Here is a 52,168-nt window from a genome sequence, read left to right as displayed (position 1 = left end):
AAATAATATACTATATAAAACTAGTAAGTTAAGAAATCTGATTACAGTTTTATACAGTTTTACTACATTTCTACAGTTCTGGTTAGTTTTATATAGTATAACTGGTTCTATAACTGGAAATGAGAAATGAATCAGATTTATATTCTTAGTTTGAGCATGTACTAAACAAAATCCAGATTAACCTATTAATATATTCTATATAAAACTAGCTAGCTTACTACATTTCCACACAAATAAGATTATAAGCAACTATACAAACACTATGATTGATCATCTAAACATGCTAGTTAGCTAGGTTGCAGTTTTATACAGTTTTACTACATTTCTACAGTTCTGGTTAGTTTTATATAGTATAATTGGTTCTATAACTGGAAATAAGAAATGAATCAGATTTATATTCTTAGTTTGAGCATGTACTAAACAAAATCCAGATTTACCTATTAATATATTCTATATAAAAGATTAAGATGCTCTAATGGTCATAGTGATCATTTCAACAACAAAACAAAACAAAATGTATTAGTTAATATAATATATATGTAAATGAAATATTAGTTATTATAATATATTTAATTATTAAAACTTACCAATAGCGTGAAAGTAGATCCTAATATGATGGTCCTGAAACGACCTATAAAGGAGTCCGAGATAGTCGCTCCGAGGACTGGTGCAAAACCGACCAGGATGGTGAAAGTGCTGATCCATCTTCTTGCCTTATCCTCTTCCATGTTGTACTTGGTGAGTAAAAATAACTCCAAGTTCAAGCCTACGGAAAGAGTGGCTATCCTCTCAAAAGCCTCCGTACCTATAAATTTAATTTAAAAGATTATAAATTAAATATTAAATCAATTAATAAAATACATATGAATACGTACCAATGATAAGTAAAATTGCCTTCCATCCAGAAGACTTCCTCTCCACTGTTATAACAGTGGCGGTGGTCTCCATATGGTCCTCGTATGACATGGTTAATTAATAATTAAATGTACATGCACATGCATGCAAATTCTTAAACTATTAATTAATTAATTAATTCATTGTAACATATTTTTTAAATATAATAAATATAACGTGTCAACTTAAATATAGAATCAAACTTTCTCATGTATAACAAATTAATTAATCTCACAAAAAAAAAAAATCCAGCCAAGGAATTTTAATTATTAACAGAACATGCAATGCAATGCAATGCAATGCAATCTATAAAATATAAAATCTTTCCATTTGAGCTTATTACCAAGCAAGCAAGCAATTAAGATGATCATGCAAAACATATTCTTCATTTAATTTTACTAATTTTCTATAATAAAAAGACCAATCAATTCGAAATTAATATTCAAAATACATATACAAATAAAACTTAAAAGATAATAACTTTGTTTTTATTTATTAATAAGACTGAGGTAATTAATATATAAGCGAGTTAGTAGTATAATTATGTTCTAATGAGATGAGTTTATTAGCTAATTACCTCTTTGTGAAATTACTTTAATTAGGGATTATTATGAATTTCATTTCTAGCTAATTAATTAATTAATTTCGAATGATTGTCCAATTAATTATACCATATGTATTGAAATCTATTAATTAAAGAAGAGTATTTTGTTAAATTGATTGTATAAATCTATCGATCCTACCCAAAATCAATCCCGGCCAGATCTTCTTCTTCTACTAGCTGGCAAATTTCACTAAAGTTCAAATTATAATATATAGTCTTTATCTGATCTCTAATCATCAACAACAATAAGCATTCTAATTAACTAATTACTACTACTCTACTAATCATACATTATCTTCTTCTTCCCTCGCAACCACCAGCAAGCAGCAATATCTTAAAATGAATGATCCATTATTACTCATTTGATCAAGAGAATATGCAGAATTTGATCTAATCAGTTCTCTCTAATATTCTAATATGCAGAATTAATTCTAGCTAAGGATCAGAAATTAAAGAAATAAAAGAACTTACCGGAGAAGAAGGAAGGCTGGTCGGAATGTACTTGCCTTGCCCCGCCGATCGAAGAGGTTACCGGGGAAGAAGGAGCTTGCGGTCGGAATGTACTTGCCCTGCCCGCCGATCGAAGAGGTTACCGGGGAAGAAGGAGCTTGCGGTCGGAATGTACTTGCCCTGCCCGCCGATCGAAGAGGTTACCGGGGAAGAAGGAGCTTGCGGTCGGAATGTACTTGCCCTGCCCGCCGATCGAAGAGGTTACCGGGGAAGAAGGAGCTTGCGGTCGGAATGTACTTGCCCTGCCTGCCAATCGAAGAGGTTACCGGGGAAGAAGGAGCTTGCGGTCGGAATTTACTTGCCCTGCCCGCCGATCGAAGAGGTTACCGGGGAAGAAGGAGCTTGCGGTCGGAATGTACTTGCCCTGCCCGCCGATCGAAGAGGTTACTTGGGAAGAAGGAGCTTGCGGTCGGAATGTACTTGCCCTGCCCGCCGATCAAAGAGGTTACCGGGGAAGAAGGAGCTTGCGGTGGGAATGTACTTGCCCTGCCCGCCGATCGAAGAGGTTACCGGAGAAGAAGGAGCTTGCGGTCAGAATGTACTTGCCCTGCCCGCCGATCGAAGAGGTTACCGGGGAAGAAGGAGCTTGCGGTCGGAATGTACTTGCCCTGCCCGCCGATCGAAGAGGTTACCGGGGAAGAAGGAGCTTGCGGTCGGAATGTACTTGCCCTGCCCGCCGATCGAAGAGGTTACCGGGGAAGAAGGAGCTTGCGGTCGGAATGTACTTGCCCTGCCCGCCGATCGAAGAGGTTACCGGGGAAGAAGAGCTTGCGTGTACTTGCCCTGCCCGCCGATCGAAGAGGTTACCGGGGAAGAAGAGCTTGCGGTCGGAATGTACTTGCCCTGTCCGCCGATCGAAGAGGTTACCGGGGAAGAATGAGCTTGCGGTCGGAATGTACTTGCCCTGCCCGCCGATCGAAGAGGTTACCGGGGAAGAAGGAGCTTGCGGTCGGAATTTACTTGCACTGCCCGCCGATCGAAGAGGTTACCGGGGAAGAAGAGCTTGCGGTCGGAATTTACTTGCCCTGCCCGCCAATCGAAGAGGTTACCGGGGAAGAAGAGCTTGCGGTCGGAATTTACTTGCCCTGCCCGCCGATCGAAGAGGTTACCGGGGAAGAAGAGCTTGCGGTCGGAATTTACTTGCCCTGCCCGCCGATCGAAGAGGTTACCGGGGAAGAAGGAGCTTTCGGTCGGAATGTACTTGCCCTGCCCGCCGATCGAAGAGGTTACCGGGGAAGAAGGAGCTTTCGGTCGGAATGTACTTGCCCTGCCCGCCGATCGAAGAGGTTACCGGGGAAGAAGGAGCTTTCGGTCGGAATGTACTTGCCCTGCCCGCCGATCGAAGAGGTTACCGGGGAAGAAGGAGCTTGCGGTCGGAATGTACTTGCCCTGCCCGCCGATCGAAGAGGTTACCGGGGAAGAAGGAGCTTGCGGTCGGAATGTACTTGCCCTGCCCGCCAATCGAAGAGGTTACCGGGGAAAAAGGAGCTTGCGGTCGGAATGTATTTGCCCTGCCCGCCGATCGAAGAGGTTACCGGGGAAGAAGGAGCTTGCGGTCGGAATGTACTTGCCCTGCCCGCCGATCGAAGAGGTTACCGGGGAAGAAGAGCTTGTGTGTACTTGCCCTGCCCGCCGATCGAAGAGGTTACCGGGGAAGAAGAGCTTGCGGTCGGAATGTACTTGCCCTGCCCGCCGATCGAAGAGGTTACCGGGGAAGAAGGAGCTTGCGGTCGGAATGTATTTGTCCTGCCTGCAGATCGAAGAGGTTACCGGAGAAGAAGGAGCTTGCGGTCGGAATGTACTTGCCCTGCCTGCCGATCGAAGAGAGCTTGCGGTCGGAATGTGCCTGCCGATCGAAGGAGAAGCTAATTTTTCTTGCTTGCTTGCTTGCTTGTTTGCTTGCTTGCTTGCTTGCTTGCCGATAATCGAAGAAGAAACTAATGGCCGACGGAGGACAGATCTCGGGGAAGAAGAACAAACTCAGCAAATGAAGCCGTACCTAACTTATGTTTTGCTGGGTTTGGCTTTTTAGCCGTTCTTTTTTTCATTTCTTTTTTTTCTCACTGTGTCAACTGAAACTGATGTGCAAAGGAGCTCATCTCTAAATTGTCAAAGAACTTACGAATATTGGTCCTTTGTAATTTTTTTATTTAGCAAAAAAAAAAGCATTGTATGAATATATATTCGTTACAATATACTAGCAATCATTTTTTATGTTCTCACGTTAATGAATAACATGAAAAATAAAATAAATATTATTTTTGTACTATTTTTTCACTTTTATTCCTATGTATTATATATAGGAAAGATTTATATAAATTTTTAATCAAAAACACTATTTAAAACCAATTATATCGAAGAGGTTACCGGGGAAGAAGGAGTTTGCAGTCGGAATGTACTTGCCCTGCCCGCCGATCGAAGAGGTTACCGGGGAAGAAGGAGCTTGCGGTCGGAATGTACTTGCCCTGCCCGCCGATCGAAGAGGTTACCGGGGAAGAAGGAGCTTGCGGTTGGAATGTATTTGCCCTGCCCGCCGATCGAAGAGGTTACCGGGGAAGAAGGAGCTTGCTGTCGGAATGTACTTGCCCTGCCCGCCGATCGAAGAGGTTACCGGGGAAGAAGAGCTTGCGTGTACTTGCCCTGCCCGCCGATCGAAGAGGTTACCGGGGAAGAAGAGCTTACGTGTACTTGCCTGCCCGCCGATCGAAGAGGTTACCGGGGAAGAAGGAGCTTGCGGTCGGAATGTATTTGCCCTACCTGCCGATCGAAGAGGTTACCGGGGAAGAAGGAGCTTGCGGTCGGAATGTACTTGCCCTGCCCGCCGATCGAAGAGAGCTTGCAGTCGGAATGTGCCTGCCGATCGAAGAAGAAGCTAATTTTTCTTGCTTGTTTGCTTGCTTGTTTGCTTGCTTGCTTGCTTGCTTGCCGATAATCGAAGAAGAAACTAATGGCCGGCGGAGGACAGATCTCGGGGGAGAAGAACAAACTCAGCAAATGAAGCCGTACCTAACTTATGTTTTGCTGGGTTTGGCTTTTTAGCCGTTCTTTTTTTCATTTCTTTTTTTTCTCACTGTGTCAACTGAAACTGATGTGCAAAGGAGCTCATCTCTAAATTGTCAAAGAACTTACGAATATTGGTCCTTTATAATTTTTTTATTTAACAAAAAAAAGCCTTGTATGAATATATATTCGTTACAATATGCTAGCAATCATTTTTTATGTTCTCACGTTAATGAATAACATGAAAAATAAAATAAATATTATTTTTGTACTATTTTTTCACTTTTATTCCTATGTATTATATATAGGAAAGATTTATATAAATTTTTAATCAAAAACACTATTTTAAACCAATTATATCGAAGAGGTTACCGGGGAAGAAGGAGCTTGCGGTCGGAATGTACTTGCCCTGCCCGCCGATCGAAGAGGTTACCGGGGAAGAAGGAGCTTGCGGTCGGAATGTACTTGCCCTGCCCGCCGATCGAAGAGGTTACCGGGGAAGAAGGAGCTTGCGGTCGGAATGTACTTGTCATGCCCGCCGATCGAAGAGGTTACCGGGGAAGAAGGAGCTTGCGGTCGGAATGTGCCTGTCGATCGAAGAAGAAGCTAATTTTTCTTGCTTGCTTGCTTGCCGATAATCGAAGAAGAAACTAATGGCCGGCGGAGGACAGATCTCGGGGAAGAAGAACAAACTCAGCAAATGAAGCCGTACCTAACTTATGTTTTGCTGGGTTTGGCTTTTTAGCCGTTCTTTTTTTCTTCTTTTTTTTCTCACTGTGTCAACTGAAACTGATGTGCAAAGGAGCTCATCTCTAAATTGTCAAAGAACTTACGAATATTGATCCTTTGTAATTTTTTTATTTAGCAAAAAAAAAATATTAAATATTATTTTTGTACTATTTTTTCACCTTTATTCCTATGTATTATATATAGGAAAGATTTATATAAATTTTTAATCAAAAACACTATTTAAAACCAATTATATTTGCTGTAAATATATATTTTAGAAAAAAATGGTTATTTGTAAAGTTTATATATATAGAAAGAAAAAAAAATAATAATAACTTCTTTCCATGTTTCTCTCATTATTCACAATTAAGGTTGTCTTCTAATATTAATTTTATTTTAATTCAGCATTTTTTTTAAATATTTTTTTATTATATTAAGTTAATTATCCTTTTAGAATTTATGTATATTAAATTATAACAAAAAGATTATTATAAATTTATATTATTTTATAATTATAATCTTTTAATAAACTTTGATTAATAATCTATAAATTTTAATAACGAAATATAAATATAATTATAAATAAATATATTTTAAAAAATAATAAAATGTAATAAAATTAAAAATAGAATAAAGATAATTTAAATAAAATGACCACAAGAAAATATATAAAACAAGCTAACAAATTAGTACTATTTAAGCTTATTAAATAAAAAGTGTTAGTTGGGTTTCATTATAGTTAAATATATATCTCAATAAAAGTTGAACATATTTTTGTAACTCATAAGATATATAAAAAAAATTAAGGTCTTAGTTATTAAATGAAATATGTATAATAGAATAAATTTTATTTTTATTTTTATTATAATTTAATTTTATCAATAAATCAAAATTTCATAATTTTATATCAAATAAAATTATTTAAATAACAATATTATTCCATTCATTTTCTTGCATCTCTATCACTATTGGTGTATAAAAGGGTCATTCTCATAATAATTCATTTTCTAATAATTAATATTTGTAATATTTAATAAATATGGAATAGTTTAGGGCGTGTTTGATCTTAAGTTATTAAAATAAAATTAAGTTTTTAGCTCAAAACTCAATTGGTTAATCAATTTTTTATAAATTTAAAATCTAAAATTATCTTTTATTATTTTGAATATAAATTAATTATTAAATACAAATATAGAGAAGGAGTAATTTATTTAAAAACAAGTTTTTATTAGTTTTAATCAAATAAATATTTTTTTAAAACAAAAACAAAAAAACCCATTATTAGTAGTTTCTCTTTTTAATTCTAATTTAGTTAACCATTTTTTTTCGAATAATTATTATAAAAATCTATTCATTAGAGATATAAAATTTAAACTATGCTATAATAACTAATTTTAATTAATAATTTATTATATATAATTTTAAATAAATTAAAATTAATTATAAACAATGTGTTGTAGAGTTACAAATATTATCACATGTGGAGAGAAAACATTTTGTCATCAAAAATTTTCATTTAATTAAAGTTTTAATATTCTATTTATATGAATTATAAATAAAATTACTTGAATTATAGTGATTGACAAATTAAGGAATGCATTTGTCGTTAAGAACAAATTTATTATAATAAAAAAGTGATACAAAATTTACATTAATTAATTATATTAAAAAATAATACACATAATATTATATAAATATATATTTAATGTTAATATATTACAAATATTAAAAAAAATCCTTATACTTATTAAACAAATTTAAAATCAACATTTCTAATAAAATTTAAATAAAATGAATAATAATAACCGAGCATTTTAATGAGTTTGGATTAATAAATATTGTTATGCATAAACATAACCATAAGTTAATCAAAATATTAAAATATATTTTATTTTATTATTATATGTTAATACTCTTTATTTTATTTTAATAATTGTTTTTATATTTATTTAAAATCACATCGCACAATTATTTTTCAAAAACCAATATTTTTTTAAATATATATATGAATGAGTTTAATGGTAAGATGAGACGTTTTTGATGTTTGAAAGCTTTTTGCATACCAAATACAATTAAATATAAATTTATTAATATATTTGTTTTATACCAAAATACAACTTTCATTAAATATATATATATATATACTACAAAAAAATACAGCAATAATAAAATAAAAAATAAAAGTGGAATTGACCTATGTTCTTTTAATCAAACATCAGATTGAGACGACTAAACAAACATGACCCTACGAGTTCTTTTGATCAAACGTCTGATTGAGACTTATGTTTTCTGTGGTTGGTATGTTAACAGGTGGGATTCGGTAGCAGAGGATTCTATATGGTTATAAAAGTGTAGAGATTCTCTGCTACTAATTAACCATGTTCCCTCTATTCCTTCTCACAGGGAAGAGGGTAAATTAGGAAAAAAATGTTAAAAAAAATGTTTTCTTTTTTTAATATTCAAATATATGTGAGAGGAAATACCGAAACAGAACAGGTGGATTCAGTAGCAGAGGATCCCATATGATTATAAAAAAGGAAAATTCTTTTATTTATTTATTTATTTAGCCTCCATTTCGAGTTATTATTAATTAGATAGTCTGCTCTCCTTGTCCTTGTCAACCACCTGCATGCACTCTAACCAAACATCAATTTGAAGTTATATCATGTTTGATTCATCTTTTTTTTGTCAATAGCATGTTATTATTATTTTTTTAAATTCTTGTAAAAATATTTAAACTAATATAATTTAATGAATTTAGAATTCGTATACGAAGCCACTTTTAAATCAATTACTTATTTTTAATCCCGCGCAATGAGCTCGTACATAAATTTTATAAAATATTTCTAATGATTCGAAATTAATTTTAAATTATAAAATGAGAGATAAAAATGAGTAACAATATCAGGAAAAATCCAAAAAAACTACTTATCAAATGAGTTCTAAGAGGATTGGCCATGACATTATTCTTGTTTGAAAGAGAATGTAAGTTATAATTAAATAACATAATGTTTTGTTTTAACGAGTTCATATAAATAAATGCTGAAGTTATATGATTAATTAAGATAATGGATAATAAAATAAATAATAATATGAAGAAAATAAAAATCAAACAAGGTACTCTAAGCCAAGAATGATAAGGTTATATTTTACCTCATTTATTTCATTAATCAAATACATTATTATATATGTTAATACTCTTTAATCTTTTCTAATAATTTTTTACACTTATTTAAAAGTACAATTTATCGTTATTTTTCAAATAATTAATTTTTTGTTATCTTAATTAATTAATTTTATTAAATTTAATTTATATATCTTCCTTAATTATTTATGTTGAACAAATTATTAGTTAGGATATAAATTTTAATACCAAATATAATTAAATATAAATTTATTGATATATTTATTTTTATCCAAAATACAACTTTCATTAAATATATATATAGAGAGAGATTGAAAATATACAATAATAATAAAACTAAAGATAAAAGTGAAATTAAGACTAAACAAACATGACCTATTCATTTAATCAAACATTAGATTTGGGGTTGGTATGGGACACTTTTTCCTTCTTTTTTTTTTCTCCATAGTCTGCTCCTCTGCTTCCTGTCATTGTCCTTGTTTCTATCATCATTTGGCCGGGTTATTATATATATATATATGTTAAAATTCCTGCAAAAGTAAATAAACTAATTTTATTATCAAAATATTTATTTTTTAATTTATATAATTATATATATTTAAATTGTTTTTAAAAAACTCAAAAAAAATACTTATTAAATGAGCCCCATTTGAAAGAGATTATAAAATATATTTTATTCATCTAATTTGTGTTGGGTAAGGATAACATAATGTTTTGTTTTAAATTAGAATATAACTAAAAATACAAAATAAAACGAAAACAACAAAATAAAATTTACATATATATTTGTTTAACACCTTAAAATAGTTTAATAATATTTCTTGTGTTAAAAACTTATCATACGTGACTATTTTTCAAATATAGTATTTCTTGTGTTAAAAACTTATCATAAGTGACTATTTTTCAAATATAGAGACAAAAACATTGTTAGTTGATAGTTGGAGGAGGAGCGGATACTCTTTATCTTTTTCTGTTTTATATTAGATGTTTAGAGGATATATGCTCAAAAATATTATTAAATTATAGTATTAAGTTTTGCAAAAACTTCTATCCATAATTTAGTGTTTAATTATAAATCATTTATTAGTTGTTTTTGATTTATGTTTCTCGTATACGTAACGTTACGTATAAAACAATGAAATGAGATTGTTGTTGAATTGAGGTATTAATATAGATAATTGTTGTCCCATTTTCTTATTCACGTGTCTTATGCATGTAATTAATTCATATTTTCATTAAAGTTTTGTATGTGTGTCAACAAGTTTAATCAAAGATCACAAATGTGATCATTTGTTGTTTAAAATGTCTACTTTACTTATAGGCTCATTTTTTAAAAGTTTATATATTTTTAAGTGAATCTATCTCATTTGTGAGGATAACACAGAGATCCAAAGTTTGAAGGAGGAAGAAGATGAATTGTTTAAAAAAAGTCTGGTGAGAATTTCATTTATAAATTATTATTATTATTTTAATTTTAATTTTATTAGTATTTTTCATTTTGTTTAATTCTTTGTTAAGCTATAATTTTTCCAATTTAAATTATTGTGCTTGATTTGTTTAATTAAATTATGTTTCTTGATTTGAATTAACTTGGTATTTGATATCAATTTAATATCTACCTATTAATTTTGAAGTATAACGTGACTTTAAGAGTGTCAAACTCTTTTGATTTTACTGTTCTATACTTGTGAGGTGGTTCAAATAGAATTTATAATGTATTGTTTTTCTTATGCAGCCTTATTTCGGACAACAATTTCTCAGAAACAATATCAAAAACTTTTAGTAATCTCAATAACTTGACAAATTTGTAAGTGTTAATGCTTAAGTTGTGATTATTCATTTTTGGAGGTTTTCATAAATCTTAAGTTTTTAGTATTTTAAAGAGATGATTTATAAATGATTAGTAAAAGAGAATTTTAAAAAACTAAATGAGCCAACTCTTTTAAATGTAAAAAATAAATATCATAATAGTGGTAATTATGAATTTATACAAATAAATTAACCATTCATCTCATCACATATATCATTTCTCTTAATATTGAATAAATCATATTTAATACACAATTAACCTACATTATTTTGATATTTTATTTAATTCTTGTTTAATAGTCAAAAATTTAACTTATTTCAAGATCAATTTAAATGCAATAATTCCTTTCATTTACTCCAATATGTAAGTAGTAGCATGAAGCCAGGTTTCAATAGAAAACAATAGTAAAATAAATTTTCGTTTATTTTGTTTAAGTCAAATAAAATATTTAAAATTATAACATCTAATCTTTAATTTAAAATAAATTATTTAATAAATAATTCCTATAAAAAAAACATCTTATTATATAGTTATTACTTTTCCATGTGAGACACAACTCATTATTTTAATTTTATTTTTGAATTATTTTTTTTTTCATTCCCTTCCATTTTATTAAATGTAGTTCTCTTTTCATAATACTAGTTGTATAATTATTGTTCTCAAAATAATGAATGAAAGAAAAATAAAACAAGTATTTTATATTTTTCTTATTTAATTAAACATGTCATAAATATAAATTATTTCCACACTCTTAATTAATATTAATAGTCACTATATATACTCTCATGTACTATGCATTAATTATTATTATTTTTATAATTTTTCTTTAAATGAGATAAAATCTTCAATTTATATCTTTCTTTTTTTTAAATCAAAGTTTATTATTCATAAAAACAATTAACACGTATTCCCACATTTTAAATTTAATAGTATTAATAAAAATAAAACCTGAAATTTGTATTTTTATTACAACATTACAAAAAAATACAAAAAAAAAAAAAAAAATTATATTAACTTGGGTGTTGCAGAAATTTTAACATGGTAGTTAGGAAAATAAAAAAAAGGTGGGATGATTGATTTGAAAAGTGGCTAAACATGAAGCATGGAGAATTTAAATAAATAAAAATTATCACTGAATATAATATTATTAATTTAAGGGCCCTTAATTTAATAATATATATTATTGTTAAAAAAAGTCTATAGGTCTATTGTGTGGGGCAAAACAATTATTTGGAACTTTATCCATTCGTGTACAAAATAGAATATTGACGCTCGCTACCAAACTAAAACACTAACGTGTAATGTTGTTATATTTGTTCTTTTGAAATTTATTATTAAACTTGATGTGATTGTGTTTGTTTCTGGATAATGTTTTGTTTTTTTTCTTTTACTTAGGGATGTTGCTTCTCCAGGTTCGGAATGAACTTCTTCAAAGTCAAAAAAGCTCAGATTCTTCTTCTTCCGCACACTCTCTGAATCTTCTCTTCTGATCCTTTTTCTTCTTCTTCTGCCGCAACCTCTAATTTCTTCTTCTACGGCGACCATCATTTGACTCGATCTTCAATTACGACGACGATGCTCAGAACTAACGACCCTCACTACTTCAAGCATGTCAAGATCTCTGCTCTCGCTCTTTTGAAGATGGTTGTTCACGCCCGCTCCGGCGGCACCATCGAGATCATGGGCCTTATGCAAGAGGAGACTTACGGAGACACCATCGTAGTCATGGATTCCTTCGCTCTCCCCGTTCAAGGCACGGAAACTAGAGTTACTGCCCAGGAGGACGCTTATGAGTACATGGTCGAATATTCCCAGACGAACAAGCAGGTTTTTTCTTTATTTCATTTTTATTTCAACATGGAAATTAGATTAGATTGAGTAAAAAGCAGAAAGATATTGGTGATTACAATCGCACATTATATTCTTCTGGGTCATGATTTAGAAATAATCTTATGCAGTGTGGTGAATGTACTTTCTTGGGCTAAAGAAATATATGTTTTTACTCACTTGAATGATCAAATAGGAAATATTGGAACAAGAGAAGGGACAAGCTTCTAGTTCCATTAATCAGGAGGTTGATCTTGATGATTTGGTGGATGTAAGATGCTTTCTTCATTTTATAATTTTTATTTCATTTACTACATTTTGGCTCATATTGGGTTGGTTACTATGGAATTTCAGGATCCCGAGCTTGAAAAATTGCATGCTGACAGATTAGCTGCTCTAAAGGTAGGAAATCTTGTTTTGATCATTCAGCTTATCTATTTTGATTATTTAGACGATGAAAAGTTGCTGAATGGGGATCTCATTGTGGTAAGATTTTTATTTTGTCTAGAAAGAAGCTGAGAAACGACATGGAGAATATCGTGAGATTGCTGAAGGTGACTTCTTGGGAGAAGTCACTAGAACTGAAAACTCATCTGTCACTTCTACCATAGAGAGTTCTATAGATGCAAGTAAAGAGTTTTTCCTTCTTTCCTTTCTACTTTCATTCTATTCATGTCCTCTTTTCTTATGTGTTTAGAAAAAAAGTCATAGTAAAAGATTCGATTCTTCATAGACCTTGTTTGATATTGGGTTTTTTCAAAAAAGACTAATGTTTTCAAATAATTCAGTTTGATGTAAAGAAAGGTTTATTCTGATAAAATGACCAAACTATCCCGTATTTAAAATTTAAAATAATTTTTGAAATGATAAAACAATTTGATTAGCCCATATTTTATAATTTTATTACAAATATAGTAGAATTATGTAAATAAACCACGTCAAGCAAGCCCTATAGAAAGCTTAAGACAATAAGCTATGCAACTGGAATTCGGGTCCAATTCCATATCCTTTGTTTGTTTGAAGAATTACCAATGGAATTGGATGTAGATGATTGTTTTAATTACATATTTCACACTTCATAATTGCAATTCTATAATTTGTAATTCTATTATTATTTTTGAAGAAATCATGGAATTTCAATTCCTAAGTGAAATTGATGGAGCTAAAACTTAAAAAACAGTATACATTCAATTCCATTTGAATTATAATTCTAATCTTTATTTTAAGTTGTTAACAAACAAATTATTTGGAATTGGACCCCTAATTCCAATCTCCTCCGAACTAAACATAGCCTTATGCACAATCAAACATAGCAATATTTTTGGTGAATAGATGTTGAAACTAAAATCCAGCTAGACATTTCATATATTTGATGCTTGAATAAGAAGACCCATCTCTTTGATTTGAGTTTAATGGAGTAGATCCAAATTTCCTTCATTGCTTCTATCAATCTCATGCATTACAATCACATGAAAGGTGAACCTTACATTTGAAGCTTATGCATGCATATCCACTTGATGATCTCTTGTGAACATCACTGATATCTTTTCTGAGGGACCATTTCATTGTTACACTGAAAAGATTCAACAAAATATCTTAATTTCTGTTGATATAATCAAGTTAGACTCATCAGTGCGTTCATATGACTTGAAGCTTGTTTGGTTTGAAATATCCATACTATTCAATTCTGACAATTTGTAAACATTTTTAGATAATGTTTGGAAATAGAATTTTCTTAGACATGGATTATTATTTTTGTCAGTTCTCATCTGTATCCAGATTAAGATCATGATCTGAAAACAAAAAGTTTTTTCAAATGGGCCCCCGTTAATTCTAAAATGTTATATATAATCCTTTCTGAAATATATGTATGTTTTGTTGCATACTGGCTGTGAATGATTGAAAATTGTTGAATCTTGTTTAGGATAATGGAAAAGCATTTAAAGGCCCTTACACCAAGGTATCTTGACACCAAGTTCATCAAGATTGATGCAAAGGTCAGTATTCCCTATTATGCCCCAATTTGAAAACACTTAAAATTTGTTTGCCATTAAAATTTTGTTTCAAAACTATTTATTTTTTAATTTATAATACAAATGCAGAATGCACCATTTTTTGTTGCGAAACTTGCAGTCAAGACATTGCCTTGTGTTATATTCTTCCGGTTAGTCTCTTATTCATCATCATGCCTTTTGATCATACTCATCTATAAAAATTAAAAAAGAAAATTACTAAAAGAGATATGTTTCGTGCATCAGAAAAGGTGTGGCGGTCGATAGGCTGGTTCGGTTTCTTGATTTGGGCGGGAAAGACGATTTCTCAACGAATACACTTGCTGCTTTGCTGATTAAGAAAGGTGGGAGTTATGTTTTTCTTTTTGTCTTTCACTCTGTTTGAAGGCTATTTGAAAACAATTTTTTGGTTATTGGTTTCGACGAGAAAATAACAAACAAATTTATGAGTATTTGTATAACTAAATTATATTATAGAACATTATCTCGGATTAAGAAATTATATTATGTTTTCTCTCTGTTCCTTAAGGTTGCTGGAAGTCAAAGCACATACTGAATCATGCAGGACACCTTGTTTTATAAACGATGGTCGCGGTAATTGATTTTGCTATTGAACATTCTATTGTTAGATTTTATAAGGTTTATTTATGAACATGATTTTTAAGTTTTTTAAGCTGTTTTCTTATGTTGAACCAGCAATCGTGACTGGTTCGCCAGATTGCTCAATTCTCGCAACAGATGTGGAAACTGGAACAGCCATTGCTAGTTTATAAGATGCTCATGGGTGGGTTTATATATTTTCATTTACCTGTATTTTCATTTACCTGTATTTTCATGTCTTTGAGGAATTGACATTTAATTCTGTTTTATATTCTGTTAATCGAATTGTTAACTTTACTGAATCAACAATTGCATCTGGAGATGGTGCAGGATGTATTAAGGTATTAGTGTTGTTGCAGGTGATTGTATTAAGGTATTAGTGTTGTTGCAGCTGGTGTAATCACCGGTGACTTTCTTTTGTAAGCACAATCTCAATGATCTTCTTCTCTATCACAATAACAAAAAATTCTCTTCTCTTATTATGTTTTGTGTTTATCCTTGTTTATCACAATAACAATTTCTTGATAAATCAACTTTGTCTTATTTAGCATCTAGAAATGTACTGGCTGCAGCAGCCAGAAACTATCAAAAGGTATTACTTTCCCCTCTTTTTCCTGTTTCCATCTTATGCATGAATATGGCTCTAAAAGTATATTAATAAGAAATTCAACCTTCAAAGGCACCATTTGTATCCATCCTAATTCAATAGATTTAATTTGCTTGTTTGAGGTTTTAATATATGTCTGTTAATGTAATGTACTTGACCATTTATTTCTCAGTCTACTTGTCAATGTCCTGTTTTGGTATAAATTTTTTTCTTCATCCGGATTATAAGCTGGAAAAATAGCCATTTGTTATGTTTGTCAAAAATTACAATGATCTAGAGAATAATCTCGATCATGATTCGCAAATTATTTTCTTGTGCTAAATGAAGCAAAATCACATTATATTCTGGGTCATGATTTAGAAATAATCTTATGCAGTGTGGTGAATGTAATTTCTTGCGCTAAAGAAATATATGTTTTTACTCACTTGAATGATCAAATAGGAAATATTGGAACAAGAGAAGGGACAAGTTTCTAGTTCCATTATGTTGGGTCAGCTCATTTGGCAGCTGGGCCTAACAAATTAATAAAGCCCATTAGGACATATTTAATTAAGGAAAAAAAAAACACAGTAGTTTTAGATTGGTTTTTCTCTCTCTCTCTCTCTTCCAGCAGTTCTTCCTCCATTGAAGCAGCAATTCCTCCATTGAAGCAGCAGGTTCTTCTTCTGATTTCCTTTATCTCTTCTCCATTTGGTTAGCCATCTTTAATGATGATGATAATGTATGTGAATGACAAGTTAGGATGAGGTCAATTGATAACTTTTGTTAGATTACCTCTAGGCTTGTATTGAACTACATTGTATACCCATTTGATATAGTGGATGATTTAAGTGGCCGAAGTGTGCCGTGGTTTTTACCTAATTTGGGTTTTCCACGTAAAATCTTGGTGTCCTGCTCTCGGTTTTTGATTGTTTGATGCTCAATTGTTTTGGCTGCCTATTTGATTACACAAAAGGGAAAAAGAATTGTTAGGCCTTGTTGTAGCTTGTTTATTTCTGAATTGCTAAACAAGTGCTATTATTCGATTTCTCCAACAAGTGGTATCAGAGCTGAGTTCGTTTGGTGGTGATTCTTGTATAATTCAAATGGAAGAATCGTTGAGCAGTAATGGAACGATGATCAAACTCACAACTACCAATTACACAATCTGGAAGTCACGGATGGAGGACTTATTGTGTAATTATGATTATGAAGACACTATTTTGGGTGATAAAGGCAAACCAGAGGCTATGACAGATGGAGATTGGAAGAAGCTGAACAGAAAGGCAGTTGGTAAAATCAGGCAATGGGTTGACAACAGTGTGTATCAGCATGTGGCTACTGAAGTTAATGCTTATAAGGTGTGGACTATTTTGAGTGAGCTGTATGAGAAGAACAACACTCAAAACAGAGCATTTCTATTTAGGAAGCTTTGCTCGTTGAAATATCAAGATGGGTCTTCTATGTCTGAGCATCTAAATGCTTTTCAGGGGATTCTAAATGAGTTGGCTGCGATAGGAATGAAATTTGATGATGAGCTTCATGCTATGTGTTTGATTAATTCTCTGCCTGATAGTTGGGAAACACTTGTGGTTTCAATTACCAATTCTGTTCCACAAGGTAAGCTCACTTTGAAAATGATGAAAGAGAGCGTGCTGAATGAAGAGGCTAGAAGAAAAGAACAGGGCTTCTCGACTCCAAGTCAGGTGTTCGTGACTGAGAAAAGGGGTAGAAGTAAAAGTAAAACTCCAAAGAATCGCAGTGGCAGTTCAGACAGGTCACGGGGAACATCTAGCTCGAGAAAAGAGATTACATGTTATCATTGTGGCAAGCCAGGACACAAGAAGTATCAGTGCAGATCTTTGAAGCGGGAATAAAAGGAGAATAAGCAAGATGGAAGTAGTAAGGTTGCAGATGTGGGTGGTAACGACATCGATATTGTTTACGACAATGATAGTATCAACCTTGTTTCTCAAGATACACAATGGGTGGTAGACTCAGGTGCTTCTTATCATGTCACCAATCGTTGTGATATATTTTCTTCTTACACTAGTGGACAGTTTGGTTCAGTGACGTTGGGAAACCATGTTACGTGTAAGATTGTTGGAAAAGGAGATGTCTGTTTGGATACTAACACTTCGTGCAAGCTACTTTTGAAGAATGTTCGACATGTTCCTGATATTCGGATGAATTTGATCTCTACTGGTATTCTTGATGATGAGGGCTATCATAGTTATTTTGGTGAAGGAAAATGGAAACTCACTAAGGGATCTTTGGTGATAGCTAAAGGAAAGAAGGTCGGTTCTCTTTATGTGACAGAAACTAAGTCTTACAGGGGAGAAGCAAATACAGTTAATGATTGTTCAGCACAACTTTGGCATAAGAGACTTGGTCACTTAAGTCAGAATGGCATGCAAGTTCTCTCCAAGACAATCGATCTCCAGGGCTTAAAGTCCACAGATTTGAAGACATGCACAGATTGCTTAGTTGGTAAGCAACATAGGGTTTCCTTCAAAAGTTTATCTCCATCTAGGAAGCCCAATATCCTAGATATGGTTCACACAGACATATGTTTTATGGATTCCTTGACTTTAGGTGGTGCTCATTATTACATCACTTTTATCGATGATTGCTCAAGGAAGGTGTGGGCATATTGCTTGAAGACTAAGGATCAAGCATTGGATTACTTCAAGTTGTTTCATACTGAAGTGGAGAGAGAAACTGGGAAGAAGTTGAAATGTGTTCGTTCGGACAATGGTGGCGAATACAGAGGACCATTTGTGGAATACTGTAAAAGTCATGGGATCAAGCTTTTGAAGACTGTGCCAAAAACACCTCAACAGAATGGAGTTGCAGAGAGGATGAACAGGTCTATCAATGAGAGAATTTTGTGTATGTTGTCTCATTTTAAGTTGCCAAAATCCTTTTGGGGAGAGGCAATGAAGACAGCGGTTGATCTGATAAACCTTTCACCCTCAACTCCTTTAGATGGCGACATTCCAGAAAGAGTTTGGAGAGGTAAAGACGTCTCTTATGATCACTTGAGAGCTTTTGGTTGTAAAGTGTTTGTTCATGTTCCTCGAGATGAGAGAGCTAAGCTTGATAACAAGACGAGACAGTGTATCTTTATTGGGTATGGTCACGGAGAATTTGGGTACCGATGTTGGGAGAACAGTTTCCCAAACTAACCTTGTTTAGCGTTCACTTTCCCAAACTAACCTAGTTTGTTCATTTATTCCCAAACTAACCTAGTTTACTATTCACACTCAGTTATTTTTTATTTTATTATTTTTTTTTTTACATTTCAAATTATTTATATTTTGATATATATTTTAAATTATTATTTTTTATAAATTTAATTATTTATATTTTAATATAAATATTTAATGGTTCATTAACTTAAGACATATTTTTAAAATGACAACACAATAAAAAATTTATCAATTTTTTTGTGAAATTATATCACAATGAAAAGTTGTCAAAATTATTTTAATAAAAGACAACCCAATAAATATAAATAATATTTTGAATGAAAAGTTGTCAAAATTATTTTAATAAAAGATAACCCAATAAATATAAATAATAATTTGAATAGTAAAAAAAAAAATTTATGGGGATGAAAATCATATTGCCACGTATATATGTATATATATATATATATATATATATAATAAATTTGAAATGTAAATATATATATATATATATATTAAAATATAAATAATTAAATTTATAAAAAAATAATTTAAATTATATATCAAAATATAAATAATCAAATTTATAAAAATAATAATTTAAAATATATATCAAAATATAAATAATTTAGTTTATATAAATAATAATTTAAATATATATATCTATATATATATATAATAAATTTGAAATTTAAAAAAAATAAAAAAATAAAAAAATAAAAAAACTGAGTTTGAATAGTAAACTAGGTTAGTTTGGGAATAAATGAACAAACTAGGTTAGTTTGGGAAAGTGAACGGCAAACAAGGTTAGTTTGGGAAACTGTTCGATGTTGGGATCCGGTTAACAAGAAACTCATTAGAAGCAGAGATGTGGTATTCTTTGAAGATCAGACCATTGAAGACTTTGAGAAAAAGGAAAAGCCGAAGTCTACAGAGAATGAATTGCCTGACAATGGTAGGATTCGTACACCACAATCACAGCCCAATGATGTGGAGAATGCCCAAGTTGAGGTTGATGAGACTCCTTTAGTTGATGCTGAGCCAACAGAGGAAGCTGAACAAGATGACGATAGTTCTCTAGAGCCACCTGATGATTAGTATATTAGAAGATCTAGTAGGCAGCGACAACATTCTAGTAGGTATCCTCTCAATGAGTATGTGATGTTGACTGACGGGGGAGAACCAGAAACCTATCAAGAAGTATTGTCTCATGAAAACAAGAACAAGTGGTCGGTGGCAATGCAAGAAGAGATAAATTCTTTGCAAGAGAACGAGACTTATGACTTGGTGAAACTTCCAAAAGGAAAGAAGACTTTGAAGAACAAGTGGGTATTCAAGTTGAAGCACCAAGAAAATAGCTCACAACCTCGATACAAAGCAAGACTGGTTGTGAAGGGCTTTGGACAGAAAAAGGGGATTGATTTTGAAGAGATCTTCTCACCGGTTGTGAAGAGGTCATCCATCAGAGTTGTGTTAGCATTGGCTGCTAGTCAAGATTTGGAAATTGAACAACTGGATGTGAAGACTGCATTTCTCCATGGTGACTTGGAGGAAGAGATCTATATGGAACAACCTGAGGGTTTCAAAGTTAAAGGTAAAGAAGACTTTGTCTGCAGGTTGAGGAAAAGCTTGTATGGGCTATTTTGAAGATTGTCGGGAGAGAGCGGGTTTATTGGAGCCCGCGAAGTTGTGCTGACGGGGGAGATTTGTTGGGTCAGCTCATTTGGCAGCTGGGCCTAACAAATTAATAAAGCCCATTAGGGCATATTTAATTAAGGAAAAAAAAACACAGTAGTTTTAGATTGGTTTTTCTCTCTCTCTTCCAGCAGTTATTCCTCCATTGAAGCAGCAATTCCTCCATTGAAGCAGCAGGTTCTTCTTCTGATTTCCTTTATCTCTTCTCCATTTGGTTAGCCATCTTTAATGATGATGATAATGTATGTGAATGACAAGTTAGGATGAGGTCAATTGATAACTTTTGTTAGATTACCTCTAGACTTGTATTGAACTACATTGTATACCCATTTGATATAGTGGATGATTTAAGTGGCCGAAGTGTCCCGTGGTTTTTACCTAATTTGGGTTTTCCACGTAAAACCTTGGTGTCCTGCTCTCTGTTTTTGATTGTTTGATGCTCAATTGTTTTGGCTGCCTATTTGATTACACAAAAGGGAAAAAGAATTGTTAGGCCTTGTTGTAGCTTGTTTATTTCTGAATTGCTAAACAGGTGCTATTATTCGATTTCTCCAACACATTAATCAGGAGGTTGATCTTGATGATTTGATGGATGTAAGATGCTTTCTTCATTTTATAATTTGTATTTAATTTACCTCCATGTAGTACATTGTGACTCATATTGGGTTGGTTACTATGGAATTTCAGGATCCTGAGCTTGAAAAATTGCATGCCGACAGATTAGCTGCTCTAATGATAAGGTGGGAAATCTGGTTTTCATCATTCAACTTACCTATTTTGATTATTTAGACGATGGGATCTTATTGTGGTAAGGTTTTATTTTGTCTAGAAAGAAGCTGAGAAACGACAAGTACTTAAAAAACAAGAACAGTTTCCCAAACTAACCTTGTTTGCCGTTCATTTTCCCAAACTAACCTAGTTTGTTCATTTATTCTCAAACTAGCCTAGTTTACTATTCAAACTCAGTTTTTTTATTTTTTTATTTTTTTTAAATTTCAAATTTATTATATATATATATAGATATATATATTTAAATTATTATTTATATAAACTAAATTATTTATATTTTGATATATATTTTAAATTATTATTTTTATAAATTTGATTATTTATATTTTGATATATAATTTAAATTATTTTTTTATAAATTTAATTATTTATATTTTAATATATATATATATTTACATTTCAAATTTATTATATATATATATATATATTTACATATATATGTGGGAATATGATTTTCATCCCCATAAATTTTTTTTTTTTACTATTCAAATTATTATTTATATTTATTGGGTTATCTTTTATTAAAATAATTTTGACAACTTTTCATTCAAAATATTATTTATATTTATTGGGTTGTCTTTTATTAAAATAATTTTGACAACTTTTCATTGTGATATAATTTCACAATAAAAATTTTCAATTTTTATTGTGTTGTCATTTTAAAAATGTGTCTTAAGTTAATGAACCATTAAATATTTATATTAAAATATAAATAATTAAATTTATAAAAAATAATAATTTAAAATATATATCAAAATATAAATAATTTGAAATGTAAAAAAAAATAATAATAAAATAAAAAATAACTGAGTGTGAATAGTAAACTAGGTTAGTTTGGGAATAAATGAACAAACTAGGTTAGTTTGGGAAAGTGAACGCTAAACAAGGTTAGTTTGGGAAACTGTTCTAAAAAACAATGGGTGAACAAAGTTTAAGAAGAATAACATTAATGACCATGTTGAAGTTGTATAGTTTTTGTAAGATTATATGTTGAGAAAATCTTATGAAATATATTTTTATTAATTAATTTTTATATGATTGTATATCAATGTAATCTTGTTTGGTTGGGATGAAATTAAATTTTTGATAGGTAAGTAGTGATAAATTAACATATTTGCATAGAAAAAAGATAAATGTAAATAAAAAACTTTATTTTAATAATTTTCTCTTTCAAATTTGTGAGATTAATGTTTCCCCAAATGAAGTTAATTATAAGTCACAATATATTTTAACTTTTAAAACAAAAATAATTAGATATTTTCAATCATAATATTACAATATCATCTTAAATTACTGCATTCTATTTATATTGTATAATATATACCTGTATTATTAAACATAACGAATATTTACTTTTTAATTTAAATAACAAACAGACATGTGCATAAAATTCATAATATATGCTATGCTTAGGATGAGTCCAATGTAAATTGGAGTTCAGCTCTAATTATTTTATTTGATTTATAATTAAAACTATAGTTAAATTGATGGTCTATAATTTCAAAGAATGGTATTCTTAACTAACTCGTTTTTGTCCAATTTAAATTAGATTATAATTTAACATGTTTATTAAAGTTTTTTTTGTTTAATATAATTTGCCCAAATTAAAATGATGACAATTTAACTTGATTAAACATGTTATTGACATTTTTAACATAGTTATAACATATTTAACCTAAATTATACTAGTTCAATATATTTTGATCAAACACTCAATTACACATTATTAACCTATTTAAAACATAAAAAAAAATGTTAAATGAGTCAATATTGTTTACTTAGAACTTAGACCTAATGGAGAGAATTCAGACTATTCAATATTCATTTCATATCCTAACCCTATTCTTTACTTATTCTCTAATATCTGAGTGAGATACCTTATACCTAAGGGAAATAAAATAGATCAAAAACTCATTCAACAGATGTAATATATTAAATAATCTGTCACATAATTCGTGTTCTAAAAAAACTATAAAATTGTAATTCCAGAGTAAGAAACGATGAAACTAACACTTTAAAAAAACCATAAACATCCAATTACATTAAAATTATATTCCAACTTCTTATTTCAAGTAGAATTTGGAATCTAAAACTCAAATCTAATTATAAATTTGTCTCCTTACAAGGATAAAAAGTATTAATTTGTTACTGTCTAAGTGAGAGCTACAAAATAACATGTATAGAAAAGGGTACACCATCTAACTTATTATTGGAGGTCTCTAATGTTGGCTACTACTTAAGGTTTGAGTGCCAAAGCTAGACCAAATTTAGCACTCTTATCGATAGACTTGGTTGGTGTCCACTTCTCAAGAGATTATAAAAAGTGATTTGGACGCCATTCATGCTGAATGAGGGCATTTTCCTTTCCGAAATTGTTAACTCTTGCCTTAACCGAGGTTAATGGATCGAGAGTGTGTTGGGTTCCAATATTGATTGTGTTCTCATTGGTCGAGAATTTGTGAGTTAAAGGGATAACCGTATGATAGTACGATGCGCTCAGGGAGTTCACCCTTGTCATTCCTACGTCATACACAAAACAAAAAACATTAAAACATTGATTACATTGGTTAACAATATTAAGTTCTTAAATCATCTCGAAACAAAATTTGCAACTCCTTAATCTCTTAGAGACTAAAGTTAACCTTTTTAAAATATCAAAATTCTAATAATATTTTGATCATTTGAAACAAATAAGTAAATTCTCATCAACAAAGAAGACTCTTTTCAAATAATTAGATTTAATCCAAATAACACTAAATGACTTAATGTTTTGATATGTGAAGGGCATATCATATTATTAACTGAATTAATAAAAAAAATGATAATTAAATTTGAATCAAAATCGGCTTCTTTCCTTTTTAAACTATCAAATACAAAGGTCATTAAATCAAAACCACGATATATAACAAACTAGACGAAAATAAATTACTCACAGTGTCAAAGATACAATAAGGTATAAATTTGTATAGCTCAATCCACCGTTGTATTTAGTAAGAACCCCTCCTTGGTATAAAAGATAAATCTGTTCCAATGGAAAGAACATTTGTACCAATAACACCAGAGAAGTTGACTAAATGGTTTGATGTCAAGCTTATGCTTACCCCTACATAATCATGCAAGTATTCAACTTCCAACTTCGAGAAATAGACATTTAATCATAAAAACATAATCCAAATGGAGAGACATATATGACATACAATTGATCAACATAATGTGGAACTAAAAATGTTTGATATGGGATATGAGATAATTGTTTTTTTATATGTATTGTCCAATTAGGGGTTATTTGAATCAATATATAAAAAAAGCTGGACAACATGTTAACGAAATTGATCCAAGAAAAGCTCTAAATGAAGATTCAAAGACCTCATTTACCTTTCTTTCTAGAGCTCTAATCGGGAAACCTAAAACTTAAGATAATCTTCATACTAGGAGCAACTTCATCAACTGTTATGGTTGTAAAAAGCTCAACATTGTCAAATGCTACTGCAATATCATGACATGAATATAAATAATATTGAAAAGAAAAGGGCTTAACATACAAACAAAGAACTATAACAGATTAATCTCACAAAAAATCCAGCTAAGGAAATTTATTAACTAAACATGCAATATATGGTGTTAACTTACAATGGCACAAAATGCATTAAACAAATTAGGCTTTTAAATGCTACTTCCATTTCAATTCACATGTCATTCGAAACATTATAGTAGTTCAAAGTATATGAACTATATGGATCAAATTGTCACATTGGGCTGTGTTGTTATACCATTCGGTTATGTTAATCATTAACCGAAAAATCTACACGTGTCAGGTTTGTCATAAATTACAATGGTTTAGAAAATAATATGGATCATGATCCAACACATAATCTGATCATAATCAAGAAAAAATCTCTATACTTTGATGAACACAAAATTACACTAAAATTACTTTAGTGAATGAAATTACAAAAATCACACTATAATTTGAATGATGTTACAAAGAAATCTTATACCAAACGAATATAAAAACTTCAATTTGAGCTTTGACGATTTCCTAATGCCTAGTGGGATCATCATTGTGATAAAATACCAACTTTCAAATAGGTTATAGTATCAAATAACTTGATATGAAAAACAACACATGAAATGAGCCCAGCATAATTCATCCCCATTATTATACCAAGCAAGATCATCACATCATCATGCAAAACATTCTTTATTTATATTAGGAAAATCAAAACTAGAATCCAATGGGATCCATTGACAATTTGATGCGGTGCGAGTCGAAGAGGCGTTTATGCGAAAGTTGCAGCATCCGAAAATATCTCGCAAGTGTCAGATTTCGACGATTGCCTAGTGTTTTTCGGGCGGAAATGTGGTGCTGTGAAGAAGTCATGGTTTTGCCATGAGGTATGATGGTTTAATGCCATCTGACGACGTTTAGGGGCTCAAAATCGCATTTTTATTAGTTTCGGGTGTTTTTTGCAATTTATTAAAAGTTGTTTATTTCTTTTGCAAGCTAGGGTTTGAGTATTTAAAGAATCTTAAAACACTTTGTTATGGGAAGATTATTAATCAGAAAACGAGGTTTCCTCAATATCTATCAACTTTCGGTATTCGTAAGAATCAACGAATCTTGATAAAGGTTCATCCTAGCCACGCACGCTGCATCAGTTGGTATCAGAGCCCAGTCGACCTTGAGGTATGCCGCCCCAAAGACAGCCGCGCAACCCTACCCCTGGTGCTGATGATGGTGACCTTGCTGAGTTGCGACGTGAAAACGCTGAGTTTCGCCGTGATAACGACGATTTGAGGCGGCAGGTTGAATGGTTGACGCAACGGATGGATGCATCTATGCACATGCACCACCCTGAAGATGATGTTACGGTGACAGATGAAAACCCTCTCGGTGGTCTTCGGAATCGATCCCCTGAACGCCCCAATCATCGTTGGGAGCAGGCTTTCAGGGTGGACATCCCTAAGTTCGATGGTAGTCTACCACCGGAAGAGTTTATTGATTGGCTTTCTCAGGTTGAAGAGATTCTGGATTTCAAGGAAGTTATTGCAGATCGTCGTGTACCCCTTGTTACGACCCGCTTACATGATCGTGCACAAGCATGGTGGAAACAGTTGAAACAGACACGTGTTCGTCATGGTAAGGCAAAGCTCACGAATTGGGACAAATTCAGGAAGCATATTAGGGCTGCGTTTCTACCATATAATTACGAACGTAACCTGTACCAACGGTTCCAGAATCTTCGTCAGGGTTCTCGTTCTGTGGATGACTATTCCACTGAGTTTTACACCTTTGTGGCTCGTGTTGACCTGTCTGAGTCCCCTCTCCAGTTGGTTTCTCGCTATATTGGTGGCCTTCGCCTCCAGTTGCAGGATATTTTGAATATGTTTGATCCCTTGACTGTTTCTGAGGCACATCAGCGTGCTTCACAGGCTGAGAAACAGCTAGCCAGGCGCGGTTCGGGTAGCTTTGGAAAACAGGTTGTCCCCACTAGTGGCATTGGTTCTTCTTCCCAGCCGGCCCATCCCACCCTAGCCCCCCCTCGCGGCACTACAGCCCCCCCGCAGGGACGTCCTGGTGGCTTGCGTTGTTTCAATTGTGGTGAAGTTGGCCATCGCCAAGCAGAGTGTCGCAACCCAAAGTCCACCAATCGTGGTCTTTTTACTGAGGTGGATGATCCTGACTCTGCTCTTCCTTCAGATTCAGCCCCAGTGTATGATGTTTATGATGATGAGGCAGCGGAGGAGTATGTTTCTGGTGATGTTGGCCCCCTTTTGGTGATTCGTCGATCATGTTTAACCCCTCGTGCTCCTGACAACGAGTGGTTACGCAATAATCTGTTCCATTCCACTTGTACCATCGGTGGCAAAGTTTGTACCTTCATCATTGATGCTGGGAGTTGTGAGAATGTGATTTCTGAGGTTGCAGTTTCGAAGCTGGGTCTGTCCACTGAACCTCACCCCAAGCCTTATCGCCTGTCCTGGCTGAGTCAAGATTGTGTTGATGCCAAATCAGCCCAAGAAGGGTGCTGCCCCCACTCATCATGCGTCCCCCCTGCCACCTTGTTGTCTCGGGGTCCTTTTCAGACCGCCATGGTTGAATCTGGCATGGTGTTTGCTCTATTTTGTTCGCTGATTACCTGTGGTGCTAGTTCTGAGGTTCCTATTCCAGTGCAGCCGCTGTTACAGGAGTTTGCAGATGTTTTTCCTGAGAATCTGCCTTGTGCCTTGCCTCCTTTGCGTGATATCCAGCATCACATTGACTTGGTTCCAGGTGCTGCCCTACCCAACCGTCCTCATTACCGCATGAGTCCCAAAGAACATGACGAGTTGCGTAGACAGATGGAGGACTTGCTGGCTAAGGGACACATTCGAGAGAGCCTTAGTCCTTGTGCTGTCCCGGCCCTTCTTACCCCAAAAAAGGATGGGTCTTGGCGTATGTGCATTGATAGTCGTGCTATCAACAAGATTACAGTGCGTTATTGGTTTCCTATTCCCCGGTTGGATGACTTGTTGGATCAGTTGGGTGGTGCTTCTGTGTTTAGCAAACTGGATTTTGTCCTTGGGCTGCCACGTACCCAGCGTGGTTCTGATTCGATTTTTGTGGTGGTTGACCGATTCTCGAAGATGGTTCATTTCATTCCCTGCAAGAAAACCTCTGATGCTGTGGCTGTTGCACAGTTTTATTTCAGGGATGTGTATCGCCTTCATGGACTTCCTGCCTCCATAGTTTCTGATCGGGACACTCGCTTTGTGAGTCACTTTTGGAGGAGTCTTTGGCGTTTGGTTAATACTCAGCTGAATTTTAGCAGTGCCTATCACCCGCAAACTGATGGCCAAACTGAAGTTGTTAATAGGTCTTTGGGGAACCTTCTGCGCAGTTTAGTTGGGGATCATCCTAAGGCTTGGGATCTGAAGCTGCCTCAGGCCGAGTTTGCTCACAATCATGCTGTTAATCGCTCCACTGGTTTTAGTCCTTTCCATGTGATTTACGGGCTGTCTCCGCGTGCTCCTCTTGATTTGTTAGCGCTGCCCAGCAAGGTGCGTCCTCATTCCACTGCTGCGGATTTTGTTAGTCAGTTGGCTCAGGTTCATCAGACCACTCATGACCGCTTGGTTGCTGCTACTGCCAAGTACAAGGAGAAGGCTGATTCGAGAAGGCGTGCTGTTGATTTTGAAGTTGGTGACTTTGTGTGGGCTATTCTGACTAAGGATCATTTTCCAGCTCATGAATATAGCAAGCTTGCTGCTAAGAAGATTGGTCCTGTTGAGATTGTGGAGAAGATCAACCCCAATGCTTATCGTTTACGCCTTCCCAGCCATGTGCGTACCTCTGATGTGTTCAATGTGAAGCATCTTGTTCCTTTTGTGGGTGAGTCTTCTTCTGATGAGGATGATGCGGTTCCAGATTCGAGGACGAATCTTTTCTACCCTGAGGGGAATGATGCGGTGCGAGTCGAAGAGGCGTTTATGCGAAAGTTGCAGCATCCGAAAATATCTCGCAAGTGTCAGATTTCGACGATTGCCTAGTGTTTTTCGGGCGGAAATGTGGTGCTGTGAAGAAGTCATGGTTTTGCCATGAGGTATGATGGTTTAAGGCCATCTGACGACGTTTAGGGGCTCAAAATCGCATTTTTATTAGTTTCGGGTGTTTTTTGCAATTTATTAAAAGTTGTTTATTTCTTTTGCAAGCTAGGGTTTGAGTATTTAAAGAATCTTAAAACACTTTGTTATGGGAAGATTATTAATCAGAAAACGAGGTTTCCTCAATATCTATCAACTTTCGGTATTCGTAAGAATCAACGAATCTTGATAAAGGTTCATCCTAGCCACGCACGCTGCATCACAATTTGAAATAAATTTCCATTATTATTCAACTAGTTAACAAAATAAAACACAGTATCTTGTAGTAAATTTTGTGAAAAGTGTCCAGATAAATTAAATTGAACCAGTAGTAGAGCATACTAAAAACAAAGACCTGGAAAGCATCAAGAAGAGGTTTTCATCATGCAACTAAGTAATATGACGATATATATATTCAAATAAACTCATTACATTTAAAAACAACACAATATATATAAAAACATAGTACATAAATTACGATTTAGATTAGTATTATTCGACACATAATTTATTGTAATTTATTCGATCACAACCCAACCAACCAAATCATACAATATGCCCACAAAACCAGAGAATGTTCATAATGATTCCATTTTACTCAACAAAAGAAGTGATTTCACTCCTCTCAAAGTAAGTCCCAGAATGCCCATCTTTAGGCAACAAAGCTAGTCTAACCGTACTTGCAGCACCTTCTTCCACAGACAATCTACCCATGTTATGGTTCATGTCGGTCTTCACAAAACCAGGCTAAACGCAATTCACAAGAATGTTGGGAAACTTCTTGGCTACAAGCCTAGTATAAGCATTCATGGCAGCTTTGGATAAGATATAGGCACCCATAAAATCAGGCCATCCCTTATCTTTCAACTTTTCCTCTTTGAAATCTTTTAGGAACTCATTTAGCACATCGTCTATTCTTTCATTTGTTAGGCTCTCCATATCATTTAGCACTCCTTTAACCCGTTCGTTAGGTATGTTCTAAAAAATTCAATTGGAATAAGGATGACAATGGAACATATCAGGTCACTATTATAAGAATCATTATTGAAAATACACCAAAATAGACCTGGAAAGCATCAAGAAGAGGTTTTATTAATTTGAATATATATTCATTTTAAATATATGTTTTTTCTTAAATTAAAGTTATAAAAGTTTTTAAATTATATAAATTAACTTACCAACAAATTAAGTCAAATCCGATTCTATATTGAAGAGGATTATGTATATATTTATATGTTATCTTTGATCTATTTTGGACAAACATGTTAACAGTTTTAATATTTTACTATAATGAATGAATAAAAAAAGTAGTATTCTTTCTATAGTTTTTGGCCATGGCCCTTGTATTAATATTATAGTCAAAATCTACCCATAAATTTACAATTTCAAATTTTCCTTTCTGACCAAATCGCATATTCGATCATACATGTGAACGAACAAATTCACAATGAATAAATAAAAACATGTAATTAACTACTAAGTCTTCTATCATCAAGTAGCTGCATCGATCTCCTTCCCACTTGTGTTCTTCCTGTCTATTTCCTCCTTATAACTGGTTTAAATACCCATTTCTTCTCTGTCGGGTATAATCTCAATTATCAGAATTGGGTTTTCATCAAAAACTAAAAAAAGATGAAGTTTGGTAAAGAATTTGCATCTCAAATGGTGCAAGAATGGCAAGAAGCATACATGGATTACAACAGTTTGAAGAATGTTCTAAAAGACATTTTGCGTTTCAGACAAAGAAGTTCACCATCTCAACCAGCTCCAACAGCAAGATCCGGTTTAAAAAGAAGGGTTTCTCTTTACAGAGCCTTCAGTGGACTCACCGGTAACCGTCAAGATGAAGTTGGAGAAGATGAAGTCATATTGGTGACTGCAGTTCAAAGAGATGAAGGATCTTCTACCAGCCATTATCAGACTAAGTTTCTTATGTCGTCTGAGGTTGGAGGTGAGTACGAGGCTGTCTTTTTTCGACGATTGGATGATGAATTTAACAGAGTGATTAAGTTTTATAAGGATAAGGTTGATGAAATAATGAAGGAAGCTAATAATCTTAATAAACAAATGGATGCTCTTATTGCTCTTCGTATCAGAATTGACATTCCTTCGATTGGATATTCCAGACCTGCAGGTAATTAATGTTTTTTTGTTGTTGAGGAAATTCATTTGTGGGTTACATGAATTTGATGTTTTTAGGAAATGGGTTTTGTTTGGATTTGAATTTTTATGATTAGTAATGTCAAGAATGGATGTGATTCAAGAAGTTGAGATGAAAGAAGAGAGTTTGCCTATGCCTATGCCTAAGCCTAAGCCTATTAGAACTGCTAGTCCAATTGAGGTATTGGATCATGTGAAGATCAACGTTGAAGCCGAAACGCCAGTTTCAACATTGAAAAAAATCTTCAAACGTTCGAATTCTGGTTTGAACATGAACAAGGAAGAATTAAGTAAAGTTGAACATATCCTAAAACAAGCTTTCATTGAGTTCCATCAACAACTTAGACTTCTCAAGAGTTACAGTTTCTTGAATCAATTGGCATTCTCTAAGATCATGAAAAAATATGATAAGGTAAACTTACTACCTTATATTCATTCATTCAACATATATAATAATATTACAGATCACTTCAAGGAATGCATCAAAGGCTTACTTACAAACCATAGACGATTCTTTTCTAGGCAACTCCGATGAGGTTCGATTACTTTCTTAAACGAGCATGATCCATCCATTTGATTCAATTCAGAACTAACTAAACTCTGTTTTATCTTCTTTCAATAGGTCTCGAGGCTAATAGAACGAGTAGAAGCCACCTACATAAAGCATTTTTCGAATGGTAATCGAAGAAAAGGAATGAAAACTTTGCGCCCGCAAGCTAAACGAGAAAAACACATGATCACATTCTTTATGGGTAAGAAAATAAAAAAGTTATTTTGGTGTCACATTTGATAATAAACTCTGTTTTAAAAAAAATGACATTATTATTTATAGGCTTGTTCTTTGGATGTTCAATTGCACTTTTATTGGCTATTGTTGTGCTCATGCGTATAAATAGTATTCTCAATACTGCTGGAGGAACAAAATACATGGATAGCATATTCCCACTTTATAGGTAAGTCTTGAATTTGAAAATTATTATATGAACAGAGGAAAATAAGTATTTTTTTTCAACAGTTTTTTCGGGTTCATCGTGTTGCATATGCTGATGTATGGAGGAAATATATACTATTGGAGGCGATACCGAGTGAATTACTCGTTTATATTTGGATTCAAACCGGGGACTGAATTGGGTTATAGAGAAGTTCTTCTTCTTGCTTCAGGACTTTCACTTATAACATTGATTGCAGTAATTTCTAACTTTGAAATGGAGATTGACCCAATGACTAAAAGCTTCCCAACATTGACTGAACTTGTTCCTTTGGGCTTATTGACAGTTAAGATCACTTGCTTTTTACCTCCTTCAATTACCATTAAATCTTCTATAAGGATTGTATATAATTAATTGAGTGGTTTTGATTTTTTTTTTTTTTCATTTGCAGGGGTTAATTCTAGTAACTTTCTGCCCTTTCAACATCTTAATCGGTTTTTCTTCATCAAGTGCGCGTTTCATTGTCTATTGGCTCCACTTTATAAGGTTACCCTCCCGGATTTCTTCTTGGGTGATCAGCTTACTAGCCAGGTTAGTTTTCCCATTTGTGTTGATATGGATCTGAATCTGAATCTTGATCCAATTTAGAAACTGTTTATAAAATATATTTTTTTAGTTAAATATTAGTAGAAAGTGTTGTAAAAAAGTATTATGTAACAATTTTTATTTACATTTTTTTAGGTACAAGCTTTGAGATGTCTTTAATTCTACGTTTGTTATTACGGTTGGGGCGACTTCAGGAAGAGAGACTCAGTCATATGCAGTAAAAGTGGTATTTTCGATGTCTTCACAATAGCTGTCGCGGTTATTCCATATTGGATACGTTTTCTTCAGGTTCGTGAGCTAACACAAGTTTCATGATTTTAACAATTTATAAAAAGATTACGAAAAATTGATTTTTGTTTATTTATTTGATTAGTGTGTGAGGCGTTTGGTTGAGGAGAAAGACAAGGCTCATATCTTGAATGGGATAAAATATTTCTCAACGATAATAGCGATAACATTTAGAGCGTTGAATGAGCAGAAGAATTGGGCATCACCAATATGGAAGCTTATGGCATTAATAAGTTCAATTATTGCTACACTTCTTGCAACATATTGGGACATCGTTGTTGATTGGGGACTACTAAGAAGTAAATCTAAGAATCGATGGTTGAGGGATAAACTCGTCATTCCACAAAAACGAGTATATTTTATAGCAATAGTAAGCAACAAAACTAAATACTATATTCTTATCATTTAAAAGTATTTGATTTAACATAATGAGTTGATTTTATAAAGGTGGCGAATATGATATTGAGAGTTGCGTGGATGCAATCGGTTCTAGGTATAAATAAAGTGTCTTTCTTCCATAGACGAGCTCTAATTGCCATCGTCGCATGCTTGGAGATAATAAGACGTGGCATTTGGAATTTTTTCAGGTTAAATGTTGACATATTTCAAAAAAAAATTTTTGCTTGGAATGCAATTTGGAAATTGAAATAAGTGTGTTTGTTGGATCAGGTTGGAGAATGAACATTTGAACAATGTTGGAAAGTATAGGGCATTCAAATCAGTACCATTGCCTTTCAACTATCACCAGAGCCATCCTTAGTTAATAGTAAATTAATTTATCCTTTTTTTGTTTTGTTTTTCTTCTTTGGTGTATTTATTTTATCAAGAGTAGAAGAAAATAAGGTATAAGCAGTGAATTTGTACAACAAAATACATAGTCAAATGGTTTAAATTGATTTTAGAAAATTTAATTATTATTAATTTAGGTTTTTTGGTCTGCATTGAATATTTTTTTTGAAGAAAAAAAAATAATTTTGTCTATTTGAACGATTTTGTTCGTTCGTAACAAAAAAAATAAATAATAAATTACACAAGTTCAATAATTAAATAAATAATTATTAAAAGAAATCTTTTAAGTATAAAATATAAATTGTAACCATATCATGCATATAGATATATATTTTTTAAAAAATTTTAACCATGATCGATCATTCGGTTTTATAGTCAACCGCCACCAAACCGACCAATCAAACATTTGGCTTTAATTTAGCGCATTCATATTATCATAAATTTTACTTGGTCAATTGAGATCAGTGTGTTTATTTATATATACATTAGTTTTTTTGGCTCACTAGCCTTATAGGATGAAATTGCAAATCTCTTTATTCATTGAGGAGCAAGTAAATTTGAAGTTAGAAAATTTTAAGTTAATTAGTTGAAGTTTTCTAATAATTGGATCTACAGTTACAAATTTCTAATATAATAAAGAAGATGACATTATATATATTGCTAATGGTTTGCTAACTTAAAATTAGAATAGTTCAAGATTTTAATTTAATGGTGGGCTAACTTAAAATATGGGAATTGGACTTTTATGACAATATTCAATAAATTTGGATATCATCCAAATTAAGGATAAAAAGAAAATTAAATATATTTTGATTTAATCTGCTTATTTTTCGGTTTTAATTATCTAAAAAAAAATATGATTTCTCTCCTACCCTATCATAAATTATATTATTTATTAATTAAAATATTAAATTAATTTTTAATTTTTTTATTATATATTATTAATTTTAACTTTTCTTATTAAAAAAAATCTATTTTTGTAAATCTTAATCAAACAAAATATTTAAATAACACATTTCAATTATTCAAATAACCCCAATAAAATGTTTTTCTATATATACAAGACCAGCCATTCTACTTGTCCTATGCGTGATTTTGCATTAATTATTTGTTTTTACAATTATTATATTTATTAAGGTAATGACTTTGAGGTTTCATAATTCCAAATATTTCAAAAAAATAATATAAAAAAAGAAGAAAGAGATTCGCCGCGGATTAAGAAGAAAGTGACTAGAAGATTTATAATTCCCATTGTAACAATGTTTTATTAAATATGAATACTTGCAATATATAACTGAAACACTTAATTAATAAATAAGTTTCAAACCAATAAGAAACTCAAAAATTGTTTATTAAATCCTAGAAAGGATTACATTCAATTTGATGAACTTATTTATACTCAGTATAACAATGGATGAAATTATTTTGAGTATAGTAACTTAAGGACAAAATCTGATTCGATAATTGCTACCATTAGGGCAAGTAAAAGTGCTGGTCTTATCATCATAAGTAGCTTTATGCTAGAGGGCACTTGCTCTTAAAAATTTGTGAATAATTTGACGGCTTGCACACGTCAGGAGTCGCGAATGAGCCACTACAACAAAACTCTGGTTTTCCGAACGCCAAACACACACTCTTACATCCAATCAGGGGCGGAGCCACCAAGGGGGCTAGGGTGGGCTCCAGCCCCACCCAAGTTATTAAAATATTTTTTTTATTATGGTGGGCTCCACCCAATGAAATAAAAAAAAAGTGAATAAAAGTCCCTTCTAAAGAATGATCAAACTTCTCATCCGGTTAAAATATTTTTTTATTATGGTGGGCTCCACCCAATTAAATTAAAAAACATCCGACGGTTATTGTTATATTATTATATTATATTATATTATATAATATAATATAATATATTATATTATATAATATATTATAGGTTTTTTTTATAAAGATGTCCACAATTATTCTTTTTTTCTTAAACGTTTAATACATCCATCAAATCTTTTGAGTATATATGATCGATGATTGTTACCGGAGGAAGTGGAAGTTGAACTAATGTTACGCATTGCAAGATCGGCTTAACTCTCCTCCTTCATTACAGGTTTCAAAGCTCAGTGGTGCTTTGGAACCTAAAGACAACTTTAAACTTCTTAATGTTGATCACATCTATCAACTTGCTGAGAAATTCTATCATCTAGATTTTGATGCACAAGATTTGCACCACTTGAGAACACAATTGGCTCACTATGAGTTTGACATGCCCGTCAATGAAAGATTTCAGAATTTATCAACTATTTCTGAATTATGTCGAAGATTAGTTGAGACAAATAAGTCAAAAACCTACAATTTGATCGATAGGTAATTTTATCATTTGTTATAATCTATGAAATATAATTATATTGTTTACTTATACTAATATATTTATTTAATTAACAGGTTGATTCGTCTTGTTTTAACTCTTCCCGTTTTTACAGCAACAACGGAACGAGCATTTTCAGCAATGAAGCTCGTGAAAACAACTCTTCGTAACAAGATGGAAGAAGAGTTTTTAACAGATTCTATGATCGTCTATATTGAACGAGAGTTGTCTGAAAACATTGATAATTATACAATAATTAAAGAATTTTATTCTAAGAAGAATAGAAGGGCACAACTTCAATAATGTGTGTTTTAAATGTTTTGAATGTACTATTTTGTTTCATAATTTCATAAAGTAAATGTTCATACCTCTTTTATTTTATATGTTTGAATTTATTAATTTATTGTATCAATTACATGAAAAAAAACCGAACATAGAAAGTTAAATCTGAGGTGCAAGTTGGAGTCAGCCCCAGGTAATTTTTTATCCTGACTCCGCCCCTGCATCCAATCTTTGCTCCGCCGTTCATTATTGCCAACTCGTTCGGGCATGCAGCGTTTATATCCACTTGGCAGCCCGTTGACTTGCAACCGCTGCCTGATGGAACAACCTGTACCGGAAGGTTGAAACCATCAACAAGGCTGACATCAAAGAAATCATTGTTTCCACCTCCAGCTAGTGTGTACTCAATTAAGGTCGCTGGTGGGACACCTCCCTTACCATTGCAAGAAATTTGGTTGCTGCCACAATCACCAGTTTTGCATGAGAATGATCCTGAGTTAGAGCATTGTGTGCGAGCCCAAACACGACCCGACCAATGTGGTTGGGCAGTTACATCCGTGGAGGCTTGAGATGCAAGCTCGAAGCCAGTGGAGGAAGCGGCTGGACCTGATCCGGTTAGAATAGCCGGCCAAATTGTGAAAGAGCAGTGGTTGGTGATGGTTAGAGTGGTTGATTGAGATACTGCGTTACAAGAAACATATTAGTTATTTTATTAATAATAAATTAATTACATTTGAAGCTCATTGTTGTTGCATGAATTATTCAAAACAATATTTTGAGATGGAGAGGAAAATAGATATTTACCATGGATGAAGCTCATAGCTAAGATAAGGACAATAATGTTTAGAATATTAATGAGTCATTCTTGCCTCTTTTTATAGGTGAAAAAAGTTTTATGTGTTTTGTAAGTTTTACTTTAAGATCTTGGATTACAAATTTCAAAAATATTCAAGAGATTTGGATATCAACCAAATTAATGAAAAAATAAATATATTTTGATATGAATGATTCTTCTTTAAATAAGATATTTTTAATAATCTAAAAAAAACAGATAAATTTTGATATGAATGATCCTTCTTTAAATAAGATATTTTAAATAATCTAAAAAAAACATCTTTTTATTCATCTTCCATAAATCATATCACTAAATCTATCAACTAAATCACTAAAATTATTCAAATTAAGCTCATTAGGTTATTTAAGAAAAATGAGATTTTAAAAGGTTTAGATATTTTGATAGATAAGTGATTGATTTGGTTGAAGAACTTATATTTGAAAAAAATTAAATTATTCAAATAATTCATATGAATAATCTCAAGAAAAAAAAAGTTCATTGAATAATAAAACACATACCCTCAAGTTGATTTTTGATTGGTTTTGCATAAATTGAGATTGGATTGTTATTTATTTTATTTTTGAATTTTTTTTGTCAAATGATTTTTTATAAAATTATTATTTAAAAAAATAATAATAAATATAATAGATTGTATTCAATTTCTAAAATAACACTCTAAATTATGGAGATTTTAATTTAATGGAGTGCTAACTTAAAATATTGAAAATATTGAATTGGCCTTTGATGACAATATTCAATAAATTTGGATATCATTCAATTAAAATATCAAAAGAAATTTAAATATTTTTGATATAATCTGCTTATTTTTGTGTTTTATTATTTTTAAAATAGATAAATCATTGACGTTTCTCTCATTACAAGTGAGTGGACTGACTCTATTACTAGAAATAAGGGATGGATTTTAAAGTTAAATGGAAGTATTACTGAACCTAAGTTTTTAATTCTTATCAACGGCACAGTGTGAGGTTTTTTCAGAACCTCAAGGGGATTTAAAAAATGAGATTCTTTATCACCCCTCCTTTTCACGGTAGTTATGGAAGGTTTGTCAAAACTATTCGAAAGAGTCATCAATGTTAGTCTTTTCACGGGGATTAATATGAAAACGACGAGAAGACTCAACTACATATCTCACTTACTTTTTGCAGATGACACTCTTTGTCTTATTAAGTCTATAACAGAAAACCTTCATTCTTTTCGGAATATTCTTATTCTTTTTGAGTCATGCTCATGTTTGAAAATTAATAGAGAAAAGTCTGAACTTTTTTTATCGGTAACGTTCCTAACACCCAATCATTGACCGACATTATGAGGTTTAAAATCGATTCTCTCCCATCAAAATATCTCGACTTCCCTCTCAACGCCAAATTCAGTTGCAATGAGATTTGGAATCATATCATTGAGAAAATGGGAATCAAGTTGGTCCTTTGGAAGAAATTTTTTTCTTTAAAGACGACATGTTGGTCCTCATTAAGAACTCCCTCACCACAATCCCAACATTCACTATGACACTCTTCCCTATCCCTACATCGGTGGCCATTAGAATGGACACAATCATTAGGAATTTCCTTTGGGGCAACTCCAGCTCTTCTATAATCACTCACTTGGTAAGATGGGGCACAACGAAGCTTGAAGTTGTTGACGACAGACTCGGAATCAAGGACTTCTCTCTTTTTAATACTTTTCTCTAGGAGTGAGCATTGGGTAGATTAATCTGAAATCCAATCCAAACCGAATCCTAAATACTATTTCGGATTGGATATTTCAGATTGGATTGAGATCGGATCGGATTGAGTTCAGATTGAATTAAATCGGATTGAATTAGGATTATTCAAATTATCCAAACTATCTAAATAAAAATATATTTTTCAATTTATTTTTCTTTAAATTAAATTTCATCTCAATATAATATATATTTTACTTATCATCACTTTGACAACGATATTTATTTTTATTTTTATTATTAATATTTTTTTATTATTTTTTTCATATTCAAATTTAATAATAATAAAAAATTCGATTTTTTTTAAAATTAAAAAAAATTAAAAAAAAATTGTTTACTAATTTCAAGTTGTTATATATAAATATTTTTTAGTTTGGATTATCCAAACCATTTTCAATCTAATCCGTATCCGATCCGTATTAATTAGTAAAATGGTTTGGATTACGGATTGGATAAATTTAGTTTAGATTTAAAACGGATCGGACAAAACGGATTGGTTTTACCCATTTGCTCACCCCTACTTTTCTCCTCTATAAATGGTGGTGAATATTTCTGTTAGGATCTAGGTAGCCGCTAGAGGACCGGGGTTGAACCGGTTAGCGGGTTTCACTCAAAGGATGGTGGTTAATCCGGTTAGAGATTAACACCGGGGTTTCAATACTACACAAACTGTCACAAACCCTTGAACTAGGTTCAAGCGCGGAAGAGGTTTGTTTCAGGTTGAAGCAGCACACTTGTATGATAGGCAGAACCGGTTTCGGATGATGAAGGTTAAAGAAAATGATGGGTCGGTTTCGGTGACCTGGTAATTTGGCTTGGATAGAGTTTAGTAGGTTAGAGCGGTACGGATCGGTTAGATGATGGAACCGGCAAAAAGTAAATGACAAGACAGATTTTATGGATGTTCGGAGATAAAACTCCTACGTCACCTCTTCCTCTCGAAACCGCGAGAAGGATATTCACTAAGGAATACAAGTATAATCTGATCAAGACTTATTTCCTGCTTGATAACACTCTTACAATTTGCACCGAAATTGTAAAACACACACACTTCAACTTTAGCACTTGGGCTTTTTCTAGAGATAGAATACACTGTTTGGAACTTGTAAATTAAATGCTCTTAGAATCTCTTGTTGTCCCTCTTGTCCCACATTTACTCTTCTTCAACTGCCCCTTTTATAGATGAAATATGCCAACGGTCATATTTTATCTCCTTGAATCTGATTGGCTGAGCAGAGGTGCAGAGGTTCAGTGTTTCAGTGATTCAGACCTTGCGGTCATCTTTTCAGACCTGACGGTCAACCTTAGACCTGGCGGTCAACCTTAGACCTGGCGGTCAATCTCAGACCTGGCAGTCTGTTCTTCCGGTGTGTAAGACAAACCTGCTAAGTTTGTTTTTTACTCAATGTGGACACTGTCTGTTAGACAGTTGTCTGTACTTGGAAGATCTCCTTTCTGACTTATCCCGAAGTGGAAAGATCCTGTAGGACTGTCTTCTGCAACCTACAGGCTTTCCTCAGACTTGTATGGATATGGAAGTGTTCAGTCTGTTCATTTGGTATCATTCTTAACAGATACCCGAATTGTCTTCTTGTACTGGTCGGTCATTCGACTTAACCAGATGGCTTCCGGTGTGAGTAGTTTAACCAGACATCTTCCGGTTATTTCTCTGTCTTGTGGCTGATCGGTTGTCTGATGTTTCCGGTTTTAAGCTTTGGCCGATCCTTTCTTTATGCGGTCATGTTCCAAGTGTTCCTGGTCGGTTTAGTAGCTTGACCGGCTAGTCTTCTTAGCCGGTTTAATTGTTTGACCGGTCCGGTTCCTTGTTCCTGCATGGAAGGTTTATTTAGTTAGGTTATATGAACCGGTCTAATTTTATCTAACAATTTCTCCCTTTTTGATTATTTTATTTAAAATTATCAAAACCATGTAAGTTTGCAAACGTAGGTCGGATCCTTTTTGAGTTGTTTAACCTGAAGACCTAGGAAGAAACTTAATTCTCCCATCATACTCATTTCAAACTTGTAAGTCATCATTTTTGAAAATTTATCACATAGCTTAGGATCGGTTGATCCGAAAATGATATCATCTACATAGATTTGAACAAGGAGGATATGTTCCTTCTTTTCAAATTTAAACAACGTTTTATCCACCGAACCGATGGTGAAATCATGTTCTATCAAAAATGCGGTTAATGTATCATATCAGGCTCTAGGTGCTTGCTTTAGACCGTATAAAGCTTTGTTTAACCGGTATACATGGTTTGGAAACTTAGCACTTTTGAAACCGGGTGGTTGTTCAACATACACCTCCTCACGTAGGTCACCATTCAAAAATGCACTTTTAACATCCATTTGAAAAACCTTAAAGTTTTTGAAAGCAGCAAAGGTTAGAAAGATTCTAATGGCTTCAATCCTAGCTACAGGGGCAAATGATTCTTCAAAATCAATGTCTTCTTCCTGTTTGTAACCTTGTGCCACTAATCTGGCTTTGTTCCTCGTGACCAAACCGTCCTCATTGAGTTTGTTTCTAAATACCCATTTTGTTCCTATGACCGGATTATCCTTCGGTCTAGGGACTAGGTACCAGACCTTGTTACTCTCAAACTGGTTTAGTTCTTCTTGCATTCCCAAGATCCAGTCCGGATCTGACAGTGCTTCATCTATTCTTTTCGGCTCAATCTGGGATATAAAAGCGGAATTAAAGTATTCCTCTAGAATTTGACGCCTAGTTCGAACAGGTTCTGAAGGGTCACCTATAATTTGCTCAGGAGGATGTTTAGTATTTCTTTTGAGGTTCAGTTCAGGGATGTCTACCAAATCACCGTTTACTTGATCAAGGCTAGACATGTCGATAGGCTGAACAGGATTGTCAGACCTACCGACTTCCCCGGATTTGACCGAGGTGTCAGCTTCCTGTTGTGGAACAGCTTGATCAGGCTGGGTTTCAATATGACCCATTTGGTCATGGACAAACCGCCTGAAAACCGGAGTTTCATCTTCACTATCAGAATGGATATTATTGTTTTCCAATCTGTTGTGTAGATCAAAGCATGAAGCAGTATTACTTTCAACCGATTCATCGAAAACAACGTGAAGTGTTTCCTCCATTGTTGAAGTTCTATTATTATACACTCTATATGCTTTACTCACTGTTGAGTATCCTAGCATGATCCCAATATCGGTTTTTGCATCAAAAATAGAGAGTTGGGTTTTACCATTTATATGTATATAGTATTTACAACCGAAAATCTTGAGGTACTTAAGTTTGGGAACCCTGTTAAAATAAACCTCATAAGGTGTTTTGTTATGAAACTTGTTAATCAGAAACCAATTTTGTGTATAACATGCAGTGTTGATAGCCTCAGCCCAAAATTTCTCAGCAATGCCCGAATCAGCTATCATGGACCGTGCGACTTCTTTGAGAGTCCGGTTTCTTCTCTCGGCCAGACCATTTTGTTGAGGAGTCCTAGCACTAGACAACTCGTGTCTAATACCGGATTCATCAAGATATGCGGTCAAAGTACTATTGGTAAATTCGGTACCTCTATCACTTCTAATGCTATTAATGCGAGTTGATTTTTCATTTTGCAAACGTTTAAGCAGTGTAATCAAGTTTGATGCGGTTTCACGTTTAGATGGTAAAAATATTACCCATGTAAATCTAGAATAATCATCAATAACTACCATGGTGTAAAGCATACCTCCTAGGATAACGACCTGAATCGGTCCGAATAAGTTCATGTGAAGGAGATCTAAGCATCGGCTAGATTGTATATTTCCTTTACTCTTAAAGGTTGACCTAGTTTGTTTACCCATTTGACATGCTGAGCAAACCTTATCCTGGTTAAATACTATGTCAGGAATACCTTTTACTAGCTTTTTACCGCGAATGTAGTTTAAGGTTTTCATGTTCAGATGGTTTAGTCTCTTATGCCACAACCAGGTTTGATCAGTCTTGGCTATCATGCATATAGGGTATTCTACCTTAGTTTTCCAGTCTACCTTGTAAATGTTACCTAACCTATTTCCGGTTAGTAGTATAATACCTTGAGAGTTCTTAACTAAGCATGCATGTTTAAGAAATTCTACCGTGTATCCAGCACCACACATTTGACTTATGCTTAGCAAGTTAAAACGTAGGTTTTCAACTAAAAGTACATTATCAATAGTTAAGTTACCATGGACAATTTTACCCTTGCCCACAGTTCTACCTTTTGAGTTGTCACCGAAAGTGATTAGAGCACCGGTTTCTATTCTGATGTCGGTTAGCAAGTTGTTGTTCCCGGTCATATGCCTGGAGCAACCGCTATCCAAGTACCATTCAGAGTTTCCTAGCCGTTTCTTTAGATCCTGCAAAATGTACATATTTACAACTATTTGGTACCCACATTTACTTGGGTCCATATGCGATTAGTCCCTTGGGTATCCAAACCTTGACAAACCGGACGGCCTTCTTTGCTAAGGTTTTAACCGTCCTTTTGCCACTCGGTTTTGTGTATCTCGATTTTCCTACAAAGGTCTTAAATGGTGGTGATCTTTGGTTTGACCTATGCGGTTCAGGATTGGCTTTCATATATTTGAGAATTTCGGCTTTTCTCTTCACAGGATCAAGCCACTTCTTAGAGTCGGTTGGACCAACATAGTCGTATTTTAACTTTTCTTCCCTATAGTATGCTGTCAACTCTTCTTCAGCGGTCCAGGAGCTTTTAAGGAATCTTATGAGAGGGAGGTTACTTCTTGTAAACCTTACTTTCTCTACGGGTTTTTGGTCTTTGGAGCTATCCTCTTTGTATCCTAGGCCAAACTTGTAACGGGGATGTCTGTAGTGACTACACATTTTCGTTACTATATCACTAGATCTCTTATATGCAGCCATCTTATATTGGAGTCGTGCATTTTCTTCTTCGGTTAGTTCTCTAGCTGGTTCACTAGACAGTTCGGTTCTAATTGGTGGTTCAGGTTCTAACTTGGTTTCTAAGGTAGATGTTTCCTCAGGTTTTATGATTTCCGGTTTGGTTATAACAGGTACTTCTGGTTCTGTCGGAATGGGTACTATAGGATCTGTTCTAATGTTGAGGTGCTTAGGTAGCATGGCTAGTAAGTTCTTATACTCTTCTACCATGTCATTCAATGCATTATATAACTCATCTTTAGTAAATTCTTCACAGGGAGAGTCAAGTACCTGTTCCTCATTTGCCATGAGACATGTGAGTTCATCATCACTGTCACTGTGAGCCCATAAGCTTCCTCCATCATCGGCTATCAGTGCTTTCGGTACCTCACTTCCTTCACCGGTTTGTTGATAATTGTTTCGGTTATCTTGGTTATCCGGTTTCCGGGTATCCCTCCTTGGTTTCCTGCATTCCCACTTAAAATGTCCCAAACAGTTACAGTTATAACACCTTACATTGGATTTGTCACCATAGTTGTAGTTTGTCGGTTGACTTCTTTTCATGAACCTCCCAAACTTTTGTGCAAGCATAGCCATGGCATCCTCGGTGAACTGTTCGGCGGTTCTGATCGGTGTAGGAGTAACCGGTTCTGTGGATGTGATCAGTGCTCTGGTTGATGTTGAGGCTGAGACTTCTTCTTCAGTTCTAGATCTCATTTCAAACTCATATGCCTTAAGATCTTCGAATACATCGTGTAGCTTCATCTTATTTAGGCAGTTTGATTCCCTCATCACCATTGTCTTTATGTCCCATGCACTTGGAAGAGATCTTAAAGCTTTCATGATAACCTCCTTGTTGTCATACCTCTTACCAAGTGTTGCTAGCTCATCTAACACACCAGTGAACCGGTCACTGTACTCTTTCATAGTTTCTCCCGGTTTCATCTTGATGCTTTCAAACTTCTGAGTAGCCACCATTATCTTGTTTTCCTTTGTTCTTTCATTTCCTTCAAAAATCTGAATAACCGTGTCCCATGTCTCCTTTGCGGTCTTGCAGTCTCTGATCTTGCAGTATGTATTTCTGTCTACACTGTTGGAGATCTGGTTTCTAGCGTGGTTATCCAGGTTGTTTCTTCTCCTATCTTCAGCTGTCCATTCCTTTCTGTCCTTATCAATGATTATCGGTCCTTCGGCCAGAATGGACTCCATCTCATCATCCAAAGTGATTAAGTGTAGGTGCATGCGTGCCTTCCAGTTGGCAAAGTCATCACCTTCTAGCATTGGAGGCCTATCCTGAAACATGCTTGCTTGAGTATTGAAACTAACTGCTCTGATACCAATTGTTAGGATCTAGGTAGCCGCTAGAGGACCGGGGTTGAACCGGTTAGCGGGTTTCACTCAAAAGATGGTGGTTAATCCGGTTAGAGATTAACACCGGGGTTTCAATACTACACAAACTGTCACAAACCCTTGAACTAGGTTCAAGCGCGGAAGAGGTTTGTTTCAGGTTGAAGCATCACACTTGTATGATAGGCAGAACCGGTTTCGGATGATGAAGGTTAAAGAAAATGATGGGTCGGTTTCGGTGACCTGGTAATTCGGCTTGGATAGAGTTTAGTAGGTTAGAGCGGTACGTATCAGTTAGATGATGGAACCGGCAGAAAGTAAATGACAAGACAAATTTTATGGATGTTCGGAGATAAAACTCCTACGTCACCCCTTCCTCTCGAAACCGCGAGAAGGATATTCACTAAGGAATACAAGTATAATCCGATCAAGACTTATTTTCTGCTTGATAACACTCTTACAATTTGCACCGAAATTTTAAAACACACACACTTCAACTTTAGCACTTGGGCTTTTTCTAGAGATAGAATACACTGTTTGGAACTTGTAAATTAAATGCTCTTAGAATCTCTTGTTGTCCCTCTTGTCCCACATTTACTCTTCTTCAACTGCCCCTTTTATAGATGAAATATGTCAACGGTCATATTTCATCTCCTTGAATCTGATTGGCTGAGCAGAGGTGTAGAGGTTCAGTGTTTCAGTGATTCAGACCCTGCGGTCATCTTTTCAGACCTGACGGTCAACCTTAGACCTGACGGTCAATCTCAGACCTGGCAGTCTGTTCTTCCGGTGTGTAAGACAAACCTGCTAAGTTTGTCTTTTACTCAATGTGGACACTGTCTGTTAGACAGTTGTCTGTACTTGGAAGATCTCCTTTCTGACTTATCCCGAAGTGGAAAGATCCTGTAGGACTGTCTTCTACAACCTGCAGGCTTTTCTCAGACTTGTATGGATATGGAAGTGTTCAGTCTGTTCTTTTGGTATCATTCTTAACAGATACCCGAATTGTCTTCTTGTACTGGTCGGTCATTCGACTTAACCGGATGGCTTCCGGTGTGAGTAGTTTAATCGGACATCTTCCGGTTATTTCTCTGTCTTGTGGCTGATCGGCTGTCTGATGTTTCCGGTTTTAAGCTTTGGCCGATCCTTTCTTTATGCGGTCATGTTCCAAGTGTTCCTGGTCGGTTTAGTAGCTTGACCGGCTAGTCTTCTTAGCCGGTTTAATTGTTTGACCGGTCCGGTTCCTTGTTCCTACATGGAAGGTTTATTTAGTTAGGTTATATGAACCAGTCTAATTTTATCTAACAATTTCTCAATGATAACGCAGACTTTTGGAAGAAAGCAATCATCGCCAAGTACGAACTTCGAGATGACGAATGGATGCCCCTCTTTAGGAGAAAGTTTATGAGTAGAAAGCTTATTGGGTCATATCACTAAAACATGGGAGAAGCTCCACCATCTTCTCATTTTTACGGTTAATAATGGTAAGAAAATTAATTTCTAGAATCATTTGTGGTACCCATCGGAAAATTGTCACTCTTATTGGAATCCTTTTGAGATCTCTAGTAAAAAAGAAGCTAAAGTGGCAGACTGGTTTCATCTCACATCTAATCAAATTGTTTGTAGAATTATTTTAAATAGACAACTTTTCATTGAATATGAGGGGAGACAAAATCTCCTAAAAAATAATGTTACCCATGTTTCGATTGACCTAGAGACTGACAACAACTTTTCTCTGACTAACTCTCCCGATTTTAAAACTAGTTACATTATAGTGCGTCTCTCCAAAGGAATCCATTCCAGTATTCTTGGAAAGAGGTGTGGAAATCAAATGTTTTATCAAAAATCTCATTTTTTGGCTGGGAAGTTATCATGGAGAAGTCTCGACATCTAACAAACTAAAAAATAAAAGATTTCATCTCGCTAGCGGATGCAACATTTGTTTGAAGAGTGAAGAATTCATTGATCATATTCTTCTTCATTGTGATTTTGCTAAGAGCATGTCGACTCTTCTGCGGAACTTCCTTCATTTTCAATGGGATACAACAACAAAAGTCATTGATAGTCAAATATATTGAATGGAGTTCTAGCAACAATATCGCGGACGACTGAAAACCAATTCCTCTCATCATGTGGTGGACGATTTGGAAAAAAAGAAATAAAAGAGTTTTCTAAGAGAAAATTTATGGAAACGAGCGTCTCAAAATATTAATGTTAAACACGTTCGCTTCATTCCGGAAAAATGGGACTTGTGCGGATGAGAATATTTTTTATTGACATTTAAAATTCTTACATTATTTTCTTATTTATTATTTTGTTTTTTTCCTCTCTTTTTTAAACGTTTTACGTATTTTACGCTCTTTTATAAACACGTTTACCTTTTTCAAAAAAATATTATTTAAAAAAACTATTATTTCTTTGTCACTCAATTATAAATCATATTATTCCTTAACAAAAATATTAAATTATTTTTAAAATTTTGTATTATATATTAATAATATTAACATTTTCTATAAAAAAAATATATTTTTTAAAATCTCAATCAAACATAATTATTTAAATAACACATTTCAATTATTCAAATAATCCCAATAAATTGAATTAAGGTTGTGTTTTCTTGATAGTCAATCTGCTATTCAGCTATGTAAAAATCCTATTTTTCATGATAGAACTAAACATATTGATGTTAGGTTTCATTACATTCGGGATATTGTTGAAAAGGGCATTGTTAAGTTAGAGAAAATTCCTTTAAAATTTAATCCTGATGATATGGGTACTAAGTGTCTACCTGCTGAAAAATTTATTTCGTGTCAACGGATTTTAAATTTTGACTTAGGGAAAACTCTTTGAGGTTCGTCTTTTATGGGAATGGCATGCTTTGTGATCTTGCCTTCAATCTTTGTGATTTTCCCATGCTTTGTGCTATTGCATTTGATCTTTGTGATTTTCGCATGCTTTGTGCTCTTGCATTTGATCTTTGTGATTTTCGCATGCTTTGTGCTTTTGCGTTAGATCTTTGTGATTTTCCCATGCTTTGTGCTCTTGCGTTTGATCTTTGTGATTTTCGCATGCTTTGTGCTCTTGCATTTGATCTTTGTGATTTCCGCATGCTTTGTGTTTTTGTGTTAGATCTTTGTGATTTTTCCATGCTTTGTGCTCTTGCGTCTGATCTTTGTGATTTTCGCATGCTTTGTGCATTTGCCCCTGGTCTTTGTGACACGAGTTTACCTTGGGTATTCTCTTTGTTGCCTCAGTGGTAATAAATTGGCGATGATGTGTCTTGTGATTCTGTGATTATGTTTTGCACTGTTTTGGGCCAAATGTGGAGATTGTTGGGTATTGGTTGGCCCAACATTGTGGCTCAATCTCTAGTAACTCGCTTATTGGACTTGACCTAATAATATAAATAGATACTACTCTCTTGGTGGGAGGCAGAGGTCAAATTCCTTTGTTGTGTTTGGATGCTAGTGAGAAGGTTGTCTCCTTTGTGTGAGATAGTGGTGCAATGGAATCGATAAACAAGAGGACTAAGCCAAACTTCAATCGCATTCACACCCAACAATCACTAAATTCATTAATTAAAATACTTAAATATCTTATACTTTTTTAAAATAAATTATTTTATCATTATATATTAATACTCTTTAAGTCTTTTTTACCAAAAATTACCCACATCCTCAAAATTCAACATCCATCAACAACTATTTAAATAAATTAAAAATTATTAAAAAAAAACTACCAAACAACATACAAATTATCAATATATTTATTTAGAAACCTTTTTTAAATTTATGTAAATTTAAATGAATAATATTTTGAAAAACATAATTTAATCATATAAACATAAATTTATTGATATGTCTAATTCAAATTCATACATGATCCAAACTGAAGTCCAAAAATTGTTTTCAAGGTATGCCATTTGACAACAACTTTTTACAAGTAAATAATAAATGTAAAAATACCATAAATTTTATTCATCAATTACTACTCACATGAGCTTATATCTAGTATTTACTTTTATAGTTTTTATTTTCAATAACATGACTCCATACTTAGTTTAATACGATGATTTCACTCTTTTCGAGGTGCCATTTGACTAATTTAATAAATAAATTAAATGAAAGAAATGATTTTTTACTTGGCCTTATTTTGTAATGGTTTAAATTTGAACTGAAGTTAGTACAATAATGCAATTAACTATGGTGGGAAAGTTGTGGCAGTGGCATGGTAGAAGATGGCATCTACAAAAGACAAAAGTCATTGGCATTGAATATAGAAATTAGATGTAAATGCTCTCATGGATATTGTCCCCACCAAAGCAAATAATACTACTACTATTATTATTATTATTATTATTATTTTTTATAAAAAAGAATGGCTACAAGGAAAGATGGTAATAAGTCTTTCTGCACAGCCTGGCTTCATAACTCCTTGTATTTAATGTCACCCCTATAGTGAAGTAATTAAATGCCTTATTATTCATTCTTTTTTCTTTTTTCTCATTTCAAATACAAATATTATTATATAATGGGTCATATTTAATTCTTGCAAATCTTTACTTTTCAAATTGTTCATTCATCCTTAATCATTGCTCAACCAAACATTAACACTTATTAATTAATGATCAATCCTTTTCTAATCAAACTTAACCATTAGTAGCAGGAACTAAATAAATAAATTGATATTAATTAATTAATATCTAATTAAAACATGATCATACATTTTTTTTATTAATCCCATACTCTGATCACATGAACCGAGGACAAATATCTAACCATACAAATTAAATTATGATAGGTTCGTCACAACTTCAACATAAAATAAGAAAATAAAATCAAGTTCGCAACAAAAGATAAAAATCGAATTAATATGTAGTAAACACTAAAATTGATATTGATATTAGCATTTTTCGTAATTGTGAAATTTATATATTTCAGTTTCTTATAATGATTTCAATTTTATATTATCTCATCACAAATATTTTATGAATGGTATGAAACAATTTTTTTATGTTAGGTTGTTGTTTCATCACATATACATTTATGAGTAAATGAAATTGTCACTTATACCCTTATAAAAAAATATATAATAATCTTTAAGTTCATGTTTTTTAGTGTGGTTTCTACCTGTTGAAAAAATTGAAAGATATTTAAACGAAGCAGCTCTTGTGTGACTTAGTTACCATTAATAAGAATGCCATTTGTAATTGTGATTTATTATTTAAAAAATGATTTTTTATATATTTTTGTTTATAATTTTCTCATAGTTTTTTATTTAAAAAATTAATGACTTTACACCGTAATGGTCTCCCATTTCAACTATTATGAGTATAAATTGAATTTGATTTTGTAATAGTTTTATTTATTTGATAAATTAATTAATTTAAAATAGTTTTAACTTACCCTTGTGTTAATATCTTTTTATATTTATAGTTTTTCAAAGAAATATAATATTTACTTATTTCAAATAGTTTAGACAGCCCATATCTAAATTTAAAATAAAAATTAATAGATCTTTTTCAATGTTAATTAATTTAGTATATATGTATTTCTCATATAATGAAAAGTATGCACAATATTTAGACAGTGAGAACAATTAGTTTTATTTAAAAAAATTTATAAATATTTTGATATAAAACATTTTATTAAGGTAGTTTAAGTGGCAAAAATATAGTTACTGAGAAGGAAAAAATTGAATTTAATTATTACATAAATGAAAATAGAAGCATGACCTTTCTAAAATAATATATATTTTTTTATATAAAAAGTAATAAAATTCCTTAAATGTTTCAAGTTCCAACAAGTTTTTATTTAACATAATTAATAAAATATAAAAGAATAAATTAAAATTAATGTGGTCAAACTTACCAACATTATTGTTTAGATCTAACAATAGCTGTTAGAATTAATATTTCCAATCGTTATCAAAATAAGGACAAGTTAGTCCAAATTAAAATCACTTATATATATATATATATATATATATATATATATATATATATATATATATATATATATATATATATATATATATATATATATATATATATATATATATATATATATATATATATATATATATATATATATATATATATATATATATATATATATATGATTTGTTCAAAATTAATATGTCCTAGATTTATCTTTATGGGATGTTTAAAGATTTCAGTTTGTTTTTATATATTTTATTTGATTAAAATAACATAAAACAAGTTTTTTAATTATTTTATGAGATCTTAAATAAGCAAATCTTCTAATTCTTGTAAAAATATGTTAAATTCTAAGGTTATTTGAGTAACTAGAGTAAACAAAATATTTGTTTGCACATTAAATATTGTAGGACTTGAATATCCATAATTATTTTTTAAAAGTAAGAATACATATAATTTAACAAAAAATTAATTTATTTTTAAAGAATACAAGTTTTGTAAAAACAAATAATAATAATTGTTTGCATATTATAGTAAAATATTTTGTGTTTTAGTTTTTTTTTTTATTTAGAGATGTATATTGTAAGAATCTCATAATTATGACCCTTGTATAATTAAATTTAGAGAGTTTTTAATTGGGTCTCGAAATGAGTATTTCGAGATATTTTTAATTTTCTCTCTCCTATTCACGTGTATTTTAGAACATTTTTAAAATTTTCTCTCTTCTACCCACATAACATATCATGTCAATTCGTGGACTTGTTTTCTCTGAAATTTTCGTTGAATTTATCATTTTTCTATAAAAAAAAATTATATGTTTTCAACGTGAATTGTATTAATATATATTGAGCCAGTTTGAAAATACGGTAAATTGCATTAAACGAAAAAATATTATTAAATTGGTTAACATATACATAATTAAAAAAAAATAAAAAAATATTATTTTATTTAATCAATACCCTAATAAAATATTAAATAATTAATTATTAAAT

The 52,168-nt window shown here is 32.8% G+C and overlaps 1 protein-coding gene and 3 pseudogenes across 1 annotated transcript; 2 read left to right on the top strand and 2 right to left on the bottom strand.

The window, feature by feature from the left end:
* The first annotated feature begins 12,267 nt into the window (after window positions 1–12,267).
* On the top strand, window positions 12,268–15,304 carry LOC124930440 (annotated as a pseudogene).
* Window positions 15,305–23,558: 8,254 nt separating this feature from the next.
* Window positions 23,559–29,954, bottom strand: LOC124930432 (annotated as a pseudogene).
* A 655-nt stretch (window positions 29,955–30,609) lies between these two features.
* Window positions 30,610–33,913, top strand: LOC124921217 (annotated as a pseudogene).
* Window positions 33,914–35,226: 1,313 nt separating this feature from the next.
* Window positions 35,227–37,242, bottom strand: LOC124930422 (thaumatin-like protein 1). The gene is given in 4 exon segments (XM_047470767.1): window positions 35,227–35,296; window positions 35,298–35,435; window positions 36,647–37,103; window positions 37,227–37,242. Coding segments are annotated over 4 exon segments (681 nt in total).
* Window positions 37,243–52,168: the final 14,926 nt, after the last annotated feature.

The sequence above is a fragment of the Impatiens glandulifera genome, chromosome 1 (genome assembly GCF_907164915.1).
Source record: "Impatiens glandulifera chromosome 1, dImpGla2.1, whole genome shotgun sequence".
Classification (NCBI taxonomy): Eukaryota; Viridiplantae; Streptophyta; class Magnoliopsida; order Ericales; family Balsaminaceae; genus Impatiens; species Impatiens glandulifera.
The sequence above is the reverse complement of the archived record's forward strand: the minus strand, read 5'-3'. Positions and strand labels throughout refer to the sequence as shown.